General features: G+C 38.2%; 2 protein-coding genes across 2 annotated transcripts in view; one reads left to right on the top strand and one right to left on the bottom strand.

Moving 5' to 3' along the window:
- Positions 1-26,463: 26,463 nt before the first annotated feature.
- LOC140237170 (angiopoietin-1 receptor-like) lies at positions 26,464-45,509 on the bottom strand. Its single transcript, XM_072317112.1, has 12 exons — positions 45,452-45,509; positions 41,997-42,320; positions 39,852-40,142; positions 39,349-39,486; positions 37,718-37,870; positions 36,792-36,929; positions 36,246-36,281; positions 34,588-34,803; positions 33,608-33,922; positions 32,179-32,252; positions 27,193-27,454; positions 26,464-26,483 (listed from the first exon to the last, which is right to left on the bottom strand). Exons 1-12 carry the CDS (start codon positions 45,507-45,509, stop codon positions 26,464-26,466), a joined length of 2,025 nt encoding a protein of 674 aa, XP_072173213.1.
- Positions 45,510-68,594: 23,085 nt separating this feature from the next.
- Positions 68,595-72,089, top strand: part of LOC140237169 (metalloendopeptidase OMA1, mitochondrial-like) — a 13,449-nt gene continuing 9,954 nt past the window's right edge. Inside the window, exon 1 of the mRNA XM_072317111.1 lies at positions 68,595-68,624. Within this exon, the coding sequence (XP_072173212.1) occupies positions 68,595-68,624 (30 nt within the window). The remainder of the gene's footprint in view (positions 68,625-72,089) is intronic.

The raw sequence follows: 72,089 nt of genomic DNA, 5'->3' as shown, positions 1-72,089 counted from the left end.
CGGGAGCCACGCCGAGGTCGATCCAGGGCGTCGAGACTCTGTGAGTGGCAACGCGCACCTGGCGGCCAACGCCCTTCTGCCCGGCGTAGTCGCGGAGCTGCAAGCTGACCTGAGTGAGATAGCGTCGCCTGCTGATCGGACAACGTCCCCGTGCATCGACGCGTTCTCCCCGACGTTGACTCTCTTAGGGTGAAACCCTGGCCAGGTATTACACAATCTGAACTTATGTTTTCTTAGTTGAAACGATCCCGTCCATCTTTCATTGACATTGTTATGGTTGATATCGCTGCAATGTGTTAAACAACAATTTTGTTATTCCGGTTGGAAACTGACTGTTAAATGATTTCCTAATAAAAACCCGGAAGATTTGTTCATTTCAATTCACTGAGACCGCCTTGCATTCATTTGTGTGAACTTGACCGTAACAATAATATATATATATGTATATATACCGGGTGTCCCAAAAAAAGCGGAACGGTGGATTTTCAGTACCTTGCGTTCTAAAAGTGATATTTTTTGACATTATTAGAAAGAGCATCTTCCGCAGAAGACAATGATACCAAAATCGTTAAATTTGGTTCAGTACTTTTTATTCTACGCCAATTTCTGTAAATGCAGTCATTTTCAATTCTTTGCGACTTATGAGATAATAATTTGGGTGCGACACGCGTTCCATACGGTGAATTATTGTGTAAGCTCGTTGATCCATGTCAACAAAAGATAACGCTTTCATATTGGGAGCGCGCACACACACTCACAGACACACACACACACACACACACACACACACACACACACGGTTTTTTCCTGGCCCGTGCCCAATGTGAAAGCTGTATCTTTTGTTGACATGGATCACCGAGCTTACACAATATTCACCGTATGGATCGCGTGTCGCACTCAAATTATCATCTCATAAGTCGCAAAAATCCGGCGAAATTTGGCAATGACTGCATTTTCAGAAATTGGCGTCGAATAAAAAGTACTGAACCAAATTTGATGATTCTGGTATCATAGTCTTTTGCGGAAGATGATCTTTCTAATGATGTCAAAAGATATATAACTTTTAGACCGCAAGGTTCTGAAAATCCACCGTTCCGCTTTTGTTGGGACACCCGGTGTATATATATATACATATATATATATATATATATAACACACTATTTCCAGCCATTAGGAAAAATGTTGAATATTGTATATATATATATATATATATATATATATATATATATATATATATATGTATATATATATATATATATATATATATATATATGTGTGTAGCAATAATAATGTCACAATAGAGGAATGCATTAAATGCCAATTGCCTTTCGCACTGTCATCCCTGACGGAGGGGGAGGCCCCCGAAAATTCGGATTTTGAAACAGATTAAGATCCGATGAAACTATGATATAGATATACTCACAATAATAAGGAGAAGCAATAGACTTGTACATTTCCTATAGATTCTTTCCACTGCATTTCTTTGTCGGGCCACCCAAATTTCAAAATTAAAGATTTTACTGGCAAACAGTGAAAGACGTGAGCGTGGAGCCATCCTATAGACATACTTCAGGCTTTATGCTTCGATTTTGACACTGATGGGCTTTGTCTCCAAATACATGTATTAGAAAATTGCATGTCGTACATAAGCCTTACTTAATATCCTTATTGTACTATAGTTGAATGAACACATCTGTCTAAGATAGAGTAGGATTTCATTGTTACCATAACCAATATATTTTTAACATCATAATTTATTTTTTCATTCATTCATTATACAATATTCAAAATACCACGAGCATTCATCATAAGTACTAATCACGACAAGCATTGATTACGAAGAGAATCATTATTCTTTTATTATTTATAAAATTATCAACAATCGGTTTTTGTTTGTCATGACCACCTTTACCTGTAATCATACATTTTACTTTGTTAATCATGGCCTAAAGATCACCAATTATTATATTTCCCAATATCACTACTATCATCATCACTAATCTTTCATTATCAACATCACCATTATGTCACCCTTCAACACCCCACTGATATACCATCATTTGTTAATAACTGTCATTAGCGTCACTCTGCTTTCGCCAGTTATTAATGATATACACTAATTTCAATTAGACCTACCTTTATTATAGGTTTTCACGGCCAATTTCATACTTGTCATTGTCATTCAAATTCATGAATGTGCTTTCAAATTCACACAGCGCAGGCACGCGAAAATATTCGGGCATTCACAGGGGCAGCGGAACGTTTTTCTGTGTGTGTGTGGGGGGGGGGGGGGGCTGCGGGACGGGGGTGTCAAGGTCAAGCCCCCCCCCCCCCCCCCCCCCGCTTAGACGCACCGGTGTAACCAAGATATTGAGGGCGGTTACTATGCGAGGGAGCGAAGCGACCGAACCCGAGCGAGCGGAGCGAGCGAGGCGAGAGGGGGAGGGTTTGAGAGGGGGGTGTCCCCCTCCAACGGTGATAACTTGTAAATGGTGCAATTTGATGCATGTTTTATCGACTTGAAACGACCCCACTTGTTTAAGGTAGCAGGATATTTTGATGTGGATTATTATTGACCAATTTGCCTATAGAGTGGTAGCCTTTTTACAAACGTCTCGTATCAATTCTTGCAATGAATTTCATGAATGCTGTCTGTTAAAGCAGTCAAACAGAAAAGGCATGCACACGAGGGTGTACATAAGGGATATTTCTCCTCCAACACGAAGGTGATTTTACATTTTCAGACCTGAAATTCAGCGATCTGGTGCAAATTTTTGGTGCAACACTTGGAATATTTCTAGCTCCCCCTCCCCCCCCCCCCAAAAAAAAATAATAATAATGATGGAAACAATAAGGTCTTTTTCAGGGAAGTGTTTAATAGCAAAACCACGACATTTGGCTCTTATTCCGCGTGTGCATCATCTGTGTGTATGTACAAAGGCCGTGTTTATGCTTCCCTTTTCGGGCCAGAATCAGCGTTTTGAAACGTGATTAGTGCAAAACCCCGTTGCGTTCATGCTCACTTCGATAGAAACGCTGATTCAAAACGCCGATCCAAAACGCACAAAAAGGTGCGTTTACGATCGGCGTTTCTGACTATTGTAAATCCGGTTTGACGGGGAAGCATAAACGCAACAGCGTTTCTAAACGCGTTTAGAGTGACGTCATCTAAACGCCTTTCCGGTTCACGTGAAAAAGCGCGCGCCGCTCGGCCAGCCAGCTACCCTGGCCTGTGCAGTTTTCCCATGTACTGTGCATACGCATGTCTTTCCGAGCTGCTCTCCCTGGCCAGGCCACCGATCGCAGCGCGCGCGCCAATTTGACCTGCCTCTGCCGAGGTCAGCGAAGCAATCGCAAACGCTCTTTGTTTCAAGGCTCGAAGAAAGTGAGCATAAACAGTGCTCCCGTGAACGGCGTTGTGAAGCAGCGTTTTGAATCAGCGTTTCAAAACGCTGATTCTGCCTTCGCAAATTGAGCATAAACATACCCAAAGTCTAATGAGGTAAGGAGGGTGGGAGCAGGGGATGCCCCTTCCCGCTCGACGGAGCTTTTGCGTTTTTTAAATTGATATAAAGCGATCTGAAGCACACTTTTGGAAAATTTTTGGAAAATTGTCATTCCCAAAGTGTACTAAGTCTAGAGAGGGGACAAATCAGTGGGAGGGTGGCAAGACACCCCTCCCATACTCGGTATTCGAGGGAGCTGTTTTTGTTGGCGCACACTGCTGTGGGAATATCTGGAAAGTGCGAGTCTGTGGAAGGAGACATAGCAGGATGATGTGGGAGGGGATTTCCTCCTATACATGAGGGAGATTCTGTATTTCCTGATCGCAGTTAAACATTTTGATGCACACATTTCGTGGCATATATTTGGAAAACTCAAAGTGTAGCCATAGTCTACTTGTATTCACAGGGGGGGGGGGTAACAGGGAGAAAGCGTGGGAGAGTGCTATCCCCACCCTTCCCGTACGAGGGAGCTTTTAGTTTTTTAAAGTTGAAATTGAGATATCTCGTATTAGTCAAGGCGCTAATTCCTGTAAGAGGCTTAATTAAGGAGTTCGTTCAACCCACCCCGCAGAAAAGGTTTGACCAGACAAGGTGGTAGATGGGACCTCTATGAACATCCCCAGGTAGTATGTGGTACCAAATTGTGGTGTCAGTAGAATTTTACTGGCCACTTTTCATCATGATTTTTGTTGGAACAAACGTAAAAGAGTCTGCGCACGCCAAGACTATTACACGCACCATTAGCACTGCTACAGGCGCCAGTGCCAGTGCTGCGTGTAGTAGTCTTAGCGCGCATATACTTTTTCTTCGATAAACAAGGGTTTTGCCTGCAAACTAACTTTTCACGCCAAGCTAAGTGGAGTGAGAGTACACACCCAGTGATTGCGATTCAGTCGTCACAATCACCGGGTATGTGCTCTCACTCGGCTTGCTTGAACTCTTGAAATAAAGACGAAATAAAAATGTCTGGAAACTACACTACACCGACCCCAGCTTATCGTGAAAAGTTAGTTTGCAGGCAAAAACCGATGTTTGTCGCGGAAAAAGTCTTTGTACGCTAAGACTATAACACGCACCACTGGCATTGGCGCCTGTAGCAGTGCTAGTGGTACGTGTAGTAGTCTTAGTGTGCGCAGACGCTTCCTCGAAGAATATGGTCATGTCGCAAATAAAATGGCCTGTAAAATTTCATTGATACCGCAATTTGATATCACATACTACCTAGGGGTGTTCCAGAGGGTCCAACCGACCACCCCATGCAGTCAAACCTTTTCTGCGAAGTGGGTTGAACGAAGTCATTTTTCTGGGTCGCTGCGCCTGGACTATATACGCATAGTTATGGAATATTTGGGAAATAAAAAAAAAATGATTGGGGAACTGAGAGAGGAAAGGGTTGATTAAAAGGGGATATTTCCCTTGTACATGAGGGAACTATTGATTTTTTGGAATGTAAGAGATAGGTCTTGTGCACTCAGAATCATTCAAAATCTTAATAGGGGGGACCACCCCCATCGCCCCCCCCCCCCCCCTTGCTACGCCGGTGCTTAGGCGGGAACTTTATGTAAGGGCGGAATCTTTAAAAATTCAAATTCATGAGTTTGTGATTTTTTCCCCGATTGTTCCCCCTTTTTTTTCTTTTCTTTCTTTCTTTCTTTCTTTTTTTCATGAACCAAAGTGTGTGCGTGTGTGTGTGTGTGTGGGGGGGGGGGGGGGGCTGCCCCCCCCCCCCAGCCCCCGGTTCCGCGGCCCCTGTTCAAATTCAGAATCAGAGCGATCAATTTCATTTAAGGGAGTTCTATTTCGTTTTCGTCAAATCAAATTCGCACGCTAGTCGTGTGATTGTCCCGATGAGCTTGTTTGGAGTTCCTACTTCGGGTAATCAATTTAACGAGAAAAATGGAGAAGACTTTTTAACCCTTTAGCAATTCAGGATCCCGTATATAATGAACTATTTTTCACTGGAAGGTTCAACAAATTACTCTCACTTCGGCAACTCTCTAGATTACGCAATGTAGACCGCTGCATGTCTATTAAGCAAATAATCAACGTTGGTGAAGGGGATGGGACAAATTATCACTTGTAGCTATGTAGCTATCTTTCCGAAGCGCAGTTGAGGAAAGATAGCGTACACATTCAGATCGCCGAGGGAGTGATAGTTTGTCTCATTGCCTGAAACTAAAAGTTGATTATTTGCTTTATATTCCACATCTAGGGTCCTTGAAATTCCCATTTTATTCCACATCTGAAACAGTTTTAGCTGTCTTTAGGTATCCCTAGGACTTAGGATACGTGTGCGCGTAGATGACAAAACAATGAATTTGCTGCGCGCACCGCGCGGCACCGAAGTGAAAGTGCGTTGCACTGTTTACTATCAAGTGACCTAGGTCACATGATAGTCCACAGTGCCATGGCACTTTTATTTCGCGCGTACTCATCTTGCGTTAGGACTGTGTGGACTGGGTGGAGATCAGCGAAACAAAAGGGACTATCAACATAGAGTGTAACGAAATTTTCTTCTCAGGTGATGTGATGGGCAAAACTAAGCTTCATCACGTGATCAGCTCTGGACCAATCCTATTGCAACAATCTTAGTATGTGGAATATAATTTTGTTTATTATAAGTTGTGTTTATTAGAAACCCCATCAGACTATACCGAGAGACGTGTGTGCCACAGAAATAATTCTGACATACTTTTGTTGACCTTTGACCTCTTTCAAATTACGTAATTATATATCCTGTATGAAAACAATAAGAATAGTATAGAATAAAGTTTCCCCTCACAAAAACAAACAAACAAACAAACAAAATCCAAAAATAAACCGGCGGCTTCTGCCTGCTTAGGAAGTAATTTGACGGGCGGTTTCTGGCTGTTCGGGTACTAATGGGTCGAGAAAGGAGAGAGGGCATACACAACCCATGAAGGCTTGCATATTGTGTAATTATGATAGTTTCAAGATTCTAAGTTGTTCAGTGTTCATGTATTGTTTGTTTTTCATCTCAATAAACTCTAAATTTTGAGGCCCAATCTGCAGTGCATCCAAACAACACAACGACAATCATAATCATATACCTTGATGATACTGCATGCTGACAACGCCCCAACACCCACCAAACAATGACATTGCATCAATTTAAAGACAAACTGGCCCACAATGATTTCACGTATCAATAATCCCGCGAAAGTACACTTATAGGATAGCAGTAAACAACAAACATGACGTATACAATGTTCATGGTGTCAGTTTCAATGTAGTCGAAAATGTTTGTTTTTTCCGAAGGAGTCAAACGACCTTCCCTATTATTATGCTCGTCTGTAGGCCTAAACAGTTCCTATTTCAAACCCTAATGTGCCTGGTTCCTTCTCGTGAAGCACGAGTTCAAATTTTAGAATGAAGAGGTATACTGCAGAATAAATGATCTCCATCATAAATCCCAAAATATTCCAAACTAAATGAAAAAGACACACATACACGGCCCCAAACTAGCTAAATTCAGAACATGGTTGCCTATTCACGCATTTAAATGACCGACGAGATTCCGCCGCCAGCTTGAGGTGAATTTGAACGCTCATTGCTGAAATGCGTGTTCCTCTCTTAATTAAATTCTCCGGTAGTGAATTCGAATGACCAGATTTTTACTAGTAATTTGATTGCTGATTCAGTGCTGCGAGCGTAGAATGCGTGAAATCGAATGCTCGGAATAGGAACTTGAATGACAAAAGTATGAAATTGGCTGGGAAAACCTACATAGGTCTAACTCATTTTAAATCATCATCACTATCATTTAGCATAACCCCGCCACCATTTGTCAATGGCAACTACTAGCATCATTCGTCACAGATCACCATCCATCAAAATCACAACCTCCATCGTCTCTCTTGAATTGAATTGAATAAACTGAAACTGCACCGGTCTTACACTCGAGACACAGTAAACAGTTCCAGCATATTTATTTTCATATTTCACACGAGATATACATTTCATCAAAATACACCTAAAAGAATACAAACCAAGCAAGATACAAAATATGTTATAAATCGGGGCATGGACAGAGAGTGTGTCAGCGTATATAATGTACATAAGACAATTCTCCATAACTTGTGAAATATGATGGAACCGCAAAAGCAAAGCTTGTAAACGCAGGTTCCAAGAAAATATACCAGTGTAAATTTGATATGCATTCAATGGAGATAGGACACAAAGTAATAATGACGAAACTATATAAAAACTAAATTATCAAGGTACAAAGGAAAAAGAAAATAAAAGAGATGAAAAAGAAAAGGAAAAAAAAAAACAAGAACCCAAGGAATAACAACAGGGTAAAAAGTTAATATAGCATATAGATACACAAGTATATACACACACATATCTAGAATCAAATTCATAACGAGTTCAATATGTTACTACAATGGTACGGATGCAGTGATTATATAATGGGAGCATAAACCAGAAGCAAACAATCATAAACTGCAGGTTGATTCATCATACATTAAATAAGGATACTGCAGATAACATATCAAAGAAAAATTCTAATCAGACAGGTTATATTCATTTATTAACTTTGATTTCAATTTTTGTTTGAATATAAACATACTAGAGCAATTGATTAAATCGGTGGGAAGATCATTCCAGAATTTAGGTCCGGTAAAAACAATTGTTTTCTGAGCAAGGAGTGTACGAGTACGTGGAAGGTGAAATGAATCTCTTTGTCTTGTTGGGTAAGCATGGACGGCATAGTTTTTTCTGAAACATGTGGGTAAATGCGTCAGGCAAGCCGTTGGCTGATAACTGAAACATAAATGTGCCTAAGTTATATAAAAACAAGTCAGCAACCTTAAGGAGTCTGTTTTCAAAGAAAAAATGATTCGTGTGACAATAAAAGTCGGCTAGATTAACTGAACGAATAGCCCGTTTTTGTAGTTTGAAAATTTTATCAATGTGTAATTTGGCACAGTTGCCCCAGGCAAGTATACAGTAACTGAGATAGGGTAAAACAAGCGTTGAATATAAATTTTTAAAGATATACTTGGGAAAAAATGTTTTAGCTTATTTAAGATCCCAGTATTTCTCGAAAGCATCTTAGACAAATAATCTATATGATGTTTCCATGTTAATTCATGGTCAAGCATTCTTGTCACCAATCTCATCATCACGATCGTCAGACATCAAACTTGATGATTAACAACAGGTGGTATACAACAGCAATGATATTTCATATACCACTACAATCAGTACTCATGCATACACGTGTATTCCCAAATCACCATTCAATCATCAATACACCATTTGCCAATTACCATTAGTAATATAATCAGGAACCAGTCCTTATCATTATCACTCAAATGCATGCTTAATTCAGCATACATCCTCAAAATCATCACTATCCTTCACTTCTATTTTGATGATTGCTGTATACCATCATAACCATAAGACATCTCTGCGGCAGCATTATCAGTGTTGTTAACAAATTTATGCTATATATATGATTCTCTTACCGTGTACTATTACTGCACACAAAACTGCAATCATGGCAACAATCGCGGGATGTGAACACACCATCGCAGAGAAGTCGGGAAAGTTCCGACGCAACATTGTAATAGGCCAGAGGGTTTCACCACATAACATGCAATGATATGCGTGGCAGAATGAAGAAATGGTATACGCAATTGATGGTTCTTCCACCTAGCAAAGGGCTGGTGACACGCGGGTATAGCTGAAATTATTACGAAGAATCCTCCCCTGTTACAACGTTGTGTTCAATGCAGATATTCCAACGGTCACAGATATTGATGAAAATATTAACGCCTCTATCAATGTCTATATAGAAATGACATAGGACTATTGTGATTGCTTCATCCAGCTCAGTTTCGTTCAGTACTTTCACTTGCGATCGACCATGACATTCATTCAAAGCATCAACAACTGCGTACGACGATATGCGGAAGTTCAGAGTAGATAATTCCTCGCTTTCTCGACCTTTTTCTTTTTGACCCCGTACATGTATGGTAAATCAAGAATAAAGCTACACCATGTGTCTCTTTCAATTTCGTTGGTCAGGAAGGCGAGGCGGTGAGATTCAAAATCGGCTCAGCTTCAAAATTTTGTCGATAATAATACTAAACCGCAATGGCATTTCGTGTAAAATCTATAGGTTGAATCTTCTAAATTTGTATATCTGGTGCCATTACCCCTCGACCTTCACGACTGAATTGGCTAAATTATGTAACTTTGTTTTCCATCATGGTGATAAAAGTGTGGTACCGATTTAGACTTTCAATGGAGAATAATGTTTACGGACTGTTTGCATCAACAGGCTTTACTTACTTGTACCATTGCATAGTTCTCTTCAATATTTATAGTTATATAGCATGAGGTAACGTTTGTCAAGTCGGTCATGAAATTACTGACTGAACACATAACTTGGCGGGATTAAGGTTTTAAAAAAATCACGACATAAAAAATAGCAGACTTTTAAAGGAAACCAAAGCCCACATATAAATGAAAATTGGATTAAAGTTGCTATACATGTACGAGTAGAGTAAATAGAACGCATCATTGAAAGTTTGAGGGAAATCGGACAATCGACTCCAAAGTCATGCATCGTCAAAGTGTCGGTGCCGTCATAGCTGGATAAGGAGAATAATACATTTCATGACCTCATTTTTGACAACAATATTAAGCAAATATGAGAATTCCACAAAATTTCATTTTTTATGAAAAGTACATACATTATGTGACCGTGCACCTCAAAACGAACATAAAGTCGCACACACTGATTTTGCGTGAGGACTAAAAATAAGTGAAATGGGTCAACCTGTTGCGACACGGATTGTCGCCCCTACACGGATTGTCGCCTCCTGCTCGGGGCGACAATCCGTGACGGGCGTTGGCGGCACGGATTGTCGCCCCCGTCACGGATTGTCGCCTGGCGACAATCCGTGACGAGGGCTGGCGGCAAGGATTGTCGCCCGCCCTCGAAGCACATTTTGCCGGGTAATATCGTTCTGGACATAATCATTGAAATACTAACACATAACCTACATGGCTACATCCATGCAAACATGCAATGTAAAAAGTCATGGTGAGGTTTCAAGGAAGTGTGTATGTGCGCGTGCACATGATAATTTAGTGTCCGTTTGTGCGTGTGTGCGTGTGTGTGTGTGTGTGATGGAATAATGTGTTTATTATGTCAGTTTTTTTGCGTATGTGTTTTTTAGCTGCTCGTGGGGAGGGATACCTAGTAAGCTGTTGCTGGCATAAACGTTGATATTGATTTTATCAGCAGCTTTAAATTTGATGAGTTTGTTTGGCAGATTTGTATATGAATTCGGAATGGAGTGGAGCGGGCGGATGCTGCTTTTCTGCATACGGTCCATTATGTCTTATTCAACATTGGGAAATCGTTTCATCAGGAAGGAATGTGGTATCGGTTCGGGTGTGCGTCGGTATGTGGGAAGGGGGTTACATTTCGTTATTGCAAAAGTTTGTTACTCTGAAGGCTCATTCGTCCGAAGGCTCATTCGTCCGAAGGCTCATTATTCCGAAGGTTCGTTATTCCGAATTTCATTTTTGGATCAACGAACCTCTAGGTATAGGGAATTGTGTGTTTCGGATATTAAAATGAAGCCTCGGAAAAAACGAAACTTCGGAATAACGGAACTTTCGTGTGTGTGTGTGTGTGTGTGTGTGTGTGTATGTGTGCGTGTGTGTGTGTGTGTGTGTGTATGTATTTGGGTTGGTGAATGTGGGTGTGGGATGATTTAGGTTTTGTTTAATCAGGGGTTGGTGGGTTGGGGATTGGATTTGAAGAAGGATAGTTATAAATGGTATGACAGATGTTGGTAGGATTTAATATTTAGGATAGATGTAGGCCCTAGATTTGTTTCGGATGGGGAGGGGAGGGGGTGGTCGGGTTTTTTTTATGACTGATTTCATTCTAGATTCGTGTAATGTATTTGTGTTTTTTTTATGTATATGCCCTTGTAAGAAAGAAAGTGTTACATGATCCAAACCAATGTATTCAAGGAATATAGGTTTGGTAGGGCCCTACATGTCAAAACTTTCTCGTGAAGAAATTGTTAGTAGGGTTGGTCTATAATCGAGTTATCTATGTTGAAGTGAGATTATTTGTGGTATAAATTGACAAATGGATTTGTTTCTGTTTCGAATTGCCACTTGTAACTTTTTTTTTCATGTTACACCCAGAATGAGTCGATTTATGAATGATTTGAATGAAATCAATGAATATCAAGGAAAAAAGTGTTGAGTTGGTTTATTTGCATTATGAGGATTTGTTTGAGTGTTTGTTGGTGTTTGTTTGTATTACGTATGTATTAGCGGTGTGCAATGGCAGTTCGTTTGTGCTAAAATCAACTAACGATTGACAAATTTTTTAGGGCGTGTGGAAATTATTCGCTCATGCATAAAGCATCCCAAACCTATTCTGGGACAAAGAATAGTGGTATGGACGTTCTAGTTTATAAGACTGATGGAAGAAAATGACTGCAGTGAAAAATGAACAAAGACAAATAACATTTGGGGAGGGTACCTCCCTCGTATGTATTTTCTCTGGGTCTCTCTCTCGCCTAGCCTGCCTCACCGCTGATATTGGTTCACACACCCATACTATTTTTAGATCAACGCTGGTGTGAAATTTTTAAACATGTGCTCATACACTCTCAAGGCGTTTGTATTGCCACAGTAGCGCCGCTATATTCCACATACACACGTAAGCATACAGGCACACGTATACACACAGACAAACAAACCACTACCACTATGACCACCACACATGCACAGTTTCTACATATTGTATTATTATACTCCAAACACACACACATGCACACACATACACACACACACACACACACACACACACAACAAATCATACACATCACATATCATGCAGCTCACAATACACACACACACACACACACACGCACACACACACACACCCACACACACACACACACACACATACGCGTAACTTACCAGTCATACCCATCCCACCAAAGCTTAACACCGGAGGAACCACCCCGAGCCCGGGGCGACAATCTGTGACGGGGCGACAATCCGTGTCGCAACAATTTTTTTGCCAACACGGATTGTCGCCTTCGAGGTCAAAAACTGGGAACTGCACAAGCGTCACGGATTGTCGCCAGGCGACAATCCGTGTAGGGGGCGACAATCCGTGCCGTCAGCGCCCGTCACGGATTGTCGCCCTGAGCAGGAGGCGACAATCCGTGTAGGGGCGACAATCCGTGTCGCAACACAACCTATCCGAACTTGACTTTTTCATTTTCTAAAAGAGCGGGTCTTCTTTTACATTATGCTAAAATTTGGTATCATAAAACAGGCAGGAAAGTGTGTTTTTTAGCAGTTTATCTCGAACATTTTGGTAGAATAGTGTGAGTAGGTGTGTCTTTAGAATCCCTTTTTCATTTCTGAAAAACCTTGTCCACACTCTTCACTTTCAACTCTAGATAATGCTATTGCTTTGAAAGTAGGCATTAATTATGAACAGAATGTGTTAATGAGGCATGCTTAATTTCAGTGTAATCTGATAATCCCTTCATTGTTGTTACTCTGGTGGTTTACTTCCTGCTTTTCTTGTCCCATTCATAGCACAGCCAGCACGGTTTGGTAAAGATTAAGCGCTTGAATAGACACTACTTCAGAGCCTTTTTTCTCAGTTCACACTTTTCCTGAGTTTGTGCTTTCTTTCCAATATTTAGATAGATTAGGAAAGTCCATTTGATTTGAGTTATACATCATTTTAAAGCTTAAAGTCTGCTCTTTCAGAATATGGTTTTAACTAAAAATTCATGTCTGGCGACTTTTTGTTTGCTTTGAGGTTCAGGGTCACATATTCCATCATTCCATCAATTTGTTACTGACATATAAAGGGTAATATCATATAATCAACTCATGCTCTTTAAAATAGGTAAGTCAAAAACTCTTTCATGATACTTGTAAGTAAAGACAGTTGAATTGTGGATACATCAAACAGTTCATAAAGGAAGTTCAGAACCAGATAAAAGTTACTTTGAAAAAGAAGAGTAATATTTTACAATTACAACAGTGAAAATTTGATCAAATTTTGAAAAAAAAAGTAAGGGAGTTATGAAATTTTGAAGTTAGGCTGATTTTTTTTCCTTTGGCACAGCAGTTCTCGAAACTAATGCATTGAGATTTAAATGAGAGAAAAAGCGAATAGAATCGTCAGCAAATAACATAAAAGACAGAGAATAGAAGGAATTTGAAAAAAAAATGATATAATGAACAGTAACGGTCCCTCTGGCACCCTACATGCAATTGAGTTCAAAGAAGATTTACATTGTTAAAGATAAAAAGAATCGTTTTCTTTTCATTAAATAACTTCTGAACCATGGCCTTCCCATGTATACAACAGTGTTTAGTTTATATGAGGATTGTCATAGTCACTTGTGTCAAGGCCTTAGAGTGGTTAAGGTAAACACCGGTCCGGCATTATGGCGAACCTAATTGATATTTACTCATACTTCTTATATTCATGCAGTAAATGAAATTATTCAATATAACCTACATAATTAGATGGATTGACAGTAATGTAAGATGACGCAGACTGTTGAACATTCTTATGTTAAGTGTCTCGTAACGTTGGTATATTGTGTAAGCTTAAAGACACCCAGTCGCGAGGATACATGGACATATTTCAGCCGCGGGCGGCAGCACGTAAACTCGCTTCCGAAGTTGCTACGGAACGAAATTGTGTGCGTGCGCAAGACATCCCTAAAGCAATGTATCGCGCTATAGTATCTCGATTGCTCGCTTGATTGATCTGAGCGCGGGACAGTACGTTTTGTGTAATGTGAATTGAATGTATGGTATACTGTATGTACTGTGTGATGTTCGCATGAGCTAGCTAGCTGCCTATACTTCGTACGACTACGCCTTCTGTTCATCGCATCGTCGATCGTCGTCACTCGTCAACTATACTGTAATCTATTAATTGTCAGATCAGATCAGACTAGTGAGTGCAGACCACATTATAGATAGGGTGGCCATGATGGACGATGACACATCGTCATGGGTAGCGGATATTACCGCCGAGTTGTCTATTTTGAACGCGGACGATTGGGTCGGAGACCCTGTATCATGTATGGTAGCCCTACTACATATCGACCACCCTTATTGAAACCGACCGCGTATAATTCGCGCACTAAACACTTTTAATAGTACGCACTTCTCTGCGCGCAAAGCACATAAAAATGGATTGGCTTTGAATGTAGATGAGGATGGTGTGGGAAAATGCGATAATTCACTGTTCATTAATGGTTTTAATCAAGGACAAAATTTCGAATGAATATTCTCACCGAATCGTAATGATAGCACAATGTAATGTCTATGGAAGTTTCTAAAAGGCTTCTAAAAAGCTTCGTACAACACGGTGTTCAATACAACTCGGTTTGCGTGCATTGTCAATGCAAAAACAGCGGTCGATCCTAATAACGTGATTTACCGCGGGGAGCTGAAACGAGGCCACGCAAGTTCGTCGGCGATATTTTTGTACTGAAACTTCGAATCAAAAAGGGAACAACGGCATTTGGTAGAGCTGGATTTTCTCCGTCACGTAGGTCAAGTTTTTTACGTGAATTTCAGTGTTAAATATTCTTATCAAGTAAATAAACATTAGGCGGTCGATTAGTAGTAGGTCCAACCATACTTGCCCTGGCGTGTGTAAATTCAGGACGGGGAAGCGACTGTGCCCGTGCAGGGCCAACGGCCACAGTTGCACTGCACAGTGTACCTGTGGCCATGGTAGAAGGGGGCCGTGCACCAACCGACATACCGTTTCATCATCTTCGGTAAATATGTCTAAAATCTATATCTAATCAATAGTAGGGCCTAAACTAGAATCTATTGTTAGATCTATCATCTAACCTAAGTTCCCCTGTTTAACGTTAGAGTTCTACCAGATCTATTGGGTTAGACTACATGTATGATGGAGCTTGCGATAGATCTATTCAATTATTTAAAATTTATTTGCAAATCCTAAATCATATTCTTGGCCACTTGGGGAATTTGCATAATATGATTGATATGAAACACTTCTCATTTAATGGGACTAATGACATTTGCTACCTACTGCTGGGTCAGTTTTTAAGAAGCGATAAACTGACCCAGCAAATGTCATTTCGATTACGGCGTTATCATAATTTGACATAAATGAGAACTTAGAGAAGTTTTTCGCGGAATTATGCATAGAAAAATAGGCCTACTTGTCGATCAAACGCAAAGCCAAAGGCCCTAAAGTTACTGATAGATTAGAAAAAGTCATTCCACTTCAATCATTGAATCATGTAGGTCTAATAGACTTCTAACGTTACTTACACATCATCTGGATCTGGATTCCTTGAAGTTGTTGACTTGGCCAGCTGGGGTTGCTTGATTGGCGTAAGCCGTGGCATTACAATTCCACCGTGCATGCCGTCATACGAATTTGCACATTCTGAATTCCTGCAAAACTGTTCATGCAACTCCAGCAAGTGGAAAGCAAATTTTTCATCGGCACGCTGAAGCTTCCCCCTCTACCACTGGTCTCTTTGTACTTGTCCTAAGCATGCTAAGAACACGTCTCTCTGAGTTCTCCACTCGTCGATAGCGTCAAACAAGTAGATACGTTTCCTCGAGTTGGACGGCTGTTTGATCTCCATTGTGAGGTTTCATTACTAAACCAAAGCCAAGGCTACGCCGAAACAGTACAGCACTTTTTATTGTAAACAGTACACGCATACCACACACATTATTGATATTGACATACCGGTACCGACGACTTTATATCAACTTTGTTATGTCACTATCCGGCCCAACGTACTGTACGTATAACACAGCTGACGCAGCAGACTACAATGTAATTGCACGATGAGATCAAAACAACCTGCCATATGGCCATATGCATTGCAACTTGCTATACATGAAGCTTAGAGTTTTAATATTTCTTCATCAAAGCATATTCATAAATACCAAATATTAAACAAAATAATATATGAGTAATTTAAAATATTGTTATATAATATTTTCAGACATTTTAAAATACTATTGCTTAGATTGCTGAAATTGGCACCATAGTGCAAATAAACAGAGACTGGAGCCAGATACGTACGTACGTAAACCACGCAGCTCTACTGTTGTGTCGCCGCGACCGGTAGGAGAGATTTTCATGCGCATGGCTGGTTGTGCGGTTTTGTGCGTGCACCCATTCGGCCCCATTCGGTAGGGTATTCGGGCGTCCATGTTGAAATTACAGTGGACGGCTCGCACGGCTCTCGTGCCCCACTGGTTTTTCGCTGGTGCGCTGCGTAGCGTCGTGTTCGGCATTCGGTACATACGGGGGGTACTATAACGGGGGGAGCAGCTTGTCGTGTTTTTCTACTGAGCTGCGAATCGCCTGCGACGACTGTATGCCTTTAAGTATTATGTCCCAAAGAGTATTTTACTGCGAAAAGTCACATTGACAGTATATTGCTTCTACAAAAGAAAGCTATACGTATATGTACCAATTCAGGTCATCGATACCATTCAGATCCTTTGTTCGTAGAATTAAAAACACTAAAGGTAAATGATATTAATTTTTTTGCAAAATTCACTTTTCATGTTTCGTTTGTATAACGGTCAGTTGCCATCTTCTTTTTTCTCATTATTTCAGTTAAACAAGGATATACATTCCTATCCCACAAGGCAATCTGATAAATTTCATCTACAAAATCCTAAAACGGTGATGGCTCTGAAATCTATCAGACACACTGGACCTGATATTTGGAACTCTCTTCCTTCATAAATTCGAATTTTAAAGTCTAAGTATTCTTTCAAGAAAGCTGTAAAGACAATACTGCTCTCTGGATATCAGCGATCTTATAATGTCATTGCAATTGTATTGTATATGAAATTCCCTCGTAGAATTATCGCCGTTCAGAATTTATTACGTGATGTTATGTAACCGATCACGACCTGTAACTGTTCACCTGTACCTCGGTGAGAAAATACTTTGCCATGCTTTACTATTCAGTGATCCAGGTGATCTAACTTTGTGTATTAGCGAAAGCAGACAGACCTCTCCTCTCTCCTTTCTCCTATCCTATCTCTATGCAAGTCACCCCTCCCCTTATTTTCCTATATGTTATATATTATGTACGAGGGCTGCATGCAAATCGAGCAATGCTTAAACTGTAGCCCATCTGCGTTTCTCATTGCATCACTGATTATGTTCTGTTGTACATTGTAAAGGCAATGAAGAAACTGTATTGCTGTACATTCTAAAGGTAATGAAGAAACTTATCATGTTAGCAATGGTTATTAATGTTTATGTATATCCATTTATGGTACCATCAATGTATATGATATAATGCAGGAACCAATAAAATCAAATCAAATCAAATCAAATGTAATTTTTATAAATATCAATATCTTCGGCAAACTGGTCATCTAATGTCAATGTAGTAGAATTTTGGATTTTCGCAGAGGCATAAAAATCACAACCTTGTTTTTCCTATGCAAATCCATACGTGTACCAACCAAAAATCTTTAGAATTCCCAATTTACCCAAGCCAATTTAGGGTTGAAACTGCAAACAAAATCAGCCTTCTTGATATTTGTAGATGCCAAGGCAAAACAAATATCCGGTAGAACCTCCAGTAAAGGAAAAACAAAAGAAAAAATATATTGAAATAAGATCTAAAAAAAAAAATCTAAAAATCTAATTGCGATTGGGACTTTATACAGTAACTGCGGTTACCACTGCTGATGTAACATCAGCAATATTGTGCAAATAAAGGTTAACATTGAGAAAATTTGTCATCTTTCCAAGAAGATGACAATAAACGTGTACATTATTCATCCTTCTTTATTGGCATGTATAAGATGAGACAAATTATCACAAGAGGAACCATGATGACAAAAAAAGCTCCTGCAGTCGCGGTCATGATTTTCCAGCAAGGAACGGAATCTGAGGAAAAATAAACAAAGATTTTCCGTAAGAGCCGCGATCTTTCCTTCATAAATATACACTATACACACTAAAAACTAGCGGTACAATTGGGGTAGGCGTTTCCGCCTGTGTACCCGTATCGGGCTTGAGAGCAAGTAAGTTCGTCTAGGGGTACTCGTCGGTACGCGAACGGGCAGGCATCCTTGAGGGTAGGTGTTCCTACTTGTCGGTACCGTGAATAGTCTTGACACAAAGACCAATTATGCATGTACATGTTACATTACATCTTGGTAGTGGATACAACGGTTATGTCAAAGTACACATTTTGCATATTTCAGTATACCTAAAACTTGCAAGTACCGTGTTTTAAGACAAAGTGTCAATACTGCAATCTTGGAAATGTTTTTTTCGGGGGCTTTACGGTTGTTAAAATCACGTTCTGATAACGAGAATACCTACCGCCAAACTAGTTGACCAATAAGCGCAAAGAAGGAAATCAACTCCTGCGATTATCAAAAATGAGCGTTATTTTCTGAATGATATACTCAATTAATTAATGTAATTGCATAAAAAATTGCTAAAAATGTTTACAAAATAATCGTTCATGATATATTTACTTAAAAATTTGCGTATGATTATTTTAGTTATTCTTTTTTTCCTCATCTGTACAACTCGCTAAGTTGGCCACTCATTCAAATATCTGGAGCGGCGACGACGTGTACGTACGTGTCGCCGAGCGGTAGGTTTTCACGCAGGATGATCGCGTTGCATACAGTTTACACGTAACCGAATGTAACCGAGCAACAAAATGTGCCGATCATCAAGCTAACTAGCGAGATTAAACATTTATTATCGCGCTTCAGCTGGTAAAAAACGTGCAACTGCAAGGATCTTCAATTCAAGCACGCAGTCGACAGAAGGCCATTAACTGATGCATGCACAACTTCGACACTGGACCAGACGTGTACGTGTTGACCACTTCTCGTAATGTCACGGTGAGTGAGTGCATGATCATGACGGATCACAACGGACTTACAAAGAGTCTGTCTGAGGATCTAAAGACATTGTTAGCTAGAATGTTCATTGTATATGTAGTGTCTAGACCAATAACAGTTCTAAGGCCTGTTTGTCGAAATGTTGTCTACAGTCCCAACAATAACATTACAGCCAAACTATTGGTGCAGTGTTACTGTTAACTGCGACCAGCTGCCCCATACGCATAGCGTACACACTGCACTGTACTGAATAGTAGTGCTAACTGCGACCAGCCCCAACGCGAGAATAAATGTGTACAAGGAGCGCCCAGGGGTTAGGGTCGTGCAGTGGCAGTAGAGCTCTAGTCTACATGTCACTGTATGATGATGGTGCACAAGTTATACCAAGCAAGATACATCTTCATGATTAAAACATGGGCACCAAAACATGTTCCATGTGCGAGTCAAAAAATACTCATGAATTGCAGCATCCTGTCTCCCAACAGAAGGCTTTTTAAAATTTATTCTTCTAATGGCTGGTTTGAGTGGAAGGGGAGCATCTTGAAAGGCAGCAATGGTTTGTGCTGTTACTGGGCTGCTTTAGATGGTAAGGTTAGACAGTTGCATCCCTCTACGGAAAGAGTTCCTTGTAACCCTCATAAAATTACGTTTCGATAGCCCAGTGTGTGACATCCAACATAGACCACAGACTACAGGATACCTTTGGTTTACACGTCATACACATACAACGTGTGGCCATTTGAATTCAATTTACCATTGAAAAGGCGGATCCAGAGGGGGGTGCACCCGGGCGCCTGCTCCCTCTTTATTAGATTGAACCAAAACAAAGAAATAATAAGTTAAATATGGGGGGGGGGGGGAGCCTGCATCTCCCATTTGATTTTGTAAAGACCCCTCCCCTTTACGGAATTCCTGTACCCACCCCTGATTTAATCAAGTTAACCACACTGAATCAAGTGAATTGCACTGTCTTAACAAGTTAGTCTATCACCTTATCTTATCATTTTCCCATGGCCGATTGAGTTCAAACTTTTATAGTAGGGTCTATAGATTCTATTGTAATCGGAATTAATAAGCCGGATGGACACAAGGCAGACCAAGACTAAGTGATGTCTAGTCAACTACATAGACTGGGTAGATCTCTAATACAATGTACTGTATTAATAGTCTAACTTCTAAGATATACAGAGTCTGATGACTGGTTGATATATTTGTAGTTGAAATATAAATCCAAATGCTGACTGTGCCAAGAGTGTAAAAATCTTCCATTCAATGAAATTTCATTCTGCGTAAGCATTGATAGGCCTTCATTCCCATGGATACAGTCAACACAATTGCATTGCATGTAAAAGGGACTATAAGTTCATTGACTTAAAAGCTGATACTGTCCTAAAAATCATAGAGTGTACTCATAATGTCTCCCCATCCCTAGCCCAACCAGACGTCATGTGAAGCATGCCTGTTGCGACTTCTGTACAGTGACAGGGCTGTGTATAGTTACCAATATTCACTGTAGTTTTAGATGTTCTTTTTATGGATTTATGATGGCCTTTTTGAAAAGACAGTGTAGAACATCCCAGTCTAGCTGTGTTGCTACTGCTATTTATATTACGTCATCAATACTCGAGACACTCGGGAGTTTACCCATTCCAGTAAAATTTATGAACCTATTGTTGATGTCACTTGCAATATTCATCATTGTATTCCTACCTTCACAAACTTTTATTCTCATTGGAAGCAGGTGTGACCCAAACATTTTCCCTTTCTGTATTTACAAGGCAATAAATACTTACCACGGTACAAGAAACTGATGTAAGACCTAAACCTCACATTAGTGCTACCAATTACACATTTCTTTTTTTTTTGTTATTGTTATTTAGACAAGCAGCTCCTTATGCAGTTGTTTCACTACCAAGCTGTGGATTACTTCATGTCACTTGTGAATGGATGTGACAAAGGAGAGGAATGCATCTCTTCTAACCATCTGGAAGTCAGTGGAGAGCAAAGATTATTCAAGAACTCTTCAAGGACGTTATCAAGCATACTTGGTAATGGTAAGTCTTTTAATGACACATAAGTACTGTAGTTAAAACGGGAAAGAACCATGCAGAGCACAATACTACATGATGTACACGTAGTTACATGACTTCAGCCCTGGGTCATACTATCATAAAATGGTACATTGTGACTTGTAACACCAGAAGATGCATGTCCATTTTTGGGTAGGGCCTACTACTGATTGTGTGGCAGTGACATGATGGCCCCATGACTGCTGGATGTAGCATCAGTTAACAAGTGGCAAGATACGTGTTATGTGTGATCCATGACAGGCTGTGAATTACTGTTATTCCTACAAGACCTTTGCAGAAAGAATGACTTTGCAAGTATCGTAAACTATGATTTTCCTATTACAGTGCACTCCCGTTATAACGAACACGGTTATAACGAAAATCCGGTTATAACGAAGTAAAAATTTGGGCTGCAATCTCATCCACTCTATGTATATTGTTTCTTTGTTCGGTTATAACAAAATTCCGATATAAAGAAAGAAAACTGCCGGTCCCGAGGACTTCGTTATTAACGGGAGTCCACTGTATATGTAGGATGTATATGACATGATGGTAATTCCTATGAATTATCAATCAGATAAAGTGACCAATTCCTTTATCTCAAATAAGGTAAACTGTCCCCTTTTTTCCTGTTTTTTTTTCTCTGTCCATAGATTCACACTTAAGTTCTCTTCACCCTTACAATACTCTGAAGCTGCAAGGACTCTCATCAAAAGGGCGCCCATCATGGAAGACCTTGGCTGTAATACCACAGGTTTGTGTAAAGTGAAATATGATTTGAAAGGGAATGAGTCCATATTTGATTGGATATTTTGTCACAAAATAAGAAGAGCTTTTGGTACATTCCAAATGTTTTGTGGAAAGTAAATGTTTATAGAGTTGTAAGTTAATTATTTGCCCCCCCCCCCAAAAAAAAAAAAGAAAAGAAAGGTTGATACTAGATAGATATTATTGAAGCAATTTTGATAAGTTTTGCAATTATGCTGCTTCTTCTTTTTTTTCACATCAACCTCAAATAATATAAAAGGTGATGGTTACTTTGAGCATAGATAATACATGAAGTAATATTTTCAATGTAAACTGGGGTTTGAAACTAACTGATAACATAATGTTTTTGAATGTTACACTTTTGATGGCACTAGATAAAATGTGAAGAAAAGTTTGTTTGTTGTTATTAACAAATTTGTTGTAAATTCATTTCTCACTATTTGTCCAGGAACCTGCGGGACCAAATCCAAATCCATTTCACCTCCTGAATGTCGACGTCGAGGTAATGACGTTGTTTTGAGGAACTGTGCGTACTTTCATGTTCTCCAGTATATCCCAGGCCTGAATCGCAAAACGCGTCTGCCAAGGATTTCATTGCCACCTATATTCAGAACATGAGTGATGTCATCGCTTAGTGCAACCACTCGCCAGCCTGTTGGAGGAAAGGGAACCATGACGTCATAGCAGTACGTAGTGAACGACGTGCACTGAAAATCAAAATGGGCGATATCATCCCAGATGTGACAAACGGACTGTAGCAATCTGGAACCACTCTTGTACAAGAAACGTGGCTGTGTCCACACAATCAGAAAGTCCCTATTAGTAATATGTGGGATTCCTTTTGCACCAGATGGCCTTCTCGTGGAGGTGGAAGGAACAGTTCTCTGCACCTGCACCAACATTTCTGCAGGGATTGCTTCAACTTTGGCTGTGTAGTGCACATTTGGGCTGGAATAGCCCAACACGAAGAGCGCACCAATATTTCATGCAAACCTCTCTCACAAGATTAGGATATTCCAAGTAATTACCATTCAAGGTACAAAGATTGATCAACTTAAATATCCCATATATTCAGGTCGATTCTGGAAATTGCTTTGAATATTTCCAGCATCTCGTTCTTAAGATAGGAAAGTTGATTAACGTTATATCCCAATAAATTCATGGTGGTTTTACTTCTTCTGGCCCATTGATAGGACAGAAACCTTTTTACCTCAGCTGAATTTAGGCAACAAATTCTCATTTAGAGCTTTAATGTCTCATGTGTGTTAACTTGAAGTTATAAGAATATCCTTCAATACGGTTATTGTTTTGCTGCTTACAGAGTGATTGTACGTCTCTGGCCTCTTAATACTGTAAGGTTAAAATGTGATTTCCATCATAGTTATGAGCAAGGAAATCTTTTAATATGTTGCTTGAATTCATTGCAAATCATAGTTTGCCTTGCCCGTTTGAGGTACTCATGTACACATGCACCAGATGTAGTATCAATTGAAAAATTTGACAATAATGTGTTTGTAGTGTACATATTCTTTGCAGGCAGAGCCTACTAACTTGATGCAGGAATATTGGCAACTGAAGCAGTTCACTAAAAATGATACTAATCCTGAGTGCTTACCATACAAAATTATAGGTTGACTGCAGTGTATGTGTTACAGCCAAAGGAGAGGTAAGAATTTCTAAAGGTTCAGATGTTAATGGAAAATTGAATCACTCTTGAGGTTTTTACATTGCTAGTAACAGGGTGAGGATTTGGTTACTTTGGGTTCTACACCTGCCCTCTCTTTACTTATATTGAAGTTAGATCTCCAAGCTCACACAAAAGCAAAACACAAACTTCCACGTAGCTTCTATGTACAATAGGATCTTACATGTTTCCCAGTAATCTACATCAAATACACGAGCATGAGCTTTACTTTCATGAAGATTCCTGTAATTGCCACTGCTGTTTCTAAATCTATATTTTCTTATTTAGAATGAATATGAAGTGCAACCAACCTTGCTTTAGTTGACCTTGCGTGGATCTAGCGATATTCAGCTACATTGTAAGTTATTCATTTCCCTGAGAGCATTCATTACATTTCAGCAGTGTGTTATAGTATGTTCGAACAGATTGATATACATAGTACCTGCGGTGTGCAAGACATGAGTAGACAATTGAATGGTTTGCATGACATGGCTGCACACTAACCCATATTTTTTTTTTTTTTACTGGCCATACTCATCTGTTTGACCAGTAGGTAACCCAGTTTGTCCATTTTTACTGGTCCATTCCTGAAAAATTACTGGTCCAACGGTGATTGAGTCCTGGACTGTTTTACCAGTGCCAGTGGGCGGTGTTGTGCATAGTGAGATTACCTCAACAGATGGGAGTACTGTAAGGAGATTGCCATTAGATTTAGCCTGATGGTCAAAACTAATTTATGTGATCCTCGTCCAAAAGTTACTCTTCAGTGGTGAACTGATAGAGAAGACCATGTTAACCCATTGAGGACGTTTTGAGTTTGATACAACACGCATTTCCCATAGACATTTGCCTAAGTATTCTCAGGACTTTTCAGCGGATTCACACATCTTCCTTTTTTTTTTGGGGGGGGGGGGGGGGTCATGACTTCTCTCCAGTTGGATGTAAAGCTGTATTTATGCAGCGTGCAAAACAAGCACTCACTACATGGATTTGATGCATTATGATATGACCAGTGTGCTTTTACATGATGAGGATAATTTCTTTCACTAAATGCACAGGTGTATAAAATTGTGTTCTATAGGAAGAAATATCGTACTTTGAAATATAATTGATGGTGCAAACAGTGCGATAATAATACATGTACATGCAGTATGTCTACTACCACCATCCAATTCATATCTATGGCCTACCCATTTCTCAATGGTGCATAATCTGTTTACTTTTTCAGAGATACAAATGTGTTTCTTGTGTGAAGAGCAAGGGGTATCACTTTGGCTGAATCAAAACTCACTGTACATTTTGTTATAATGCATCAAGTTGAACGTAGTTTTCTTCGTGACAGAGTAAGAGGAATTTTGATGAGCAAAGGTAGACATTTACAGTGTATTGACAGCAGGTATCTGTTACTACGAAGAAGTGGATATACACATGGGACATAAAATCGGTTCATGTGCATTATGAAATCAAAGAACTTTCTTCAATCCCCAAATACCTGCTTTCTTAGACTATAAGACTCTCTCTTAGCTATTATCCAATGAAAATTAGTTCAAGGAAAGTAAACACTCAACATATTTGTGACATTTGTGACATTTGTCATTTTACTATTTTGCCACTTATGTGAAACTGTCGTCACTCATCCAGACGTAACATAGACCTATTGGGAGAAGCATGCATTATGGTGGATACATACCACTTACCATAGCAACATTTCTAGTTTTATTCCATATCTCTTGAAATTCAAAGGTAAAGGATTAAAAAGGCCATTTCAAAATTCAAAAACAAAAACCAAAAAAGATTCACAAATTCACAAAAATGGCAACATATTGGTACGGTGCACGACTGCATCATGTACATGTATTATTTTTTCATGCAACAACCTTATTCGTATGTATAGTCCTCTGTGTTTGTACTTAGTGCAATATCAACACGTGGATGCTTTTGCTTTGTTATTAGTTTCCAGGAAATAAAGCGTATAATTTGTATATATCAAGGAAAAACACCTTAGCATGTCTTATACATACAGTTCGAGTTGTATGCTGTAAACTTACTCTCATAGATTGCATGCCTGTGTTTGTGTGCGTGTTTGTGTGCGTGTTTGTGTACGTGTTTGTGTGTGTGTCATATTGTTTACCTAGACAGTCACATACACACTAAAAAAAGGAGTGCAAATATGTACCGGTAAGGGTACAGATGCTTGTCGCTATACAAGGAACCCTAGAGGTACTCATCTGTACCCTATGCAGGGGTACTCATCTGTACCCCATACAGGGGTACACAATCTGTACCCTAGAGGTACATATAAGTACCCAAGGCAGGGGTACTTATATGTACCCCTGTATGGGGTACATATAAGTACCGCTAGGGTTCCTTGTATAGCGACAAGCATCTGTACCTCTAGGGGTACATATTTGCTCTCCTATTTTTTAGTGTGTAAAGAAGAGTATAAGCTGCCATCATTTTAGAATGTAAAACAAAATTATTCCGAGCTAGCTACATCTACAAAGACAAATACATCATAGGGGAAATACAGTTTACACGACAAGACAAATCTACTCAAACAATTCAAAGCATATGTCGCAGGTGTCATTGCTTAGACCAACATTAAAGCTTCAAAAATATAAATTTTTATATTCCTACAAGTTGGACAAACTAATTTGAAAAAGGATTCAATAGACGCAAAATACAAATTCAGCTGCATACGTGCGTCCTCACATGATAAAACGGTCAAGTCGATGGACTTTACGTTTTGAAGTGGTGGCTATCTCCTCAGTTTCACTGACCAACCTGAGCTTTTTAGGTTCTCTGTGAGGATCATGTACTGTAACCAACATCGTCAATGATTTGCACCTATACATGCACCTTCTTGGACATACATTTCACAAATTTATTGGTACATCCGCAGGTTTGTCCTTTCAAGCGACACCGCGACACACTGAAATCAGTCATCAATAAAAAAAGTGTGTATTCCACAAATCCTTACCTTTATTTCCTTGGGATTTTTGAGGAAACATGTCATTTATTATGCCTGAGTGGATTTTCTTTCTTGGCTTGCCTAAAGGTTCACTTGGGGTAAATAATTTGACTCGATTTTTTGCTAGACTCCAACCTTTAGCATATTGGCAGTGCACAAATTCATTTTCCTCCTGAGGTGGGAACCAACGTCATCCCCAAATAAAAGTTATACTATAAACGAAGACACACTGACCCTGTTCTGGGGTGAAGGCAACCACACTTTGACCCCTTGGACTCTCTGAATCCTGGTTCCGTGCCACCACATTGATGGTGTACTGGGTGGATGGTTTAAGGCCAGTTAGGGTGTGGTTGGGTGGAGACGCAAATGGTACATCTTCGTACATCTCAGGCATATCGGCTGCCCGCTTACTTACAGACGAAGACCCTCCAGTGATGGCATAGTAGATTCTTATTCCAGTGAATCCACTCCGACAGTTGGATCCATTTGTCGGGTTCTACACCACGGCCAAGTTTTCATGAGAAAAATTCAAGTTAATCCTTTTTCCACGATATGGCTTGGGGCCATATGCATATTATACAAATTTGCTAATTATGTGTATAGCCCATCCTGTGTTTAGCCTCCACTTGCTTTTTTTTTAAAACCCATTAACAAATGTCAGAGCATATACGGTTAACCTTGGACGTATTGTGATATGATATCATTCCCATTTTATTATTGGACAGTAAAAGGAATGTTAAAGCATGGGACATTTATCACTCGTTGGTGAATTCATGCACCTATTTCTGTCAATAGCGACGCAACAGCCAGCATTTAAAAAAAAAAGATCTGCTTTCCTGCTTTGAACTCATAATGTCTGCCAACAGCCGGCTTGGATAAAAACAAGACGGCGCTTTAGCGAAATTCATGTAATTTATAAGAAGAAGCAAATATTTCGTCAGGTTGATTGTGATTTGTGATCTATTTTTTGTCTCATTTTTCGAACATTGTTACAAAGTAAACATGGACAGTATACGGTAGACAGCATGTGTGTCTATCCATTACAGCGTTACATGCATGGCAACAGTGTCCATTTCAAAAATTATCAATTTTGTGACATCGAATTTTTCATGCTTTGAGATTTGCCGCTCCCCAAAGTTGGTGTTTACTCAATTGGACCGAATGCATAAAACAAGCAATTTATTGCTTGTAAGCAATTGCTTCAAGCAAAAGCACAAGCTCGTCTAGCAAAAGGTCTAGCTCAAGCAACTGCATAAATCCATATGCATAAACTTTTGCTTGTGCTTATACCTTTTGCTTGTCCCGCATAAGCAATAAAATTGCTTGCGTTTTCAACAAAAAGGACGTCACGCCTGTGCGAACACAAGAACAAAGGCGAGTGTGACAGCATATATTTGAAAGGGCATGTGTGTACGGAAACATTTCCTGACATAGCAAAGGAGCTATGAAATGACACTCATAAATGCACATCCAGACCCACACACACATCTATACACACACACGTACTGGCGCTGATTCCCATCACTGCTTATAGTAGCCCGGATGTTCCAGATCGCACGTGGAGCGAGGTCTCCTTGCTCTCCACCGAAGTCAGACATCCTACCTGTTTTTCATCACATTTTGCGTGCTAACCACTGGACATTCCCGTTGTAGAAACAAAGGGCCGAATGCATAAAACAAGCAATTGCTTGTAAGCAATTGCTTCAAGCAAAAGCACAAGCTCTTCTAGCAAAAGGTCTAGCTCAAGCAATTGCTTAAATCCATATGCATAACCTTTTGCTTGTGCTTATACCTTTTGCTTGTCCCGCACAAGCAATTGCTTGCGTTTTCAACAAAAAGGACGTCACGCCTGTGCGAACACAAGAACAAAGGCGAGTGTGACAGCATGTATTTGAAAGGGGTGTGTGTGCGAAACATTTCCTGACATAGCAATAGAGCTATGAAATGGCACTCATAAATGCGCACACAGACGCACACACACATCTACACACACACACGTACTGGCTGATTCCCGTCACTGCTTATAGAGATAGCCCGGATCTACCAGGTCTCACGTGGAGAGAGATCTCCTTGCTCTCCACCGAAGTCAGACATCCTACCTGTTTTTCATCACATTTTGCGTGCTAACCACTGGACATTCCCGTTGTTGAAATGAAAAAGTTTCTAACACTGCTAGAGAGTAATTTCTTGTAGATTTATACCACTCCTGCACAAGTGTGGTCTTTCTTGTATGAACGTGAAATTGATACTTAAAAGAGAACGTCCAAGTTAAGCAAAGCTCAAGTTCATTTTACAGAGCTTGGAAAATCGTAAGCAATAGGCCGGTTTACTAATGTATGCACAGATCTTTAATTTTGCACACGGCCGCAACCTCGGGCAAAAAGGATGCGAGCCTGCAACGTCGGCTGCTGCAGCCGTCCACGACACGTCCCCATAAATATTATGTAGACTTACGTGTATGTTGTGTACATGTGTGCGATGCATCAACTTCGACTTTACCTCCTGGCATTTCGTGTGGCTCTAAATCAATTCCCAACCTTAGATGAGGGAAAATCCTGCTGTGATCAAACGCAATTTGGACTATAGTTTCGATTTTATTGAAGTTTATTCGATTTTGTCTTCAGTAGTTCTGAAAATGGGTGGAAAACACTGCTGCTACGGAACATACAACAGTATGACCGCATCACTTCAAACTTCAATGATTTTAAGCATTATGATTGATTGTGAAATCTGAACTAGACAACGAATCTCTCAAAATCGATATGTTTCTAAGGATTTTTTTAAAGTTAGACTCAGACTGATTAGACTTCATGAAATAGAATGACGATTTTGACCTATTTTTCTACTAACAATAAGAGTTAGGGGGCCTAGCCCTATATATAGACTAGATCTAGAGTAGATCTAGACGTTAAAAAAAAAATAAAAAAACAAAAACAATGATAGACCTAACCTCCCTGACATTCGCAGTAGGCAACATTTATTTTCCCCGTTGACTTATTCATCACGACCTAACAGTTAGGTCTGGTACGTTGGTTTGTTGAGGTATGTTCGGTCGGCCTAACCTCACCAAGGAAAACACGGAAAGGGCTCGTGTCCGAAACCTCATCGAACTTCAGGCGTGAAACACTCCCATCCGCGAAAAGATGGTAGTCCTCAAATGACTTGTATCCCTTTAGCTTTTCCAGTCATAGTCAGTCCGATTGATGATCAGGTAGTTGAACACGTCAAAGAGTCCAAAATGTGGAATACTCTTGAAGTTGGATGTAAACCCAGCGAGCTTGTTAGGAACGGAGAACGGGCAGCCTACCAGAGCGAGCTTCACCTGCAGTGACCGGCCGGTGTCCGCCCGGGAGGCGTTTTTTTTTTTTTTTTTTTTTTTTTTTTTTTTAAGACGGCACAGATTGGGGCATGGCGCGTGTTAAACCTATGGGAAAAATTTTGGGATAGGGTTTTTGGTTAGGGTTAGGGTTAGGGTTAGGGTTAGGGTTAGGGTTGGGGTTAGGGTTAGGGTTAGGGTTAGGGTTAGGATTAGGATTAGGGTTAGGTTTAGGGATAGGGTCCCCAATAGATTTTTAGGGTCCCCAATCTGCGCCGTCTAAAAAAAAACACTCCGACCAGGTCGGGATCGATGGGCAAATCCAAATTGGCTACGGCAGTTGCACTAGTTTGATGAGTTTTTCCTTATTGTAGCCGCTTGTGCTCACACCTATATCCCTCAAATACTCAGTTAATTCATTAACTGTCCAATTCTTCCATGGCTTGCTCGAACTTTGGCTAGAACTTGAAGCTGACGCCATCACAAAGCAAGATTATAGCAAACAAAAGTTGTCGATTATCCGCAGCGAGTAATGATCGTAGACAATACACGCGTGCGCGTGAATGCAAAAACAGTGTGGCGCGCGCGTCCGCGCTTATTTCGCTTGCCCGACTTAGTTACAATCACTAGGGTCGCGTGGGGTTGACGTCATTATGCATATCATTAGTAAACCGGTCTATTGCTAGCAAGAACAAGCAAAAGGTATGTTTTATGCATACGTTTTTAAGCAAACGCTTGGTCTCTAAGCAATTGTTTGCGTGCAGCAAGCAATTGCTTGTTCTTGCCAGCAAAAGCTTCTGCTCGCAAGCAATTGCTTGTTTTTATTCATACGGATTCGAGTAAAAGGCTAGCACAAGCAATTGCTAGCGTTTATGCATTCGGCCCAAGAAGTGTCTTAAACTACCTAGGAGTAATTTCTTCTAGATTTATACCACTCCTGCACAAGTGTGGTCTTTCTTTTTTCAATATGAAAAATGATACTTAAAAGGGAACGTCCCAGTTAAGCAAAAGCTCAAGCTCATTTTACAGAGCTTGGAAAATTGTAAGCAATTGCTAGCAAGAACAAGCAAAAGGTATGCTTTATGCATACGTTTTTAAGCAAATGCTTGGCGTCTAAGCAATTGCTTGCGGGCAGCAAGCAATTGCTTGTGCTTCCTAGCAAAAGCTTCTGCTCGCAAGCAATTGCTTGTTTTTATGCATACGGATTCCAGTAAAAGGCTAGTACAAGCAATTGCTAGCGTTTATGCATCCGGCCCAAAGACAAGTCTTAGAAGGAACCTCATTCAAATAAGACCGAAATGAAGGAAATGGTTCTTTTGTTAGTGACGATGCACGATTACGCAATCGTCATTGTCCAGACATTTGCATGTAATCATCAAGATGCACATAATTCAGATGGCGGCGCGGCGGTGATGATGGGATCAAAAAAAAAAAAAAGACCTCCATTCAAAGTCCATGTGTGTAGTAGTCATAACCTAAGGATGTATAGGCCCTACATAACGATTTCTCTTGACGAAACAAGGAATATATTGAAGGGATTTGTCAGATTGTGCAGCTAGGCAAAGTCAGCAGTATTTTTACCTCTAAAAACTCATGGCGATCAGTATTTATGGTCCATGGGTATAACTTCTCACAGTAAACCAGCAATTCCCCTGGAAATATACGCTCTTTCATTTGTACTCTGAGTTGTATCACTCTCATCATGGTGGTGGGTCTGTTATGTGTGAATTGATACACTTGTATTCTTTAATCAACTCTCTCCCATTGCGGAAAATCTACTTATAGGGGTATAATACCCGCTCGGCCAACATTCTATCCAAACCTCCAGTAACCATATCGAATTCCCCCCCCCCACCCCCCCCCCGCAAAAAAAAAAATACATATCTTAATCTATTTTTTCTCACCTGCCATGTGACTGTTATCTCTCCCGCTCTTTTTCCAGCCATGGCTTCAACTGAAGAAGGCCTTTCTGATGGAGCTGAAGGAAATTTACGGTAAGAGTCATGTTACTGGGTCAGTAAAATTTGTAGACACATTTAATTTTTTTCTGAATTTCGTAGCAAAGTCAGAATCAATCGGCATGTCATGACCAGAAGGAGCTCATGCATCATGTTTTACACTGACGACCTTGGGCGAATCAAGCAAGTTTTTCCTTTTTGTTGTCTTAATGTGAAGAGATTAAAGGGAACAAAACCCAAAGATCAATATGAATTGAGTGAAAGCAGCAACTTTAGTAGAACACATCTGTGAAAGTTCGAGGAAAATCGGGCAATTGATGCAAAAGTTATACATTTTGAAAGTTTTGGTGTTGTAATGACTGGATAAGGGGACTACTAGAGTTTATGACGTCATGTGTGGACAACAATATAAAGGAAATAATAGAAAAATTCCACAAAGATTATATTTTTTAAATGAAAATTACACATTCTATTAACTTGTTACTGATATGTTTTGTTGTGTAACTATTTTTGTTGTGTAAAACTAGTTTGTCTTGTTGTAGTTAAGTAAACCGACAGCTGGTTGAAAATGTTTATTCATTTATCTGTGTATGAGGCCCCAATATCAAGCTCGGCTTACTGGGGATCCTCCTGTATGGTACCTTGACTTTTTGTTTATTATCATTATGTCTTTGCTCTTTGTCACAAAGATCTGATTACCTGTCATGTGCAAAATCAGCCATGAATTATTATGAATCATATGTTTATTCTGAAAGTGATCAGAGTTGATTATATTGTGCCATACAAAAACAATAAAGATGAATTAAACAAAAAATAAGTTACGGGTAATATAATTCGCCCTGCTTTCTGAAAATGGTTAGTCAAGTGCTCTTTTATTAAGCTACCAAAGTGAAAGAATGTTGAATTTTATTTTTATTTTCTTTATTGTAGTCCACACAATAATGACAAAAATTGAAGTAATCTCTTTCTCCAGTCATTACAACACCAAAAATTATAAAATAAATCATAACTTTTGTGATTGTCCTAATTTCCTCAACATTTAGTAACGTGTTCTAATAATGTTGCTGCTTTCACTCAATTCACATTGCTCTTTCGGATTTGGTTGGGGACTACACATATGTGGCTAAGTCTTTCTCCCAGTCATAAGTGGCAGTAATCACAATAGCAGATTGTTGTGCCCCTTTCTCTCTCTCTCTCTCTTATATATATATATATATATATATATATATACCTCTTCACTACCAGTTTGCATACCTATATGGTTGCATGTCTGGAAAATGATGATTTTTCCAAAAATAGAGTGGCATTTGAACTTTGGGGATATTGCTAAAAATCTACCTCGTGCATGCTCTTCAGAATTCTTGATTTCACTTACGGGAGCAGAGTGTCCTTCCTTCTACCTCCATTTTATTCCCGATTCCACCGGCACCTAGTCTCTGAGCTGAGACAGCAAACAGGTAATCTGTGTCTGGCGTCAAATTAGTGATAGTTTCTGAGGGCGCCAGCCTATCTGTTCTCATCTCAAGCCGAATGAAGTCACCATTGCTGATCTTCTCTTTGTAGTACACCAGGTATCCAGACAGTGGAGGATCACCAACATCTGTCTCTTCATTCCAGGCATCCCAGGCGAGGGTTACCGAGTTGTTAGTTGCCACATCCACGATGGGGGGACTCGGCAGTTGTGGTAACACTAGCATAGTGTTACCAGAAATGTAAAAACATGATAATAAGTTGCCAGTTTTTTGATGAATTCTTTCAAAATTTTACAGAGGCAAATTACAACAAAAAGAACAAGTACACAGAATAGAACAATACAAAGAATGAAACAATTAGAATATAAGTATAAGACATATTAAGTAAACATTAAGATACATACATAAAACCGAATGTTCAATTCCTCCTTTGTAGTTGTGAAATGTGACACGTGGAAGCTGAAAGTGGAACATTTTTTTTTTACAGAACTTGACAGCAACTGCATATGAGGATTACATACGGAAATTCTTTGAGATGATAATAATTATGTCGTCTCCCAACTCGGGAGCATATTTCAGATCATAAATTCATGATTAACGAATCGTAAATATTCATATACAGTGCACTCCCGTTATAACGAACACGGTTATAACGAAATTCCGGTTACAACGAAATAAAATTTAGGGCCGCAACATTATCAACTCTATGTATTTTTATTGTTTATTCATTCGGTTATAACGAAAGAAAACTGCCGGTCCCGAGGACTTCGTTATAACGGGAGTCCACTGTATCTAGAATACTGACCATAAAATCCTTTTTCTGTGATTTCTTGGCTCATGAAAGTGGTGACGTATGACATCATGCATCGAAATTTTTCCCCACCTTGGACGTCTGATACGATAAAATCAGCAGTGTAACCATCTGTGGTATTTGCAGAGTTAAAAAGCGCGATGCCTGTCTCATGGAACGACTCATTGTGCTTTCTCTGAAGCTTCACAATGGGATCAGCAGTTGACAGAAACCTGCTTCCATTGATGGAGCAGCTCACCATCACTGGCTGCCCTTGGTTTGGTTTCCTGTAGCTGACTGTTACAGTCTCTGAATTAAAGTGGTGTGGTAGGGGGCAAGAAATGTATATTTCTTGTACATATACCAAAAACAAAACAAAACAAAACTAGATTTATCACATAGGAATATATCTATTCAACAAGTGTACGGTGGCAACTGGTCAAAATGGATCGCTTTGCCATTCTCTCATTTTGTGTCGGTTTTTTTCAAATCCTTCACAACAACATTACACATTGATGCAACAAATCTGATGGGACTGACTATCTCGTGTGATGGACAAGGATTCGACATCAGGAAGAACGTCAAATCATGATTACATTATCATCATGCATGTGTACTTTGATTCAATTTAGATAGGTACTCCTGAGCTAACAGAGGTCAATCTTCTTCCTTTAAAAATAAAATCGAAGCAATAGTAGGTTGTTCCTCCGTGGTAATAGTCAAGTAATAAAATCTTTCTGCAGAACTACAATGAAGAAAAGATGTACAATCGAAAGACTGGTATGGCATACACCCTGTATCCAGTTTTGCCTTCTACATCTAGTCCTGTTCATTTTGGAATTCAAGAAATGACTCAAAATAGGTTTGATATATTAAAGGGAGACACCCAACTTGTTATTCAGACGTTAATCAACTCAAGATTAAACAAAGGGTAATGACAAAATACCTAACTAAACTTATACAAATCATTGAAACCATGAAATTTGAAAATTTACAAATGATACGCAATATGTGACCCTGCATCACAAAACCAACAAAAAGTTGCCAGATATGGGTTTTTAGTTGAGGGTAGATTCTGAAAGAGAGTAGGCTCTTAGCTTTAAAATGATGTATAAGTCAATTCAAATGGACTCTCCTGACCTATCTAAATACTAGAAAGAAAGCACACACTCTGGAGTGCTCTGGAAAAGTGTGAACTGAGAAAAGCTCTCAAGGACAGGGTCAATTCAAGTGCTTAATCAATTGTTAATCTTTACCAAGCCATACATGCCAGCTGTGCAATGAATGGGACAAAACACAGGATGTACACCACTGGAGCAACAACAATGAAGGGATTATCAGATTAAGGTGAAATGGAGCATGTTCTATTAACATATTCTGTCCATGATTAATGTCAACTTTCAAAGCATATAATATAGAGCTATCCTTTCAAATGTTATTAAACTTGAAAGTGAAGACTGTGTAAAGGATTTAAAGCAATGGAAAGGGGACTCTAAGACATACCTGATCATTCTATTCTCCCCCCAAAGGTGTGCAGAGTTGTAGAAAAACTGCTGAAAACACACTTTTCCATTCATGATATAATGCCAAACTAAAGAATAATGTAGAAGGATAGCTCTTTCAGAAAATAAATTATGAAAAACTCAAGATTTACTCGATTGACCCATTTCATCTTTTTGAGTCCTCAAGTAAAATCTAGGGGTGCGACTTTTTGTTCATTTTGTGATGCACGGTCACATATACTAGTTTACCTGCACAATCTTGTCCATATTTTCCCACGATGCATTCTTCAGTTGGTGACACGAGAGAATAAGATGACACAAGCTAAAAAGATGCAGGATTAAAACAATACAAAGGTAGTAGAGATAGAGATATTGTAAAGTATAATTCCATTATCAATGCGTTGTCGGATACTAGAGCAACATACGTTTACGGGTCGGATTTACTTTAGTCGTATGATGAGAACATAATAGATCTTGGTGAAAATAAATACTGAATAGGTCCAACTCTTGATAGTGAAATTTTCCCGGCATCTTCGGAGATTTGGGAAAAAAGAAGAAGAAGAAAAAAAAAGATTACCGAGGGATTTTGTTTTGTTTTGATGTAAGCCTTTAACCTGAAGCTGGTAAACCTCAGTACTCAAATAACTCATATTAGTACTTCCGTTGTATCCCACTCATGATTGGACCTGTAAGTCTTCTTACAAGAGGAACAAAAATCATCAAGTAATACAAAGCGTTAGCGTGGCATCCCGTTTTAGGAAATAGACTTCTACAAGATAAAACAGCAATCCTCACCCTGACAGTTTGGGCCTGTCCAGTCTGGCTGACACTCCGCTAAACTCCCTGTGCAAGCTCCGGTAAATGGATCACATTCGCCCGACACACAGTGACAGGTTTGAGTACAGCTGGCTCCAAACTCATTGATACCACATTCTATAATTCAAAGACAAGGGTACACCGCTGACTTTCTTGAGCTATATTTGCATAATTGAATCATTTCTTCAATTTCACTTCTGAAGGTATCGGAGATCAGAGTTTGAATTATTAACATGTTATATGTCATGTTCAAAGTTTTACATACCTTGTACACTCTTTTCCCATGGTTTACTTTCAACCCACAGTTAATAATTGAAATGTTGCAGAAAGACGTCTCATTCTTTGAAAAGTTCATCTATATCGTTGTTGTGGTAATATAACTTATCAATCAATAGATGTATTATTTAATAGATATTTGCATATAAAGAGTATTTATGTATATAATAAAATATAGTATGACTAGTATGATATAAAAGTATGTTTACACATAGAATATAGCATGTGCATACATTATTATAAATACGCATTATATACATAATGAATATGCATGTATGTATATACATATATATATATATATATATATATATATATATATATATATGTGTGTGTGTGTGTGTGTGTGTGTGTGTGTGTGTGTTTGTTGGTTTGTGTATGTCTAGGACCACATCCTTTAGAGCATTATGATAACGACAGTTTCGATTTCCAATACACGTGTACAAACGTGTTAAACTAGTGCTATTCCCAAAGTACCTCTCTCTTCTCAGATTAAAAGCACGCGACTAACCATTTGCCTCGGCTTTGAAATATGTAATAAATCATTTCAACACGTTTATGATTAACTGCAAATAGTTAAGACCATCTGTCTATTGCTGTAAAAAAAAAAAAAAAATCTGAATTAGCCTCACCTTCCGTACAATGAATGCCTTTGTATCCAGGCGTACACGAGCACCCATAGGGGTCTGGAACACACACCTGAAGACCACTGCATGCTGTCTGGTCATCGATGTTATAGTTGCAGCGATACTCACAACCACGCCCAAAACGATTACCTCCACACACTGCATGTGTATACAAAACGAGGCCAGAATTACCAAACCTGTATTGTCCTATTTTTTTATCGAGAGATCACCCACTATATCCTCATGTAGGGTTCCATAAACAATAACCAACAAACAGAGCAATGAGTGTGCCATACTGGTACACACAAGGCAAGAAAGCTACAGAATTTTAAAACTTGATGCTATGGTGTCATTGCCTTACAAGTTTCCAATTGACCTCCAGACAAATCATTTCGACTGTCCTTTATTGAATTAATTACAAATACAATATATATATATATATACATATATTACGAATCGCATTATTCGGGTGTTGTGACTGAGCAATGGTGAGAGTCTCAGGGCATTAAACTTGTATGTACTAGAATCAATTTTCATGATTTTTTTTCCTTCAAAGTACTGGAACAGTAAGTTTCTTATGTAACTGTTCGTAATGCCACTGTGTTGTAAAATTAATTCTCTCTTACTCTTCTTTTGATCTTATTTTGACGAGGATTTCATTTTTAATTGTTTTTTACGCTATGAACTCAAGTCCACTTCAACTTGAATTTATTATTCTCTACACAGCTATACCATCGCAACACTCAATTAATCATCAAATCCGCGAGAGGTGCATATACTAGGAGAGGGTTGAGCATAAGAGTAGAAATTTAGCCTACCTTGTTTCTTTCTTGTAAGGCCACCATTATTGTTGATGTTCAGCTTTTGCTACTGGCCTTCTGTGTTGTTGTTCAGTTTATTATGTGTATGCATATGACATAGTGTACAATTTGTTTTCCTGCAGTTATCATGTTACTAATATAAACTAGTCCCCGACCTCTGAGATATTGTGATTCCCCGTCGTTTTAACGATCGGCACATCTAGTTCCTTTATCAATGGGATATCATGCACAAAGTTAGAAAATACCAATTCTTCTTGTCACATTGTAATACCGTATCCGGGCAATTACCCCAAGAGGGCAATTACCCCCCGGCTAAATACTGGTTAGTGGTAAGCTTAGAGTAAAGATTAGGGTTAGGGTTAGGGTTAGGAGTTTGAGTTAGGGATATGATTAGGTTCAGGATTAGGATTAGGATTAGGGCCAGGGGAAGGGTGCGGGGTAATTGCCCAGGGGGTAATTGCCCTAGACCCTGTAATACCCTGTAATACTTACCTGTAATACCCTGTATACTTTGATACTTTCTCATTACAGTAAGCCTACTTCAAGCAGAATATAGGAACAAAATAATTCGATCGAATCAATTAATCAGTCAACCACATCTAGGCAATAATACACGAAGGTCAACACCAACCTCACAGGATTGCACAAAATGTTGTAGAAATCATGCTACTGAAATGTTCCCATATAGGACTGTGTTGTGTATTGCTACAACCAGACCAAGTCAAATGAAAGTGACAGGCCTACTCATCTATTTTCTACAGAAGGAAAGATGAAAGGCCCTAACAATGCCAGGAAACATTTCAGCGTTTTACTTACTCTGCTCACACTGATCTCCCATGAAACCAGGGGGACAAACACACTCTCCTGTTTGACTGTGACAGATGCCTCCATTGTAGCATGACTGACAGGCCTGAAGGCATCCACCAAGTACATTGTGGCGACCAGCTGGACAATCTATTGAAAGTAAATCATACACATTGTCAATCTTTTCATATCGTATCATTCCCACATGGGAATATTTCTTTTTTTCCTTTTGGCTCAAGGAAGGCATTATGACGTGTATAATCAGCCAGAGATTCTTTTTTTTTTTTTTTTTTTTACTTTTATGCAGTAGTTGCCTCATCATATCATCATGTGTACAGAGTATATCATGCTTACCTTGTTCCCCCCCCCCCGCTTCGTCATACAAACTCTATGTGCGATGATGAATGTGATATAGTGTCCTACAGATATTGATTTAAAAACTTCAGCAATCAATTGGGTAAGTCGGCAAACACTCACATAAATCTGTAAAATTTATGCAGTCATGATCAGCCTACCTCTCACAATGAGTCGCAACAAGCCAGCTCTCGCTAAATCTCTCTCGCCACCCAGGTGTAGTTCATATACGCCCCCATCTGCTGGTGTAACTTCTCCCTCAATAGTATATCTTGCTGCTCGAGTGGATCTTTGCAGGGCGAGGAGTTCATATATATTTGTCGTCCCATTATGTCTCCAATTTCTTCCTGTGTTATCACGGATGGGTGGCACTGGTGAGAAGTCCACTGTCACATCCACATCCCCGGCATTCACAGTCTTTGAAAATCTTCCTTCTCCTGGAACAAACCTAGCTGCAATAAGTCAAGCATATGCATTCGACATAATGAATAAAAGAACTAGTGATTCCTTTGATACAGGGATGCATCCATTTTCACACACATTCGTTTTCCATTGTCATTACAAGGCCCTTTATCAATAGTTTGTTTAAGTTCATTAACCTTGACCATTAGCCTCATGGATTGACCTTTAAACCTAAATACACACAGGAAATTATTCCTGTTTTGATAAATAACACTATTGGATTTTGCTAGAATGTTTTACAACTGAAAATTAGATTTAGGGGTAATACACTGCTTCATTTTGGTGACCTGTAACCTAATATATATATATATATATATATATATATATATATATATATATATATATATATCCTTGTATAATTTGTAGGTAATTCATTCATTTCTATCCCTACTCAATAGTCACTAGACAATTCTAGCTTATGTTTTGGCATGAAAATCACATTTTTAACCAAAGCACAGAGATCTTTGCACATCACCTGATCATGTTCATAATAGTTTCCTGTCTCCCCTTTCCACCAACTTATATGTTTAGGATGCTTCGGATCAGCACCACGGGACATTTTCACTTTCATTTACACTGTTCCTTTCTAACTATAGACACTTAATATTCCTAGCTGATATGCTACAGCTGAAATGCCAATTTTAGCCACAGTTTGGTGACCTTTGAACGTGACCTCCACATTTGATCTGATTGATATCTACACTTCATGTAGCAAACCTTGGCTTGGTCCTTAAAAATACACTGGATTACAATAATGAGGATGTTGGTGGGATTGACGGAAAAGTGCCATTCTCATTAGAATTTTTTTTGAAACTTCGGTGGCGACCAGGGTTGCGATTAAAAAATCTCGAAACCGTTTAGATCAGGTTGATATTCGAAGAGCTGACCTGCGCATGCACATGACTGGTAACCTTATTATGTCACAATGCCACCGTGGCCCGCAACATCTGGTAGAAATAGCAAGGAGAGACATATGCGTTGTGCATTGTGGGATATCACATTTAACAATGTTCACTTTTCTTACAGTACAACTTCGTGTCTATTTTCATTTTAAAAAAGGAATGGACAATGTATAACGATTTTGAAACAACTTGAATAATGCGCTATGTCTGTTCACATAGTAAAAACTTCGAATTTGGGTCGCGATCTTGATCGCTAATATACCTAAAATAAAGCATTATTTGAATGCAATGCCAACAAAAGACATCCTGCCTCTAGAACATTATGGATTTTTTTTTCTGTGCACATTGTTTATGATCATACTGCCTAAATTTGCAATATAGTTTGCTGTGCAGAAAACCTTGTGTTTCAGACAGTTTCCCGCCATATGTTCTTCGAGTGTTTCAGCAAGAGTTTAACCTCTTTTTCTTTGTGAGGACGGGCAATTCCGCTTGCTTGGGTGATATTCACGATTGCATTGCCACGTATGGAAGCCAAAGCATACATGTTCCGGAAAAAAAAAAGAGTTCCAAGTTATCCTTAATTCAGTGACCCATTACTCCAATAAAGTTCTTTTGCTTCAACTGTACAAGTGTCCTTCTGCCTGTTTGTTTGTGAGGTTTTCCGATCCAAGGTAAACTGTAATTCATTTGTTTATAATATCTTGACGTAAATGAAAAGATGTTTCTGGATTGCACTCTCTCTTCTTGTATTGCTTTTAGGGGATTTCCTAGATATTCACTACAAAAAATGGAAAATCTTGTATTTCTGTAAAGAGCGTAAACAGTCAGGTCTGTTTTCAAAAAAATGAATGAATACACTTGAACATGGTGTGATTTATTTGTGTATATAAATATGACATCATTGGTCAATATTAGAGAATGTGATAACTTCATCACACTTACCATCAGTCTGCAGAAATATTGTCGGTACCACCGTGGACTGTCCACCTTTGGCGGCTGAACAGTAAAAGGCACCAAATGACTTGTGATTAGTGGCATCTGAGAGATGTGTTTGATAAAATTGCATCGAAGGGATACTACTAAGAGAACGGAGTTGTGCAGCAGGAGGATCGGGGTTGTTTTCCAGATCATTCATCGTGTAGACATAGCGTCCAGTGGAAACAGTGGCATCAAGGTCTGGTGCACTTCGGAAACAGGCAAAGAACGAGTTTCCACTCTCTGCACTAGTGAAGTATCGACTGGTTGTTGATATGAAAGGTGACTGACCTGTGCGGGAGAGACGTGCTCAAATCAGTACAGGCTGTCTGTTGTCTCCTTTTGTGACATTTATTTCTGACCGACACAAGTTGGAACTTCTAAGTTAATCTTGCAGTGATAAGATATGAAAATATACATCGTAAAACATAATAACGACTAGAATAACACCACGGAATCGAGGGTAATTTTCCCCGCAAACTGTCAATTACTCAACAGTACACCCTCAAAGAAAAAGATTACAACTAGAAAAGAAGCTTTTAATTTTCAATTCAACTTCAATTCATTTATTTTCATACTTCTTATTTATGAACATTACAACAGACATAATAATACAAGTTCTTTTACCTTGTAAAAATGTGCAGAAAACAAACAATATACATAGTTGTAACACAGTAATTACATGTAATGATAACTGGTCAAAATCGAAGTCGAAATGGGGTTGATCAAAAAGAAGTATGACGGGACCTATATGAAAGCTAGCTTGTTTGGCTGTAAGCCCCGAGTAATCAGTGTTTGTGAAAAAGAAACGGAGAACGCCGGGATAGAAGATAAGACCAGATGATTTAATGGTGCCAAATAAGAAAAACGGGGTATGCCTATATGTGATTAAAAAGAAGAAGAAGAAGAAAAAAAAAATAAAATGTGAACCATTACTGTGACCGAGCTATCATTGGTTTCTGGAGTAGATCATGATTTGCATATAAAGCCTTTGGTATATACACTATAAACTGCTGCTGCATTAAAACTATTGCAAGGGTATGATCAGTATGACACAAAAAGTAACATGTACAGCTATTAACCATTTGGTGCCTGCCGTCAAGCTCTGGATAGAAAGTGAGAGACGTATGAGGGAAAGAGGAAGAGAGGGAAACGAAGGTAGAATGTGGAATTGCTAATGATGACTTCGGAGAGCCTGATGGCAAGACCCAAAATGGAATCTGCAACGTGTTGACCATGTTTGATCGGACATTAACATACCACAATATTACATAAAACATTACAATTATTCAGTATCTGTAAGATATGCACTCAATAAAGATTCTTTCAATTTGCGTTTAAAGGAACATCGTTTGTCAAATACGTTTGTCAAATACAATTCCTCACTACATTTTACCACATAAATGGTACAGCATCGAGAAGTAATAGAAATCACTTTAAAAAAAAAAGCATTGAAGGAAGAAACTAATACATGTAATATGGCAACAAATGTGTTAAGATGACATGCATTATCTGTTCGTAAGAAACCGAAATCTTAATGCAAACTGCATACTAAATGTGCATTGGCGATAGAGGAAAGGGAGGGATAAAATTAGAAATGCAAACATTTAAAACTCGAGAGAAGTGTATCAAATCAAATTAATTATAAACTCTCCCTGCCAGCAATGCCATTAGTTGATATAAACCATCATTACCGTAGTTGCCGTGTTCATGGAGAAAAAACCCAGGAAATTATAATCTTCCCCATACTCCTGTTCAACTGCAGGCTTTTTAACAGACAGAAAGTGCCGATCACGCATCTACAGTGTATTTCATTTTAGGAGCATGACAAATACACTTGCAAACAAACACAAACACAAAAACATGCATTTGGCACTACCAGTATGTACTGTATAATGCTTCAAGAGTACTTGTGTGCCATACTTTATGCTCATTTTGCGGGTTTAGCCCTCCATCAACACTGTAGATAATTGAACCAAAACTCCATTTTTTCCGTTTTATTCTTGGTTATTGAACCAAAAATATCCGTTAGCTTACCGACCATAAATCATCTTAAAGTGATCGTATAATTTTGGTTGAGACCTAATTTCAGGTTTCTAACATTTTTTGGTTAGATAGTGAGAAACCTCTTATGAAATATGAAAGAGCATGTAATTCCATGAGGAATGGAACATTTATTTGATGAAAACTGGTTTTAAAATGGCTGAGATATCCAAAACAAAGCGATTCTAATGGAACCCAGCTTTTATTACGATCGCTTTGTTTTACTTTGTTTTGGATGTTTCAGTAATTCCAAACCTGATTTTCATTAAATAGACTTTAAATTCCTCTTCAAATGGTATGCTGTAGTATTTCATAAGTGCTTTTTTGGTATCTCGCAAAAAGTTAAAAGCCCAATTCTTATCTCCACCAATCAGCCAATAATATCGACATGTACAGGTCAACCAATGCAAATAAGAATTTTGTAACGTTACATAAGTAAAAAGGTGAACTTTTTCATTTTGTCGACTTCATATTCGGTGTTGACTTATGTCAGGCTTACTGCAAGTATTATTGGGCAAAAATAAGATATATTAAAGATGAAAAAAGAGGAACACAAACTCATAGAAATACTTCTCATTCATGGCCGCACTCATATACGGGCAAATGTGGATAAAAAGAAGAAATGCAAAAAAAAAAAAACAAAAAAAAAACAAAAATGGGAGAAATTGAAAAATGAGGTAGTTAGAAAAACAGAGCATTATAATAAAACATATCAGACAGGGGTCATCAAGGAGTGATCACATGATCAATCATGAAAATAAAGGCGTAGCAAGTTCATGAGAAATAGAAAGTTTGTATTATCCACAACGTTTCCTAATAGTTTCCTCTTAAAAATGAAAATGTCATGGGCTGAATGAACTCATTTATAGATATGAGTGTTAGGTGATGAATCCTTTACTTTGTTTTGTTTTTTTCAACCTTTACTTTTAATTGAGTTAATACATGTTATTACGCCTGAACCAGCCAATTCTCCATTTTGGACCATCCATTTAAGTGTAGGTATTTAAAAGTTATGCAAACTTGATACACAGTTTTGCAAATACATTATGTCTTACATTGATTACATTGCAGATAGGGGGAAAACATTGACTGAAATACAATCATGATTATAATTATACCTTTATTATCCCAGTTATTCAAGAGATGACGCTTTACGTAAATCGAACTTGGTAGATATAGATGAGGATTTTGTTACATGATATCAATGTTTCTTTGTTTATTCATTTGCTTGTTTGTTTATTTGTTTATTTGTTTGTCTAGGGGAATCTGCGAAATGGGGGAAACGAGGGAAGAATAAAAGAGAAATATTTATTGTCTCTGGTCTGCTGGTGGTGAATTGTAACCTGGAAGTGAATTGTGTTTCACATTGTATTTCACACTGTGAAGCACTGCGTTCTTTCCAGCAGGGTCATCTGGATCATTGCCATCATCAAACATCGAGCTTCTATAGAAATCACAATATCTGCCAGATTGAAGATGCTTTTAGTGATGATTAACAGTGGTGGTATACAGTGATAATTATTATTCAATATACCACTATCATCACTATTAGTGAATTCCCGAAATCACCATTCATTATCAATATCATCAATCCCATCGTTTGTCAGCCATTACTACTAAGCCCATTAGCCACTCATTAGATCATCATCACTCAAACCCAAGCTTCATCCAGCATCATCAAAATCATCAGATATCAATCCCTTATCTTTTACCAATGCTAATTGATGTATACCATCAAAACCATAAAACAACTCCGCGGCAACATTATCAGTATATATTGGTTATAAATCTGTGCATGATAGTTGTCTTCCTTACCGTGTACGTCTGCTGCACACGAAATTGCAATCATAGCAACAATCGCTGGATATGACCAAACCCTCAAAGAAAAGTCGGGAGAGTGCAGAAAGAACATTTTTGTAATAGGCGTTTCACCACACTGTCATGCGAGGCAGAATGATGAGATGGTATAATTATGTTCATAAGCAATTGATATAGTTCTTCCAAATCGTTGAAGTCGAAATTATTTCGAAGAATCCTCCCTTAGTTTCACGTAGCACTCAATGTAAATTTACTATAACGTGTTTCACACTGTGTGACACTGTGTTCTATAAAGCAGAATTTAGTTCTTTCTGAATCCGCGAGAACTTTTATTGAGAGTTCAGAGGAGAGAGAAAAAAAAAACCCGGCAATAACATCTGTTTCGAAGCGGAACATCCGTAAGTTATCCACTTTCATCAAGAATCAATATCAAAAGTGAAAGTGGTAACATCCTCTGGTGGAAGCATTGTAAATGATTTTAAAGTAAACAAAAAGCCACGATGAGGCTTGAGGAACAGTAGCGCTGAAGGTATGCTGTATCACTTGACCTCATTTTCTCTGTTCTAATCTGCATGTGCATTAGGACAACCGAAACATTCAAAGCAATGGTGTTTAACAAGATACAGATTTTATAAGAATAAAAATGAATGGCATGCTTGTTGGGAAAGTAGGCAGGTACTCCAAATACATGGTATAACGAATTCATTGGAAATATCAAAATTATGTTTTGTTCATAATATCATTTTGTGCTTTATCGTGTGTATTTATCACAGATGGAGTAGTTTCATTCAACATACATATTTTGAGCTCAAGAGAAATAGTAAAGGAATCTTACAAATCGATCTCATTATTGGCTAAAGTATGGTAAACTTTGAATGGCTTATTTGGCATTGAAATTAATTCCCTAACCTGTCGCACACTATTCCCCCCCCCCCCAAAAAAAAGAGAGAAAAAGAAATGGAGCTACAATAAATTTCAACGCGCCTGTCTGTAGTTACGGAAAATTAGTGAGTCACCACAATTTTAATTTCATTCAGCACCAAGAACTACGCCAAAGATGTGTCATTGTAGCGTCTGTTTAGAAAACAGATGTTTAAAAGCAACAATATTGTCATTTAATCACTACATCACAAAACGTTAATGACCTTTTTAACATATGTAAATTATAACATATATCATATATAATATAGATAATATATATATATGTATATATATATATATATATATGCATATAATGCAGCCTGTACATATGTATATATGAAGAGTTTGTTCGCAAAAACCGATAAGTCCATTTTTGAAGATTTTGAAGTACGGTCTCTGTCATAAAGTACAAAAATAATACCTTTTAAATGATATATTGGTCACTACATATAAAGGTACATTTTTGAAGTTATGGTCAAAAGAGGCAAAAATTTTCTTATTATTCTCTTTATTTTTTTTAACCTTTAATCGCAAATATCTCCATTTGGCAAATATGGACTATCTGAACAAACTCTTCATATGTATATATATATATATATATATATATATATATATATGCATATAATGCAGCCTGTACATATGTATATATATATATATATATATATATATATATATATATATATATACATATATAGGCAGCCAGTATATATTAATGACAAGATTTCAAGAGTTGAACAATGCCCTTCGCTTGCCTCGGATAGTCAGGAGGGACGAAGAATATGAGTCATTTCATTAGGAATTCGGTGAGAACTTTAATTCTTTATTGAGATTCCAATCAAATTATTGCGGCAATAATTGTATCATATCTCGATGCGCAACTCCAGGAAGTTCACCACTTAAGTCAAGTATAAACAGTGGTAACATTTTCTGGTGGAAGCCTCGTGAATGATTCAAAGAAATGGATACGAGAGGATTCAAGGACGTAGCACCAAGGACATGGTTTATCACGTGACTTCCTATTCACTCGTATCTGCATGAACTAGGAATGGAAAAAAAGCACAACAGAAACGAAACATACTGGCAATGGTGTTGGACAAGATTACTGATTTTATGAAAATTGAAATGTAGTACATTTTATTGGAAAGCAGGTTCTAAAATGATATAGTATATCGAATCATAGGAAATATTCATATAATCATATATAGGCCTATGATAATGTTGATTGGATTGCATTATGTTTATCACAGATGAAGTAGTCCCATTCAACAAACATAATTCAAGCTAAAAAGAAATACTATGGTAGGGGTGTGTAACTTACACCTCAATGTTTCATAAAGATATGATAATAAAATTGCATGAGGTATTTTGCAATGTAATCACATTCACGTAACTCCCCCCCCCCCATGAAAAATACACTCCTAATTTCATTGCGCCTGTCTTAGCCAAAAAACAAAATAAAACCAAAAAGTTGGAAACTTTGTGAAATTCAAGGAGAGAAGATTTACTCCAAACTTGATTGATACAGAAATCTTTGCTCCTTTTTTATAATGACAGGTTTTAAAAGAGATGTTAAAAAAGCTATTTTAGAAGTGTTCACAAGGAGATGTAATGACTCCCATGACTCCTTTCATATTCTGCTTGCTATATGATGTTTTGTTTTGTTTTGTTTTGTTTGTTTGCTTGTTTGTTTGTTTGTTGTTGTTGTTGTTGTTGTTGTTGTTGTTGTTGTTGTTTTGTTTTGTTTTGGTTTTTTTTTTTTTTTTTTTTTGAACGATGGCAGCAACGATGCGCAGAAGACAGCTCGGGACTCCTCTTTCCAAGAACCAAGCAATCAGGAATGTGGAACCGAAAGCGACTTCATTACAACAAACCAGCTCAACAGTGGATATCAAGTGCTGATTTAGTAGGACATTTATATTTCATATTTCATTAATTCTCATATTTCAATATATCGTTAATCCGAAGTGAAATATCGTTCGTGAAAGGCATAATTTACGATTTGCAGATGAAACAGAAACCCAGCAATAGTTCTTTAAGATAATTCTAAAATGTGACTTAGGTAGGGCCTATAAACAACCAATGCAAAAAATTTGAACCAGTATAATCGATGTTAAGTATTGTTATATATACAAAATATGAACAATTAAGTTAAAATAAAAATGTTTCCAGACTATTAAAACCGTCTACACTTATGGTTAAATGAGAAAAGTAGTGATACATGTATGTCCTTATATTTTAGGCTTTATCGAAAAAGATATATATATCTATATATATGGTAGGATGTTATATGATACAATTCACTTAAACAGCATTAAAAGTGATATCTGGAACATTAATTTTTTTAAAGTCACTACTCCCAAAGGTAAACAGGATCGACCTTTAATCGACCTTTAATAGACGATCTGTGGCGAAACCCGGAGGGACGGGGGGTTCGCAGTTTCTGTCGAGTAGTTACGAGAGTTGGAAGGGGGTCTGAGCTCTCATGACCAGGGGGTAAGCAGGATTCTTTCAAAGGAGATGATCTACTGCAGACATGTGTGACTTTCTTCTGCCTTTGAGTGGCTTCTGAAGATCATTGTTTCTACTCATCCTCATTGTGATGTAGAAGAGGAGGGAGCATACTGTGAAGGAAACGAAAATACTTCTTTATCCATCATTATTACACTTATTAATTACCTTTGTATCCCAATTAGCCAATATAAGTGTGTGTATAGGGTATCGTGTATGCTTGTGTGTTTGTAAACATGTCTGTCCGCGTGTAGACCTATGTTTGTAGGTGCGTGTATGTGCATAGTTTCATTCAATTTTCATTGCGCAATATCGTAGCATTTTATATTTCATATTTGCAACACCGTATTTTGTCACTAGAAGAGTTTGATTTCAATGTTCACAATTACGAACCTTATTTTGTTTTTGGACAAACGAACCTTGGAAGAACGAACCATTATTCATTTCTGAATGAACGAACGCTCAGAATAATGAACCTTATTTCATTTTCAGTATTATGATCCCGCCTCCGGAATTAAAGAACCTCATTTCATTTTCGGAATTGTGAACTATCAGACCAACAAACTGTAAGCATAATAATGTAAAGTATTTATATTTGTATCCCCCGAACATTGTTCGGAGGACTATGGATTTGGCCTCGTTGCGCCGCCGCCGCGTCCGCCGCAGAGATTTTCTGGTGAGTGCTCTACTGGCTAGAGTTCTTCTTAGATCATCTTCAAATTTGGCAGGAAGGTGTATTACGATAAAACGAAGACGCCTAATATTGTTTTTGGTGATGGTGCCTTCGCTTGTTCCGTCTTTATACATGAAAAGGTAAATTTAACAGGGTCTGCTTGTGTGTGCAACACTGGTCTTATTTCTTGACCTATTTTTTTTTTTCAAATTTAGTATGTGAATGTAGCATAGTCAATTCTATACACCTGTACCTATTGATAATGCTGCCCTCACTGTTCCACCTTTTACAGGGTCAAAGGTCACCCTCATCATGACAAAATTTGCAAAAGTGCTTATTGGTGTAATAACTTAATTGCTACTCAAGGAATTTTATACAGACTTGCTAATCAGGTGTATGGGTGGTCATTCTACGTGAGTGACATAACAGTTTGTGGCGACGGCGCCCTCAGTGTTCCGACTTGGATGCCATGTCACTTTTTTTTGTGTGCGCTGTATCAGCCACATTTCTTATCAGATTTTCTCCAAATTTGGCAAAAAGGTGCATTATAGTAAAATGAAAATGCCTATTGTTTTTGTTTGTACGCCCACGCTTGTTCCGTCTTTATACACTAAGCGATGGATATTTCAGGGTCTGCTTGTGTGTACAATCCTAGCTGTGTTTCTTGACTGATTTTTTTTTTTTTCGAATTTGGTATGTAAACATATTATACAGTAGTAAAATCTACACACCAATTGATACTGCTGCCCCCATTGTTCCACCTTTTACAGGGTCAAAGGTCACCCTGATTAGGACAAAATAATATGTGAGGTTGTGACATGGTCAGCCCACTAATTTGCATATTCATATCCACTGTACAAGAACGGTTTTTCAAACATATGCCCAATTTCAAAATTTCATAACCTCCTTACTTTTCATCTAATTTCAGCCAAGTTTTTCACCGTTGACAGGTTGAGCTCGAAAGATTTTACTCTTTATTATCAGACTACATACGTTGGTTTTGGACTGGATTTCCCCTTTAAAAGAGACAGGAACACTACGGTAGTGATTTATAAGAACTATGTTGTAATTACTATCATTATTATTATTATTGTTATTATTATTATTATTATTATTATTATTATCATTATTATTATCAATATTGTGTAATCAGCCACAGATTCTTCTGCTTTTTTTTTTCCTTTTTTTTTCAATAATTGCCTATCAAAACATCATGTATTCAGAGTATATCATGCTTACCTTGTTTCCCCGGCTTCCTCTTACACACTCTATTGTGCGGTGGTGAATGCGATATAGTGTATTACAGATATTGATTTCAAAAGTTCAGCAATCAATTGGGTTAGTCGGCCAACACTCATATAAATCTGTAAATGCAGTCATGATCAGCCTATACCTCTCACTAAGCCAGCTCTACCCAACCCTCTCTCGCCTTTCAAGTGTAGTTCATACACCCCACCATCTGCTGGTGTGACTTCTCCCACAGTGGTATAACTCGATGCTGCTTAAGTGGATCTATACAGGAGATCAGTTGGATTGATCGTTCCATTGTGTGTCCAATGTCTCTGCAAGGTATCACTGATGAGAATTCCACTGTCACATTCACATCTCCAGTATTCACAGACTTTAATGATCTTCCTTCTGTTGGAACAAACCTAGCTGCAATAATTCAAGCATATGCATTCGACAAGCGAATAAAAGAACTAGTGATTCCACTCATACACATCACACACATCCACTCTCCCAATGTAAGTACAAGGTCTTTCATTAGCAGTTTTATGAAGTTTATTAACCTTGACCATTGGCCTCATGAATTGACCTATATAAACCGAAACACACAAAGGAAATTATTCCAACTCTAATGTTATCAATTCTCATGAATAACACTATTGGATTTGCTAGAATATTTCATTACTGAAAATGACATTTAGGCTAACATACTGCTTAATGTTGAATATTATGTATGTATATATATATATACATATATATATATATATATATATATATATATATATATATATATATTATTTATTCATGAGAAATTTCACCATCACAACTAGTCTTTATTCAGCCTCTGGCAGTATCTGTGTAAAGTCACTTCACTGAGATGTCATTCTAATAGATTTTGGAGCAATGAAAACACAAAGTATCGCGAAGTGATTTAAGTCATTCAAGGGATATATTCATGTTATCCTTGATGATGATGATAATGACAATGACAGTGATAATGATGATGTCAATGATTGCGATGATTATGATGATAACGATAATAATGATAATTATAACAATGATGTTCATGATGAGAATTAATGACGGTGATGATAATGGTGCTGCTGCTTAAATGATAATGATAATCATGACAGTGACAGTGATGATGATGATGATGATCATGATAATAACGCCGATGTTGATATTGGCAAAGACGATGATGATGTCGCCGCAGTATGTGGCACTGGAAAAAAGACATTAAATAAAATCAATGATTTTTTTTTTTTAATGAATTATTTAAACTCACTGGCATTCGTAAGATAACCACAATATTCTCAGGCTATTTGCTGTATTCGAAATTAGATAATGAAATAAAGTGAAAATTATTTTGTTTATGATCTTTTTTTGATAAAGAAATGACAGTTAAACAACTTGATCGTACTCTTTCCTATCTCAGTATTATGAATTAAAAAATAATTCAACTGTATTTACATTTTCCCATCTTGGTATTAATTCCAAGAATTGACAGTTGACTGTGTATTTACATTTTCCTATCTTGGAATTAAGTTAAAGAATTTACAGTTTACGGTATAGTAGGCGTACCTATATTTTCCTATCTTGGCTTTATAACGCTAGTATGGAACTGAAACAAAATTTAAAATGGTAAAAATAGATTTACTATGAACTAACTTAAGTGCACTAACATTTGAAACCTCCCACTCTCCACTTGTCCAATATCAATACACCTTTGAAGTCTGTGGCGAAATGCCTGAAGGCAGAGGAAGACTTCTGCATGAAGTCAGGACACCCTCTAAGCCCATAACAAAACCAACAACGATTGCTTGACACAATTCATCACGGTCATGGAATGGCCGTCGAACATACAACAACTCCTATAGATATCCCCACAAATAGAAGTCACAGACTGTGAGGTCTGGACTTCTTGGGGGTCATTCTCTTCGGAGCTGAAGACCAACATTTCTCTCCGGAAATGTCTCCTGCAACCAAGGCCTAACTGCGCGAGTACGTTGTGGTGTTGCTCCATCTTGCATAAAAACAGCATGTGCGATATCTTCTCCCATCAAAGCTTGGAGTTCTGGGAGAAATTGGTCTTTCAGCATTTCGAGATTCAAGATTCAAGATTCAAATATACTTTCACTTCCATCAAATAAACAAAGAAATTATATATGATGCATATGTGCAGGATATTTTGAATGATTGCAGAATGTGATTTAATAAAGTACATATGAAAATGAGTAGCAGATGAAAAAAAAAAAACCGCAATTATATCTTTGTTAAAATATACATAAAGCGTATAATTCCTAAATTATACAAGTAATAAGAAGTATAATTAGAATTCTATTAGTAATAATGAAGTATAAGTCGAAGAGGTTAGCATTTCCCAGGTGTTTAAGGCAGTGAAGTCACATAATGAAATTCAAAGTAGGTAAAAATTCCAGGCAGTCCCAGTTGGCTATAAATACCCGTGTCAGTGAGCAGTAAGCATCTTTTCAAAGAGAATACGGCTTTAAATAGACAGACCAGCAACACCATGCAGTATTGGGTGCAATGCAGACAATTAGCTCACTGGTCCTTCTCATCATACAGACAAGCAATAAGTAAAGCACAATCATTGCTGTTCCAAAGGCACGGAGCATTCTTATACGTATGGACATCTCAAGTCAAGCAATTAAGCAAAACATCAGTATACAGTATAAGGGCCCACCAGTTTTGACTTCTGTTCAGTGTTGTAAAGGGAGGGTTCAGAACTGAAGAGTATCGATCAAATGAGATGCTGGGTGGGAACCTCTTCGACTTATACTTCATTATTACTAATAGAATTCTAATTATACTTCTTATTACTTGTATAATTTAGGAATTCTATTACGTAATACTCGTATAAGTCTTCAGAGGTTAGCATGTTCAAAGTTCCGTACAGAAGTCAGTCTAGTGGCACGAGTGAGGGCAAGAGGACAAGAAGGATGATGGACAGTTTTCACAACAAGGTTGAAACTTTGGTCATGACTCCTCATGCATAGAGAATATCTATCGATGGTGACACACATTGTCGCAAACAAGAGAAGAACTCGAGCAAAGTTTGCTTGAGAACCTACTAGTATAAGGTGCAAGGCATAGGTTTTGAGTATGATATCATTTTGATACCTTGCGTGCTTTAACTGGAGCAGGATTAAGCATGATAGCGCACAGACAAGTTAATCAAATACAATGGACCTCTTGTACCGATTTTCCAATCAAGACATAATCCTAATCATGTTCCTTAATATTCATGTACATTTGAAGGAAGAATTAGACATTAACCAGTTCATACTCGGCATAGTAATATTGCAGCAATAATTAGAGGCAAGTCCATTGCATTTTGGGTTGATATTAGAGTTTAAATTCATCAGTTTGGTGGACCGAATCTCCTAAACGAGTGGCCGAATAATGTGTCGCCATTTTCCAATGCACAACGTAACGTGATTTATGGTCTTGTGTCTTATCTGACTCGTATTATGACATTGTTCTTAACTGAGATACTAATATACAGGTATATACACATACTATCACAATTTACATGTATCTTTCTAACTCAGTAGAACTGAGAATTGTTGAACTAATGTGGAATCAATTGTTAGAAGGTAGAAGGTTCAAAATGTACCAGCGTTCGTCCAGTCAGTTGTGGACAAGATTTCATTATGACCTTTATACTTCATGCGCGAAAGTTTAGAAGTTGCGGCGCTTCTGTAGCTATGAGCTGAGAATGTGATACCACTTTCATATTAGCATCCGTGGATGTCTTACCAGACCAGAGTCTGGGATGAACGCGGGATGACTGTGCTCCCAAATCCTTATGTATATGAGCACGAGGTATGTACGTCCTGTGGTACCCTTTCATACTGATCTCGAAGACAGATCAAACTCGGTACATGTTCCCATAGCAACAATACATTCATACCTAATTGTATGCAACAGTCAGTACAGTGTACAGGGATGTACACGTACAGCTAGTGACAGTATATTAGTTATATTTTAAGTGTTTATACAAGCAGCTGCGAGGGACTGGCTTTCAGCCTCCGCTCCAAGATGCTTGTCGTCACCGATTTGTTGGGATGTTTCGGAGGAATTATGAGTTTGCTTTCTGAACTTGCTCGTTGGAGATGTTCTGTGCATTTAATATACTCATGAAGAGTTGATCGGAACACAGAGTTTTAGGGTTGGAGGTAAAAGAAGGCACTTTAATTACCTGGTTAGAGATATACCTTCCATATCTCTAATGTGCAAACGTGGCATCATCTTCCGGTAATGTCATAAGAACTAGATGTCTCAGCATTTGTGTACGTTTTGCCGAAACGAGCTAGGAAAATTGTTTTTGGCTCAAGGCACTGAAGGAGTCTATAGTTCATAGGTATCTTGAAACGATAAAAAGTGATTCAAAACAATTGAAACATCCCCAATGTTGTTGTATTTAGGCTTGCGAGGGTCGGAGTTAGATACGCCCTTCATAAGTTCTGACTATAGGGGCTGTTTGCCTATGTCATAGCTCTCGGTTTCAGGTAGTATGGAAGACCGAGCAGGTCTATGAGTTAATCGTGGGGTGGGCTTTGTTGAAAAGCTATGCTATAGGCTTAGATGTTGACAACGTGTTCTGTAGACGGGTTAAAAAGGATCACAAGATTGTTCAGAATACAGACATTGCTACTGTCTTCAAGCACCCTCATTTGTTTTGTTTATTGGTATTGTCTCGCCATGACGATGAGAGGAGCTTTGCAATGTGCTGCGATGTGTCTGCCACTTGTCATCGCTAGCAGAGAGCACCCATGCAGGCGGCTAGTGTGAGCTGGAGGCTCGTCGGTGGGTGAGGGTGTGGGGCAAGAATTTTCTCTAGGAGTAATAGAGGTGGGGCTATTCGCATTTTGAGCGATAATGAGGCCCATGGCTGCCGCCGCCATTGGGGCAGTGAGGATTGCTCAGGTCACCTTGTTCAGTTGAAGCTTGTGGAGGACTGAAAACGTTCTAGGGTAAGGAAAAAGGCATCAAAATTCAGGGCAATAAAACTTGGCTTCCATTTGACATGAGGAAAGTTGCTAATCCATATGTAGAGTTTGTGGATTGTGTGGTGAAAAACATGTAAAATAGTAATTAGTTGTTCATGTCTCTGCGAGACAGCAGAAAACTTAAGAATTATCTACATCTGTTGAATGTGAAGCTGATATCCAATTGCTAGACACCAATTCCAATGTTGGCCGTGAATTCGTTCGGGTCAGGTATGCTACTAGCTGTAGAAATGTCTGACCGAATTATGAATAAGCACATTTTTTGTACACGAGCCACACAGGGCTTCAAGATCGTTCTGAATTGCAAGAGGTTCACACACATTGCTATGCGGGGAATTCTGTTTGGCACTCCAGACTCTCTGAGCAAAGGAATTGTCATTGTTCAGAATTAACTACTCTCCATACTGGGATGCAAGCATCGCTTGAAATTATCATGCTAATGAAGGTGGAAAGTAATTCTTTGTCTTGCGAGACAGCCACCACCAAAGAATGTTTTGTATCGCATGACTAGATAACGACCCCAAACTTCGTGTCGATGTCATCTTCTGCTTTACGCAGAGCATTAGTCGATTTATTTTTTCTAGTCCTAAGTGACGAGAATGTAAATTTCTTTGTGGAAGGCATTAGAATCCCGAAATTTGGTTTCGTTGCCATACAAGATTGAATTTCCAAGGGCAGTAACCTTGTCAAGCTTGTTCTGAGGAAAAAACTGAAATTCATTTGCTGGGAATTAATATGAGAACCAAGGAAGGTCTCGACGTGCTTTGGGTTGAAACTGGATTTGTCGAAATCCTTACTGAAACTCTTTAAGGGTGACAAGTTGATCATTGGCTTTGTCAAGACACTCTTCTCTGGTGTGAGAAAGAATATGGATATCATCGAAATAGGTGATTGTTGTAATGCCACTACTCACCGAGGCAAAGACAGGTTTCATAACTTTAAGGGAATTCTGTGGGGTCAAATTAAGGCCAGATGGAAGGCACTGAAGGAATGCAGTGAAAATACTACTTAGTATTTCCATTCGAAAGACTATGCTTGATGAACAAGGTGAACGGATACGGATAAATATGCACCCTTTGGAGGGGCAAAATTAAGGCCGTAATCAAGCGAAACTGTTCCACTCTGAAGTGTTCGTATCTTACAAATTTGTTCAAGTTTTTCAGATTTATGATTGGACTTAGACCGCCGGTCTTTGGTAGCGCTAGAATAGAGTTGATACTCCATGTGAGGAATCTCTCTAATAGCTTGCTTTGCGAGAATGTTCGGAGACAATTCTTCATGGGTTGCCTTTTCCTCCTCGGTAGAATGTACACTTTGTAGAGGAAAAATTTATTGGTATGGGGTTGAAATGAAATTATTGGCTTCATAGCCAAATATTGTGGCCAATATCCAAGGCTCGGGAATTATTTTGACCAGTCATCTTTGGAAAGCTTGAGATTTCCAGCACTGAGCGGTCTTGGACAGTACTCATCCCCTTTTTTTTTTTTTTTTTTTTGCTGGCTTGCGTAGAGACATTCATGACACACGATGTACCGCTTATGTGACACTTGTCAATTTCTCTCAGATGTCTTTCTGAACAACTTTCTACCAAGTGGAATCGACTTGCTGCGCAAGTGTTGCAGAGAAGGGTTGAGAAGGGGTTTTAAGATACCTCGATGGTGCATGCTCGGATCATACGATAAGCAAAGCCCGGGAGTGTCAGGCCATCGATGGTGACATGAGTTGTTACAATTCTCGTTGTGTCAATTGCATGGATGATTATCCGTGCATGATATGTGAATTTCAGAAAGGATTTATCTATGTGGTAGAAGTCCCTTCACTACATTTTGTTGTAGAAGTTGGGAGCTCACAAGACCCAAGGCCTCGTGAAGGAGGATCGCCCGAATTTTGCTCTCGATTTTTGGTGTGAGAACTGCTTGGGCATTCGATGGCAATTGAGCATTTGCTTCGCGATTTTATAGAGCACTTACCTTCTGATATGGGCAGTGTGACTGCCTTCATTAGCAAATCAGCCAATTTTTAAATTTGGCCCAAATGAGATCAGAATTTAAGTTAAAATCAAATTTGGTACCAGGCTTTGAAAGAGTTTGGCTGTAAGGACATGGCATCCGGATCAATTCGGTTGTCAAAATGACCATAACCACAAGGGCAGAGTCAAGGCCACCCATACAGGGCAACGCAATCAGTTTTGCCAGGAAGGAGGCTGACATGAGAATATCGTCGTCTGTTGAGCTGCCGATGGGGATGGCTAGCTCGCTGAAGTCTTCGATGGGCGGGGCAGCGCCCCTGTCCCCGCGGACATGGCTCGCATGTCCGGACTAATCGCCGGGAGGAGAAGCTCTCCTGCACCAGCTGGCATGGCTCGCATGCCGTTTGTCATTACCACGGTGTGCCGCCGCCCTATCCATGAGGCGGGAGAGTATCTCGGTCTCTCTAGCTGAGCTTCAAGGCGGCCTTCCATGCCCTGATCTCCCCGCGGGGATGGGGGCTGAGAGGTAGCGTCGTCTTCCTGATCACTAGACATTGGAGTTCGAGATGTATAATCACGGAGGTGTCTCACCTCCCTGGTATAATTCACTGCCGTCACACTTGAAAAAGATGCTTACTGCTCACTGACACGGGTATTTATAGCCAACTGGGACTGCCTGGAATTTTTACCTACTTTGAATTTCATTATGTGACTTCACTGCCTTAAACACCTGGGAAATGCTAACCTCTGAAGACTTATACGAGTATTACGTAATAGAATACAAGTTAACTAAGGATGGGGATGGAAATGGAGGGTCCCACTAAGAAGCAAAGCTTGTACGATATGGGACCCACAGAAAATACACAAGACAGCTAAGACAGCGATACAAAACAAAACTAGAAATTGTAATTTGTCATCACTGACAAATTAAGGTGATCCGATTTTTTTTTAATCAATGATTCGAGTCTTGATAGTGCAAAGTCTCAGCTACAACATATTAAAATCTGAGAGAAATTCACCAAAGGATAAGTAAGATAGTGCTCGATAAAGAGAGTCTTGTCAATTTTCACATCTAAAAAATTCCCTCCCATAGAGATAACACGTTACAGCGAAGATAGAAAAAGAAGTACATATGACCTTTGACCCCACTTTGCACAGACAAGATGGCATCTGAGCAAAAAGTGGTTATTTTATGAAATGATCCCTGTAACATGGTCTTTTCGTGTGCAAAATATGGGAAAGATAGGACATATATTCACCAAGATACAGGATGAAACATCTATGACCTTTGACCCTAATTTACATACCCAAGATGGCGTCTGATCAAGTAGTTGTTATCTTATGAAATGATGTTCGTGACATGAACTAAACATGTGCAAAATATGGTGGTGATAGGGTATGTTTTTCTTGAGTTATTGCACAGAAAGTTGCAAAAAGAAAGAAGTATTTCAATACATCGAAGATAAACTTTAATTTGAAGTAAGTTTTTTGACGTGATCCCGACATTGTATGAAAAAACGAAGGGCACATTCACGATAGCCCAAAGTCTCAACTACAACATATCAAAATCTTGGAGAAATTCACCGAAGCATAAGTGAGCTAGTGCTCGATAAAGATAGGAATGTCCATTTTCATTTCCATAAAAACTGCACTCCCATAGAGATTACACGTAAACTGGTCAAATTTGACAAGGTTACTTTCAATCCATTTTTACGAGGTGATGCCGTCATCCAATCAAAATTATGTGTCACATTAATGAAAGAACATTTCATAAGATACAACATACTGAAATTTGGGTGAAAATTGGCAAAGGATAGGTGAGATACGCTCGAGTAAACTTGAAATTTGATGACGTTATTTTGAAAATTTACTTTTTTACTTTATTAAGAAATTTGATATCTTTTAATCATTTTGTCAGCATAGCCAACCCATGAAATGACATGTACAACTCATCAGCTTTAAGAATGTGTCAAGAAAATGGGGGGTCACCGTCCATCCTGACGAGTAAAATCGGATTAAAAATTGGCGGTTTTTTGGCATAGTTGCACTGTGTATCCCCATTGACGCACGCGCGGAATTTTGAATTTGACGGGCCCGTATGACGTCATATTGAGTCGGATCGACTTGAAACTTGGTAGAAATAATCCTTGACATTTTGGACATCCGATCCGTGTGAAAAAATGGAAAATTTCTATTTCATATTACCTGTGCGTGCGAATATGTGCGCGCGCGTACGCGTCCGTCCAATTTTTTCAATTTTTCAAAAAATGCTCCAAATGGTCTGAAACGTGTGCAAAAAAATTTGAGCTCGATTTGAGCATACAAATATTTCAACGCGCGCGTACGTTTTGAGATAAAGATGAACTTTGACAATTTGAGTAGAATCCACTTGACTTGAAATATATGTGACGTAAATTGCATTGAAATATTCCATTCCATTAATGAGATATGCATGAAAATGTGTTTTCATATAATGACGTCATAGTGACATCACGGTCCACTGATCACTATGATTTTACAAGATTTGTCGTCTTTGCGACATGATACATATATGGTTTAAGTTTGACATTGAGAGGCAATGCACTTTCTGAGCTAACCTCTGCACAACTTTTGAGGAGAAAGAAATAAAGAAGACTAAAGAAAGAATCCGTACGGAAACAAAAGGTGATCCGAGAGGATACTCGGATCACCTAATAAAACGAACCGATGTCAAAACGAACCGATGTCAACTGATATGAAATCAAAATAATTGGGAAGGAAAAAAGAAAAAACTAGAGATTGTAATTTGTCATTACTGACAAATTAAGGTGATCCGATTTTTTTTTTTTAAAATCAATGATTCGAGTCCTGATCGCAATACGCATGACCATACATGTTTCATCTGTGTTTAGAGACATTGGCCGTGCGATGTTTGGATTCTCATTTAGAAAAGGGAGTCATATCTGCCATCCTTTGTACTAAATTCTGTATACACTAGATAACGAAGATACAGCAACAAATACATATGACCTTTGACCCACCTTTACACTCCCAAGATGGCACCTGAGGAAAAAGTGGTTAATTTGTGAAATAATTCTTGCGACATCGTCTATAAGTGTGCAAAATATGGGAAAGATAGGACAGGTATTCACCAAGATACGAGATGAAACAGTTATGACCTTTGACCCTTATTTACATACCCAAAATGACGTCTGATCAAGAAGTCGTTATTTCATGAAATAATGTAGGTGACATGAACTAAACATGTGCAAAATATGGTGGTGATAGAGCATGTTTTTCTTGAGTTTTTGCAAAGAAAATTGCGTAATATTGCAATACATCGTTGATGAGCTTTAATTTCAACCAAGTATTTTGACGTGATACCGACATCGTGTGAAAAAGCAAATGGCACTTATATCATAGCACAAAGTTTCAGCTACAACATATTAAAATCTAGGAGATATTCACTGAAGCATAAGTGAGATAGTGCTTGATAAAGATAGTCATGTCAATTTTCACATCTAGAAAAACTCCCTCCCATAGAGATAACGCGTAATAGCGAAGATTGAGAAAGAAGTACATATGACCTTTGACCCCACTTTGCACACCCAAGATGGCATCTGAGCAATTAGTGGTTATTTTGTGAAATGATCCTTGTAACATGGTCTTTACGTGTGCAAAATATGAGAAAGATAGGACATATATTTACCAAGATGCAGGATGAAACATTTATGACTTTTGACTCTAATTTACATACCCAAGATGGCGTCTGATCAAGTAGTTGTTATTTTGTGAAATAATGTTCGTGACATGAACTAAACATATGCAAAATATGGTGGTGATAGGGTATGTTTTTCTTGAGTTATTGCACAGAAAGTTGCAGAAAGAAAGAAATTTTCCAATACATCGAAGATACGCTTTAATTAGGTGATCCGAGTATCCTCTCGGATCACCTATTGTATCTGTACGGATTCTTTCTTCTTCTTCTTAGGTGATCCGAGTATCCTTCGGATCACCTTCTGTATCTGTACGGATTCTTTCTTCTTCTTTATTTCTTTATTTCTCCCCAAAAGTTGTGCAGAGGTTAGCTCAGAAAGTCCGCTGCCTATCAATTTGAAAATTATACCATGTATGCATCATGTCCCAAAGACGACAAATCTAATGTATCATTGTGATCAGTCGACCGTGACGTCACTATGACGTCATTATATGAAAACACATTCTCAATCATATCTCATTAATGGAATAGAATTTTTCAATGAAATTTACGTCACATATATCTCAAGTTATGCGCATTTTACTCATGTTCTCAAAATTCATATATGCTCTTAAATCGAGCTCAAAATTTTTTTGCACACGTTTCAGACCATTTGGAGCATTTTTTGAAAAATTGAAAAAATCGGACGGACGCGTACGCGCGCGCGCATATACGCACGCACAGCTCATTTGCAATTGAAATTTCAAGTTTTTTTCACTTTGATCGGATGTCTGAAATGTCAAGAAATATTAATACCAAGTTTCAAGTCAATCCGACTCAATATGACGTCATACGGGCCCGTAAAATTTGAAATTCCGCGCGCGCGTCAATGGCGATATACAGTGTAACTATGCCAAAAAACCGCCAATTTTAAATCAGATTTTACTCGTCAGGATGGACCGTGACCCCCCATTTTCTTGACATATTCTGAAAGCTGATGAGTTGTACATGTCATTTCATGGGCTGGCTATGCTGACAAAATGATTAAAAGATATCAAATTTCTTAATAAAGTAAAAAAAAGTAAATTTTCAAAATGACGTCATCAAATTTCAAGTTTACTCGAGCGTATCTCACTTATCCTTTGCCAATTTTCATCTAAATTTCAACATGTTGTAGCTTATGAAATGCTCTTTCATTAATGTAATTACACAATTTTGATTAGATGACGACATCACCTCGAAAAAATGGATTGAAGGTAACTTTGTCAAATTTGACCAGTTTACGTGTAATCTCTATGGGAGTGCAATTTTTATGGAAATAAAAAATTGACATGACTATATCTATCGAGCACTAGCTCACTTATGCTTCGGTGAATTTCTCTAAGATTTTAATATGTTGTAACTGAGACGTAGGGCTATCGTCAGTGTATCCTTCGTTTTTTCATACGTTGTCGGGATCACGTGAAAAAACTTGGTTGAAATTAAAGCTTATCTTCGATGTATTGAATTATTTCTTTCTTTCTGCAACTTTCTGTGCAATAACTCAGGAAAAACATACCCTATCACCACAATATTTTGCATATGTTTAGTTCATGTCACGAAAATTATTTCACAAAATAACAACTACTTGATCAGACGCCATCTTGGGTATGTAAATTAGGGTCAAAGGTCATAAATGTTTCATCCTGTATCTTGGTAAATATATATCCTATCTTTCTCATATTTTGCACACGTAAAGACCATGTTACAAGGATCATTTCACAAAATAATCACTAATTGCTCAGATGCCATCTTGGGTGTGCAAAGTGGGGTCAAAGGTCATATGTACTTCTTTCTCAATCTTCGCTATTACGTGTTATCTCTATGGGAGGGAGTTTTTCTAGATGTCAAAATTGACATGACTATCTTTATCAAGCACTATCTCACGTATGCTTGAGTGAATTTCTCCTAGATTTTAATATGTTGTAGCTGAAACTTTGTGCTATCATATAAATGCCCTTATTTTTCACACGATGTCGGTATCACGTCAAAATACTTGGTTGAAATTAAAGCTCATCAACGATGTATTGAAATATTTCTTTCTTTGCGCAATTTTCTTTGCAAAAACTCAACAAAAACATGCTCTATCACCACCATATTTTGCACATGTTAAGTTCATGTCACCTACATTATTTCATACAATAACGACTTCTTGATCAGACGCCATCTTGGGTATGTAAATAAGGGTCAAAGGTCATAACTGTTTCATCTTGTATCTTGGTGAATACCTGTCCTATCTTTCCCATATTTTGCACACTTATAGACGATGTCGCAAGAATCATTTCACAAATTAACCACTTTTTCCTCAGGTGCCATCTTGGGAGTGTAAAGGTGGGTCAAAGGTCATATGTATTTGAAGAGTTTGTTTGCGAAAACCGATAAGTCCATTTTTGAAGATTTTGAAGTACGGTCTCTGTCATAAAGTACAAAATAATACCTTTTAAATGATGGATTGGTCACTTCATATAAAGGTACATTTTTGAAGTTATGGTTAAAAGAAGCAAAAATTTTCTTATTATTCTCTTTATTTTTTTTTTGACCTTTAATCGCAAATATCTCTATTTGGCAAATATGGACTTATCGGTTTTTGCAAACAAACCCTTCATTTGTTGCTGTGTCTTCGTTATCTAGTGTATACAGAATTTAGTACCAAGGATGGCAGATATAACTCCCTTTTCTAAATGAGAATCCAAACATCACACGGCCAATGTCTCTAAACACAGATGAAACCTGTATGGTCATGCGTATTGCGATCAGGACTCGAATCATTGATTCAAAAAAAAAAATCGGATCACCTTAATTTGTCAGTAATGACAAATTACAATCTCTAGTTCTTTATTTCTTTCTCCTCAAATCTTGTGCAGAGGTTAACTCAAAGAGTCCCCCACCTATCACTTTCAAACTTATAAGATATATGTATCATGTCCTAAGGACGACAGATCTAGTGTATCAATGTGATCAGTCAACCGTGACGTCATTATGACGTCATTATCTGAAATCACGTTTACATTAATATCTGGAATGGAATTTTTCAATGAAATTAGAATATCATATAGTTCAAGTCAAGTTCTATTGATATATTTCATAAAATTTAGTCACGTTCATAGTAAACGAGCGCGTACGCGCGCGTTGAAATTTAAATATGCTCTAATCAACCTTAAAATTGTTTTGCACACGTTTCAGGTCATTTACAGCATTTCAAAAAAAAAATCGACGGACGCGTATGCGCGCGCGCATATACGCACGCACAGCTCATATGCAATAGATATTTCCCGTTTTATCACACGGAATATATTTCTGAAATGTCAAGGAATATTTCTACCAAGTTTCAAGTCAATCCAACTCAATATGACGTCAAACGGGCCCGTCAAAGTTGAAATTCCGCACGCGCGTCAATGGCGATATACAGTGCAAGCATGCCAAAAAACCGCCAATTTTAAATCGGATTTTACTCGTCAGGATGGACGGTGACCCCCCATTTTCTTTGCATATTCTGAAAGCTGATGAATTGCACATGTCATTTCATGGGCTGGCTGTGCTGACAAAATGATTAAAAGATATCAGATTTCTTAATAAAGTAAAAAAAAGTAAATTTTCAAAATGACGTCATCAAATTTCAAGTTTACTCGAGCGTATCTCACTTATCCTTTGTCAATTTTCACCTAAATTTCAACATGTTGTAGCTTATGAAATGCTCTTTCATTAATGATATACGCAATTTTGATTGGATGACGACATCACCTCGAAAAAATGGATTGAAGGTAACCTTGTCAAATTTGACCAGTTTACGTGTTATCTCTATGGGAGTGCAATTTTTATGGAAATGAAAATTGACATGACTATCTTTATCGAGCACTAGCTCGCTTATGCTTCGGTGAATTTCTCTAAGATTTTAATATGTTGTAGCTGAGACGTAGGGCTATCGTAATGTGCCCTTCGTTTTTTCATACGTTATCGGGATCACGTCAAAAAACTTGGTTGAAATTAAAGCTTATCTTCGATGTATTGAAATATTTCTTTCTTTCTTCAACTTTCTGTGCAAAAACTCAAGAAAAACATACCCTATCACCACAATATTTTGCATATGTTTAGTTCATGTCACGAACATTATTTCACAAAATAACAATTACTTGATCAGACGCCATCTTGGGTATGTAAATTAGGGTCAAAGGTCATAAATGTTTCATCCTTTATCTTGGTAAATATATGTCCTATCTTTGTCATATTTTGCACACGTAAAAACCATGTTACAAGGATCATTTCACAAAATAACCACTAATTGCTCAGATGCCATCTTGGGTGTGCAAAGTGGGGTCAAAGGTCATATGTACTTCTTCCTCAATCTTCGCTATTACGTGTTATCTCTATGGGAGGGAGTTCTAGATGTGAAAATTGACATGACTCTCTTTATCAAGCACTATCTCACTTATGCTTGAGTGAATTTCTCCTAGATTTTAATATGTTGTAGCTGAAACTTTGTGCTATCATATAAGTGCCCTTTGTTTTTTTTCACACGATGTCGGTATCACGTCAAAATACTTGGTTGAAATTAAAGCTCATCAACGATGTATTGAAATATTTCTTTCTTTGCGCAATTTTCTTTGCAAAAACTCAACAAAAACATGCTCTATCACCACCATATTTTGCACATGTTTAGTTCATGTCACCTACATTATTTCATAAAATAACGACTTCTTGATCAGACGCCATCTTGGGTATGTAAATAAGGGTCAAAAGTCATAACTGTTTCATCTTGTATCTTGGTGAATACCTGTCCTATCTTTCCCATATTTTGCACACTTATAGACGATGTCGCAAGAATCATTTCACAAATTAACCACTTTTTCCTCAGGTGCCATCTTGAGAGTGTAAAGGTGGTTCTTGGGTATGTAAATTAGGGTCAAAGGTCATAGATTTTTCATCCTGTATCTTGGTGAATACATGTCCTATCTTTCCCATATTTTGCACACGTAAAGACCATGTTACAGGGATCATTTCATAAAATAACTACTTTTTGTTCAGATGCCATCTTGTCTGTGCAAAGTGGGATCAAAGGTCATGTACTTCTTTTTCAATCTTCGCTATGACGTGTTATCTCTATGGGAGGGAATTTTTTCAGATGTGAAAATTGACATGACTCTCTTGATCGAGCACTATCTTACTTATGCTTCAGTGAATTCCTCTCAGATTTTAATATGCTGTAGCTGAGACTTTGCACTATCAGGACTCGAATCATTGATTAAAAAAAAAAATCGGATCACCTTAATTTGTCAGTCATGACAAATTACGATCTCTAGTTTCAGCCAAGTTTTTTCACGTGATCTCGACAACGTATGAAAAAAACGAAGGGCACACTTGCGATAGCCCTACGTCTCAGCTACAACATATTAAAATCTTACAGAAATTCATCGAAGCATAAGTGAGCTAGTGCTCGATAAAGATAGTCATGTCAATTTTCATTTCCATAAAAACTGCACTCCCATAGAGATTGCACGTAAACTGGTCAAATTTGACAAGGTTACCTTCAATCCATTTTTTCGAGGTGATGTCGTCATCAAATCAAAATTGTGTAATCACATTAATGAAAGTATATTTAATAAGCTACAAAATACTGAAAACTGGGTGAAAATTGGCAAAGGATAAGTGAGATACGCTCGAGTAAACTTGAAATTTGATGACGTCATTTTGAAAATTTACTTTTTTTAATTTATTAAGAAATTTGATATCTTTTATTCATTTTTTCAGTATCCCCAACCCATGAAATGATATTTACAACTCATCAGCTTTCAAAATATGTAAAGAAAATGGGGGGTCACCGTCCATCCTGACGAGTAAAATCGGATTTAAAATTGGCGGTTTTGGGGCATTGTTGCACTGTATATCGCCATTGACGCGCGCGCGGAATTTCAACTTTGATTGTCCCGTATGACGTCATATTGAGTCGAATCGACTTGAAACTTGGTAGAAATATTCCTTGACATTTCAGACATTCGATCCGTGCGATAAAACGGGAAATTTCTATTGCATATGAGCTGTGCGTGCGTATATGCGCGCGCGGGTACGCGTCCGTCGATTTTTTTTTGAAATACTGTAAATGACCTGAAACGTGTGCAAAACAATTTTGAGGTTGATTAGAGCATGTTTAAATTTCAACGCGCGCGTACGCGCTCGTTTACTATGAACGTGACTAAATTTTATGAAATATATCAATAGACCTTGACTTGAACTATATGATATCTTAATTTCATTCAAAAATTCCGTTCCATTAATGAGATATTGATGTAAACGTGATTTCGGATAATGACGTCATAATGACGTCACGGTTAACTGATCATATTGATACACTAGATCTGTCGTCCTTAACACATGATACATATATGGTATAAGTTTGAAAGTGATAGGTAGGGGACTTTTTGAGTTAACCGCTGCACAAGATTTGAGGAGAAAGAAATAAAGAAGAAGAAAGAATCCGTGCAGATACAATAGGTGATCCGAGAGGATACTCGGATCACCTAAAAAAAGAAAAAAGGGGAAAAAGAACTACAGCACGTGCCATCGTGGACGCAAGCAAGCTGGATTCCATGGTGTACAATTAGTGACAAAATACAACCTAGATTGAATTTAGTGCAATTTTTTATACGTAATTATACCGGTAAATATGCAGGAGAAGGAGAGAATAGACACATCGGTATATACGGAACACTAACAGGAACATGTAAGGAGTACTTGTGCTAAAAAAATGAATTCATAATTGTATAATGATCAAAGAAATGATGACTTAACTGAAATGGTGAAACGAATCTTACTCGGTTGGATGTTGTAAGATTTCAATAAATATAATTTTAATTCATTCTTGAAGGAGTTCAAAGATTGAGCTGTTGTAATATTGTTATGAAGTGAATTCCAATACTTTGGCCCATCGTAGATGAATGTGTTCTGAGCCAACAAAATTCTCAGAAATGGCAAATGGAAATCATTCGATCGCCTTGTTGGATAATTGTGAACGGATTGATTTCTTTGAAACATTGTTTCAAATATATTTGGAAGATTGTTTTTATTATAATTTTACATAAATTGTTTTAAATTAAACAGATACAAATCACTAATTTTCAATATTTTATGCTCAAAAATAGCGGGTCAGTATGGGACAAAAATGTAGTATGACATATAATACGGGGTGATTTCTTTTGTAACCAAAGTAATTTATCTAAAAGTGTTTTATATGTATTTCCCCACGCGAGAATACCGTAATTCAGATAAGGCAATATTAAGGATGAATATAATGTAAGCAGGATATGTTTCTCCATTCACATTCCCGTCAAAGAAAAGTGGACCTATCAGCATAGAGGCAGATACTGCACATCACACAACTACTGAGGGAGGATTTAACATTGTCTGAGTATGATGGTGTTGTGGCTTGTTGTCAGGTGTTGCCCAGATGATGGCATTATGGGTCGCAACATGCCCATCCAGATGGAATCGACTTTACTGAGAAAGTGGTTTGCAACTGTATTGTTCCGATCGTCGCCTTCGAAAGACAGCACACCAAAGAGAAGTCTGCTTTCTTCAGTGCTTGCATCGAAAAAGGCAAACAATGACATTCAGCATTTCATTAGGCAAAGCCACAAGGATTTGAGGAGGGTTTTTTTTTTTTTTCCGGAATGTTTGATATGTTCAAAAGCCTTCTCAATCATGTCAATGTATAGAAAAATGAGCCAGTGTTGAATCCCAGTGAACGGACGCGGCACCCACTCCAACAGCCAACTTCCTCAAACATTTCCCACACGCAGATGAAAACATCTTTGCGGAAGTAGAAACGGGTCAGGTTAATGTGTTTACACAGAAAAATTAGAAATATCTTTAATCGTATCAAATTCGGGAAAAATAACAAATGCAATACATGCACCAAACTCTTCCATAATCTAAATTTATAAATGACAACTCGCAGTAAGATCACTATAAGACAGTAGCAGTCCTCTGAAGTGGTCCTTTTTTTACACAGTTTACTGTGCAAGAGCCATTGGTATTACATTACAGCATTCAGTTCAGATTTTATAAACTCGCAACATCATAATAGTCACTTTAAATAACTGTGTAACCGCCAAGCTAATCATTATCATTATGCACTGATATCATAACTATCCTGTGATTATCATCTAAACCATCATTCATTAAACATCATCACCCCATCACCATTTGTCAATGAGCATCTTTCATCTCATATCATCATCAATCAAAATTTTTTTCATAGTCTCCTTTCTTACTAATTCATACCTCCCCTGTTGAAAAGAACACAGTGTCCCACAGTGTGGTCACAATGTGTTCACATAGTCGACCATGTGAAAACGCTCGAGTTTAACAGTATGAAGATGATTTCACAATGTGGTGTGGCTTTTCACAGAGAGTTCACATAGTAATGTCTTGCTTCACACGGTGAATTGATGATTCACAATGTGTCCACAATGTTAAAACGCTCGATTTAACATTGTGAAAAGAGTTCCCATTGTATTCACAATGTGTTCACATTGTGTTTTACATTGTGTTTCACACTGAGTTTCACATTGTGTTTCACTCTGTGAAACACTGCGTTCTTTCCAGCAGGGTCATCATCACCATCATCAGACATCAAGCTTCTACAGAAACCACAACATCTGCCAGATTGAAGATGTTTCTATTGATGATTAACAAATGGTGGTATACAGTAATAATGTTTGCCATACCACTATCATCAGTACTCGTGAATTATCATTCATTATCAATATCATCAATCCCATCGTTTGTCAACCATTACTACTACACCCAATAAGCACTCATTAGATCATCATCGCTCAAATCCAAGCTTCATCCAGCATGCATCATCAAAATCATCACATATCAATCCCTTCTCTTTTACCAATCAAAACCATGAAACATCACCGCGGCATCATTATTGGTAACGGTAATAAATTTGTGCAAGACAGTTGTCTCCCTTACCGTGTACTTCTGCTGCGCACAAAATTGCAATCGTAACAATCGCTGGATATGACCAAACCCTCGCAGGAAAGTCGGGAAAGTTCAGACGGAACATTGTTGTAGTAGGCGCCAGGGTTTCACCACACTGGCAGGCGAGGCAGAATGATGAAATCGTATATGTTCATAAGTAATTGATATAGTTCTTCCAAATTGTTGAAGTCGAAATTATTTCAAAGAATCCTCCCCTATTTCACATAGCATTCAATGTAAATTTACTATTGTGTTTCACACTGTGAGACACTGTGTTCTTTACAGCAGAGTTTAGTTCTTTGTGAATCCGCGAGAACTTTTGTTGAGAGTTCAGAGGAAAGAAAAAAAAAAACCGACAATTACATATCATATTCCGAAGCGAAACATCCGTAAGTTATCCACTTCAGTATCAAAAGTGAAAGTGGTAACATTCTCTGACGGAAAGCCTTGTAATTGATTCAAAGAGGGAAAACTGCGAGGAAATTTGAGGAAGTAGCCCTGAAGGTATGGTGTATCACGGAACCTCATTTTCTCTGTTCTAATATCTGCATGAACATTAGGAAAACCGACATATTCAAAACAGTGGTGTTGAACAAGATATAGATTTTATAAAAATAAAAATGTATGGCATACTTGTTGGGAAAGCAGGCAGGCTCTCCAAATACATGGTATACCGAATTTATTGGAAATATTAACATGATGTTTTGTTCTTAATATAATTTGGGGCTTTTATATATCGTGTGTATTTATCACAGATGGAGTAGTTTCATTCAACATACATAATTTGAGCTTAATAGAAATAGTGAAGGAATCTTACAAATCGATTTCATTATTGGCTCAAGTATGGTAAACTTTTAATGGCTTATTTTGGCATTGAAATTAATTCACTAACCTGTCGCACACTATCCCCCCCCCCCCCAAAAAAAAAAAGAGAGAAAAAGAAATGGAGCTACAATAAATTTCAACGCGCCTGTCTGTAGTTACGGAAAATTAGTGTGTCACCACAATTTTAATTTCATTCAGCACCAAGAACTCAGCCAAAGATGTGTCTTTGTAGCGTCTGTTTAGAAAACAGATGTTTAAAAGCAACAATATTGTCATTTAATAACTACATCACAAAACGTTAATGACCGTTTTAACATATGTAAATTATAATATATATCATATATGA

Source organism: Diadema setosum, chromosome 13 (assembly GCF_964275005.1).
Source record: "Diadema setosum chromosome 13, eeDiaSeto1, whole genome shotgun sequence".
Lineage (NCBI taxonomy): Eukaryota > Metazoa > Echinodermata > Echinoidea > Diadematoida > Diadematidae > Diadema > Diadema setosum.
Note: the sequence above shows the minus strand (reverse complement) of the source record. Positions and strands in the feature narration are given on the sequence as shown.

Coding starts and splice junctions, on each gene's coding strand:
- LOC140237170 (XM_072317112.1), bottom strand. CDS start 45,509: ATGTTTGATGATGGCAATGATCCAGATGACCCTGCTGGAAAGAACGCA. Junction 42,321..45,451: donor AAAGAACGCAGTGCTTCACA/GTGTGAAATACA, acceptor TCTCCCGCACAG/GTCAGTCACCTTTCATATCA. Junction 40,143..41,996: donor AATATTTCTGCAGACTGATG/GTAAGTGTGATG, acceptor GACTTATTGCAG/CTAGGTTTGTTCCAGGAGAA.